Below are 51117 nucleotides of genomic sequence, written 5' to 3' on the forward strand. Positions count from 1 at the left end.
GAGAAGTTGCGCAACCTCTTGTCAAAACTCCCTGATTAGACACTCCGCTTTGAAAACTATCTCTGGTTAATTTCTTTTTTTTTTTACAAATGAGTATATTGTTAGCCCTTTGAGAAATGGTTAGAATATGTAATGCTGCCTTTTGAAACCATGAAATTATGTCAGATTTTACATTTGCCAAAGTGGGAGCCTTGAAGCGACCATGGGCCACCCAATGGTAGCGTTGTCCAATACGAGTACACTACAGCTGGATGCCTCGAGGGAAGGCAGCAAACTGTATTTAGCAAGTCTTCAAACACTTTTGCATCGACCCCAGAGAATATGGCATCCTTTTCAATCCAGTATCTTCACCACCTCCAAGAATAACAGTGATCCTCAGTCCAGAACCCATGGACCTTTTTCTACCCGAATTATCAGACGTCCATTCCTTTGCCGGATGTATGTTTACGTTCACCCAGCTCCATACATCTTTGGGTGATATCCATGTCAAAGTTGTGTTGGATCCTTTTCCTACCACGCCGTTCCAGAATGGTGATCTCTCTATCTTATTTCTAGAACCATCTTCTCATGGTTGATTATGAAATTCAAATATTATAGCTGTGCTCCTTATCGATAGATACAAGAAAATTTCTTTTCACAGCTTTACGAGAGTGGAACAGATTGAGATTTCGTACTGTATCGTAATGCATCGTTTAAGAGCCTAATATGTTTTTAAAACAATTAAATAACCATTTCAAATGATTTAAAGCTAGGGATTTCTCATCAGTCTTTGGTAATTGCAACACAGTGTAGATAAATGCCATAAATAACAAATTCAAAATTTAATGCAACTACATAAAATCTCAAATTTTATGACAGCGGTTTTAGGGTATTTTTTTATAGGTCTTTAAGAAGAAAACTTTTTTGATAGGCATCAAAACGGTCTACAATCTATATTCAGTTAAGATGGATTGATTCAGAGGTTGACAAAATTTTTACAACGTTTGATAGAGGGATAGCTGAGAAAAAACAGAAAAACACGCGCCATTAATAAAAAAAATCTGACTGTAGTTGGATGACGCATTTTTATGTGCCCAAATAAAATTTTGTTACGAATTTGAATGTTGTGTTCTTAAATAGAGAATAAAAAGACTATCATAGTATCACGGGGTGTTCATTAGAGCATTAATAATAACACTAAATGTATATCGGGTCCGAGAAAAGAACAGGAAAAAATATAATGTTATTTCATTACAAAGTAGAAATCAGAGCCATCCAAAATTTTACAAGCTACAAGAACAAAGTCTTAATTTAGTATTAGTAGTAGTATAAGTAAGAGTAGTAGTAGTAGTAGTAGTAGTAGTAGTAGTAGTAGTAGTAGTAGTAGTAGTAGTAGTAGTAGTAGTAGTAGCAGTAGTAGCGTATGTCTACACCTCCAAATTCATTTCGTCAACCGAGCTTCATAGACACCTTCAAGTCTTAAGTTAATGCCTGCCAAGTTTAATTTAAAACCCTTTATTCATTTAGCAACTGTGCCGGTTTTACCAAAGTCGGTCAAAAATGACGATATCAAAAGTTTCCAAACCGGCTTCTTGTTTTTAATTATCGCCAGAAACCCACATAATAATGTTGTCTACAGTCAAACAAAATCAGACATTTTACTGAATAGATTTTACCATCAAAGTAATCGGTTAATCAAAATAAAAGAGTACTTTGGTAGGAAAAGACAAGATTAAATTTAATTGATACTTCAATCCCAAAAGTGAAGCATTAAACAATGTAACACACGTAGAAATAAAAAAATAGTCCAGACTTTGTTTCACACTATACCTCTCAGACATTTGTTTTTCGACGAGACGGGGCAACTTTTCACACTAGTAACTTGACAGTCTTGCTTTTACGAAAAAAATGACATTTGATTTAGGAAGTGGTTATTCAGTATCTGATACTGAATAGTGCTTTGCCACTATTCAGTATCCACAAGGAACTCTTTTTTATAGAGAGAGTGAAAAGTGCGACAATCTCGGTCGAACTACTGACCTACTTCCAGATTGAACACGTGCAGTAACTGACAGCCCGATTCAAAGTTGTAAAAATATTTTGATCGTAATTTTTTAATTTCTGCTATAGTGCAATTAACATAGTTCAAAATATCAAAGTAAGAGTGGTATTCAAATACATTTTTAAATATCTAAATACACATGATTAAATGTCACTAAATGTTCAGTGACACCATGGCTTGGTGGAAATAAGCTGTTTGACTCTGAGCTTAAGGTTCGAGAGTTCAAATCCCGGCAGGGATAACTTTTTTTTTTTTTCCCCAATATTTTAAAAATTCCTTCTGTCTATTGATATTTTTTAAACTTTTGTTTTAATAATTTTATTTGCTAGTAGTATGCTTTAATGTTGATATTATACTATTGTTCTTTTTTTATTATTATTATTATTATTATTATTATTATTATATTATTATTATTATTATTATTATTATTATTATTATTATATATTATTATTATTATTATTTCTACTTACTTACAATTATTATTATTATTATTGTTGTTGTTGTTGTAATTGTCATCATCATCATTATTATGATTATTATTTTTTTTAATCAAGTAGTTCGAGTAATTTAATCAGTTATCGATTTATTACGAATATCTTTTATGTGTTATAATCTCGTTGTTGTTTTTCATTGATGTGCTCTTCTATTGTTTATTACCTTTTAAAATCTTGCTTTTTTTGTTTGTCTCATTTGTTGTTGTTGTTGTTGTTGTTGTTGTTGTTGTTATTGTTTGTTTGTTTGTTTGTTTGGTCATCTAAGACAAACCCGATTCATTATAAATATGTGGCCAGACTTTCTGCCATTATTAATTGAACGATGTACTTCCGTGAATTAATTGCCGTATTATATTAAAATTTACGTTATAATAATAATAATAATAAATAATAATAATAATAATAATAATAATAATAATAATAATAATAATAATAATAATAATAATAATAATTATAATAATAATAATATAATAATAATAATAATAATAATAATAATAATAATAATAATAATAATAATAATAATATAATAATGATAATAATGATAATGATAATAATAATAATAATAATAATAATAATAATAATAATAATAATAATAATAATAATAATAAATAATAATAATAATAATAATAATAATAATAATGATAATATATAATAATAATAATAATAATAATAATAATAATAATAATAATAATAATATAATAATAAAATAATATAATAATAATGATTTAAATAGATATACTGAATATTAGACTACAATTGACATCTATTTTCTGAATACAGGTGGTATTTTTAGGGGTGTTTCTTTTTTTACGAAACCTGCCAAAACACGCCGAACCCCGACAAAGTTATGGGAAGTCGGTAGCAGTGGGGAGTGAACCTGGGACTCAGGGAGGTGTAACCATTGGGGAGTGAACCTGGGACTGGGTTTCGTAAAAAAGCAATTACTTTTTTATGAAACCCGACAATATCCCACAAAGTTATGGAAAGGAAGTAGGCAACAGTGGGGGAGTGAACCCGAGACTCAGGGAAGTGTAGACTATTGGGGAGTAAACCTAAGTCTATGGTTTTTCGGTGGGTTTTGTAAAAAAGTAATTGCTTCATTCTCGTCTAGTACCCAACTCCCATAGTCCGGCTTCATTTCCCACTAGTATCTATCTTCCATAGTCCCAGGTTCATTTCCACTGATAACCTCTTCTCACAGTCCCAGGTTCACTCCCAACCAGTGTGCACTTCCCTGAATCCCGGTTCATTGCCCAATGGTGCCCCCTTCTCATAACTTTTGGCAATTTCAGTAGGTTTCGAAATAAAAGTACATTCTGAGCTCACTGTCCACTGGTACCAGCCTCTCGCAGTCCCAGGTTCAATCCTCATCGGTGTCCAAATCCCAGATTCAATCCCCACTGCTGCCTACTTCCCATAACTTTGTCGGGTTGTGGCGGGCTTCGTAAAAAGTAATTCCCCCTCCCCCTTGGTATTGCTTTTTTACAAAATCCAGAGTCCCAGGTTCACTCCCCACAAGTGTACTTCCCTGAATCTCAAGATCATCCCCCACTGTTGCCTACTTCAATAACTTTGTCGGATATTGCCAGGTTTCGTTGGATTTCGTAAAAAAGTAATTGCTTTTATATGAAACTCGCTGAAAAACACCAAAACCAGAGTCTCAGGTTCACTCCCCACTGGTGTACACTTCCCTGAGTCTCAGGTTCACTCCCACTGTTGCCTACTTCCACAACTTTGTCGGATATTGCCTGGTTTCGTAAAAAATTAATTGCTTTTATGTGAAACTCGCTGAAACCCGCCAAAAACCAGAGTCTCAGGTTCACTCCCCACTGGTGTGCACTTCCATGAATCTCAGGTTCACTCCCCACTGTTGCCTACTTCCCATAACTTTGTCGGATATTGCCGGGTTTCTAAAAAAAAGTAATTGCTTTTATGTGAAACTCCCTGAAACCCGCCGAAAACCAAAGTCTCAGGTTTACTCCCCACGGGTGTACACTTCCCTGAGTCTCAGGTTCACTCCCCACTGTTGCCTACTTCCCATAACTTTGTCGGATATTGCCGGGTTTCGTGAAAAAGTGAATGCTTTTATGTGAAACTCGCTGAAACTCGCCGAAAACCATAGTCTCAGGTTCACTCCCTACTGGTGTACACTTCCCTTAGTCTCAGGTTCACTCCCCATTATTTGCCTACTTCCCATAACTTTGCCCCATTTTGTTGGGATTTGGTGCATTTTGTAAACAAAAAGTAATTGCTTTTTTTTTCAAAACCCGCCGAAACCCAGTCCCAGGTTCACTCCCCACTAGTGTGCACTTCCCCGAATCTCAAGTTCACTCCCCATCACTGTTGCCTACTACCCATAATTTTCTCGGATATTGCCAGGTTTCGTCAGGTTTCGTAAAAAATTAATTGCTTTTATATGAAACTAGCTGAAGCCCGCCGAAAACCATAGTCTCAGGTTCACTCCCCACTGGTGTACACTTCATTGAGTCCCAGGTTCACTCCCCACGCTTTGCCTACTTTCCACAACTTTGCCGCATATTGTCGGGTTTCGTAAAAATGTAATTCCCCCCCCCCCATATTGTTATTGCTTTTTTACAAAACCCAGAGTCCCAGGTTCACTCCCCACTGGTGTACACTTCCCTGAATCTCAGGTTCATCCTCTCCTCCCCCCCCCCTACACACACACACACACACACACACACACACACACACACACACGCTGCTGCCTACCTCTCATAACTTTGTCGGATATTGCCAGGTGTCGTCGTGTTTCGTAAAAAAGTAATTGCTTTTTATTTGAAAACCCGCCGAAACCCAGTCCCAGGTTCACTCCCCACTGGTGTACACTTCTCTGAGTCCCATATTCACTCCCACAGCTGCCCTCTTCCCATAACTTTGTCAGGTTTCGGGAAAAAAAAACACCGTATTATAGTGCAAAACCACTATTCAGTGTCAGATACTGAATAGTGCAAAACCGCTATTCAGTATCTGATACTGAATAGTGCAAAACCACTATTCAGTATCAGATACTGAATAGTGCAAAACCACTATTCAGTATCAGATACTGAATAGTGCTAGCATTTGATTTATTTCTAAAATGATTGCCCTCCAATAAGCCCTGCCTTGAATCCAATGGATTAGAACATTTGATCATTTATGTCCAACGTGGTTTATAAAGGTCGTACAACAGTTTATACAGACGCAGAGTGGAAAGAGTCAATTCAAAATCCATGGGACTGAATCTCTATTCAAGACATTAGAATACCAACTTGATCATGGAAAACCTGTTACGGAAAGTCATAAAACGAAAACAAGGATTGGCAGATTACGTCAAAATTTTGGGGACATGTAGCAAAAGTACACAAGCGTCCCTGGTATCCCTCGCTGGAGACCGATTGATACAACACACACAACTCCAACAACACATTCTTACATGCTTAGGGTGGTAACGGACAGCCCCTCGGCCTGCACCTTGGACGACTTTAAGATTGTTAGCATCAATGCAGAAGGACTGTAATCAACAAAGATAGAAATATTGCCCAACCTAAATTAATGAATAATTTTCTTTCAACCTTAGTCACATAGCCACGATATATGTATATTATATTATAATATATATATACATATAATATATATATATATATATATATATATATATATACATATATATATATATATATATATATATATATATATATATATATATATATATATATATATATATATATAAAAGAGAGAGAGAGATAGAGAGAGAGAGACGGAGGGAGAAAGAGAGAAAGAACGAGAGAAGAAGCGAGAGCTGGAGAGAAAGAGACAGAAATATAGGGAAAGGGAGATAGACAGAGCGGGAGAGAGAGAGAGGAATAAAGAGAGAAAAGAGAGAGGGAGAGAGAGAGAGGGGGAGAGAGGGTGAGAGAGAGAGGGAGGGAGGGAGAGAGAGAGAGAGAGATAGAGAGAGAGAGAGAGATCACTATTTGTTAGTTTATTATCCTCTAATGTGTTGGAATTCTATGTATTTTTCCTACCCATTAAAAAAATTATTATAGTGTGCATTAAATATAAACTTACGCCATACTTGCCTTTTTTGCATTCGGCTCCTCAACGATTCTACGTTTACAGTCGCCACAACCATAGTGCTGAGACAAAGGAGCACCGCAGCAAGATGTAACACGTTCCTGGTCGAATTGCCCATTTTATCCTTGATAGTATGTAATAAATTGGAACATGTTCTTATTCTTTATAGTGTCTGTGATAATAGATTGGAACATGTTATTATTCTTTACAGTGTATGTGATGTTAAATTGGAAGATGATATCATTCTTTATAGTACATGTGATGATAAGTTGGAAAATGTTGAAATGGACCATGTTATTATTCTTTCTAGGAATTGTGATGTTAAATTGAAACATATCATTATTCTTCATAGTATCTGTGATGTTAAATGAAATATGTTATCATTCTGTCAAGTTTCCCATTATGACGATATTATTCTGTCAAGCTATAACTACACACAGTTTCCATTCTATAACTACACACAGTTTCCATGCTATAACTACACAAAGTTTCCATGTCATAACTACACACAGTTTCCAGCTATAACTACACACAATGTTCATGCTATAACTACACACAGTATCCATGCTATAGCTACACACAGTTTCCATGCTATAACTACAAACAATATCCATGCTCTAACTACACACAGTCTTCTTGCTATAACTACACACAGGTTCCATGCTATAACTAAACACAGTTTCCATGCTATAAATATACACAGTTTCCCATTTCAACCATGTTCTCCTGTCAACTGTAAATAAACACAGCTCAGAGCGGGACTCAAACCCTGGAGATACCGGTCAAAGAGCGAGTGTCGTAACCAAGACGACCACAGAGTGGTATTGTGAAAAAATATATCAAATAATTGTTAAAATCAAGTTGGGGATATCTAAAGTTTTTATAACATTATTTGATTTGAATACAATGAATGTCACGGTGTATTTTGAATGTTTTTATTTGATTTGAATACCACGACTCTCTACCGTGTATTTTGAACGTCTTTATTTGATTTGAATACAATGAATGTCACCGTGCTTTTTGAATATCTTTATTACATTTGGATACCTGACTGTCTATCGTGTATTTTGGATGTCTTTATTTGATTTGAATACCACGACTGTCTATCGTGTATTTTGAATGTCATTATTTGATTTGAATATAGTGTATGTTACCGTGTATTTTGAATTTCGTTATTTGATTTGAATACCACGACTGTCTATCTTGTTTTTTGAATGTCTTTATTTCATTTGGATACTGCGACTGTCTATCGTGTATTTTGAATGTCCTTATTTGATTTGAATACCACGATAGTTTACCGTGTATTTTGAATGTCTTTATTTGATTTGAATACCACGACTGTCAACCTTTTTATTTTTTGGAATGTATTTATTTGATTTGTATACCACGACTGTCTACCGTCTGGCTATGTGGTCTTGTCCTACAACAGTCGCCTTTAGACCGGAAGACTCAGAATTCGAGTCCTTCGCTGAGCGGCGCAGAGTTGATCTTGGAAACGGTTACTTGCTCATATTCTCTCAACGTACTCTGTGTAAAATAAGTACCTAGCCATTATCAGCATAATCTCTGTCAGAATCAATTTGTAGTATCGCCTGTTCAGGCGTCATATTGCATCCTACATAACAAGAAATGAAGTAAGTACAGAAATGCCTGAGGAGAGTGATGGGTGGGGTCCATTGTAGAGCACGCCTTCTCGTGGCCAGGCAGAGGTTTGAGGCAATGGGTAATAGCAAGAAATGAAGTGAGTAGTGCGGCTATATGGTCTTGTGGTATGACACTCGCTTTAGGATCGGAAGGTTTTGGGTTCGAGCCTCGTTTGACGCATAAAAGAGTCCTTGGAAACGGCTCTTTACTCACACTCTCTCACCGTACTCAGATGTGGAATGAGTTCCTTGCCCATAACAACGTAGTCTCTGTTCGAAAAAAATTGTAATATCGCCTAACAGCGTCATGTCACGTCCTACTTGTTAAGTGTTGCTGTTGACCAGTGACCCCCTGTAAAGCGCTTTGATCACGTTTAGTCTTTATTGTGCTTTATAAAAGGTCAAAGCTAATTTTTAGTTGAAAAGTACTGGAAGAAAATAGAGAATAATAACTTCGCGGCGATGGTGGCTCGAACCCACGACCTTACTGGTACGACAACTCGCCTGGCCGAGAAGATGGCTTCGACTGTACAGCTAGAGGTGTCAACATATCAATCCCAATATTGTCAAAAACTGCTTTCGAGGCAACATTGTGCCCTTCGGTAGGCAAATTATACAAATAATTCCACTCGACTTAGGATTGTTAGACTTCTGGTGAATATTCTAAAAAGTCGTCGAACTGATAAAATGAATTGAACTTTAAGGAAATTTGATCGTTAAGCATACCTGGAAATGGCTTAGGCACAAGAGTGTCCTTTTAATGTCCTAATGAGAAAGCAGAGTTCTACTTGTTGGAGTTCTTTGAAAGGCCTTCTTTGAACAAGATGGGAATGATCTTAGCCTATTACATCGAGTCATATTTATACATTTATTAAAAACAATTCCACAATCCAATTAATTTTTTATATTTGTTTATTCAAACATGAAATGCCACACCTGTGTGTGTGTGTGTGTGTGTGTGTGTGTGTGTGTGTGTTTGTATGTAGTGTATGTGTGCAAACAGAGAAAGAGAGTAAGATAGACAGAAAAAGAGTGAAATATTGTCACAATCGCGCTCATCATCATCCTTAATCTTCATCATCATCATGATCATGATCATCATCCTCATCATCATCATCATCATCATCATCATCATCATCATCATCATCATCATCAGCAGCAGCAGCAGCAGCAGCATCAGCATCGTCATCATTATCCTCTGTCTACTATCTAAACCAACACAACAACAACCACCAGCACCACGACCACCACCACAACAACAACAACCACTTGTTTGGTTTTTTAAATCAATCGATTGCTGAAATTGTCGTGTTTTAAATCCTTGAATGCACTTTGAAGAAACGACATTTAAATCATTTTTAAATTAAAAGGATCAATCATTTCACATATTCAATTCCATTGTGTAAACATAATTATTTTTTTTTATTCCTTGAATGCATTTGAGGAAATTATATAATTTAATTTATTCTTTAATAAAATGGCTTGTTTATTTGACAAGTCATATTTCATTGTGTAGACATAACACTTGTTTGTTTGTTTTTAATTCATTGACTGTATTTGAGGAAACCAGATTTGATTTATTCGTAAGGATTCCGGGCCGGAAGGTCCTGTGTTCGATCCCCGCTTTGAGCTGCGCATAGTGGAGTCATTGTTAAGGCTCTTTACTCGTATTCTCTCATCAAACAGGTGTGAAATGAGTACCTGGCCGTCTCTGTCGAAGATAAATTGTAATATCGAATAACAGGCCTAATGTCTCGTCCTATTGACCAGGGACCCATGGTAAAGCGCTTTGAGCAAGATTAGCGTGTCTATAAAACGTTCAAGTTATTCTTTTGGGGTGGAGATAAAATGAGATTTGTCTGGATGTCTTGACACAATATTTGTCACGCACCATCTACGTGATATCATTTCCCCAGTAATGACGCAGAGTGACTTAGTAACACTGGCTCTAAACTATCGAAACAATGGCGGACTCCCTTTTGAAATACTAATTCTCCGACGAGCATAAAATGTATCCAGAGGAAAAAAACATTATAAATCTGATCATGTTTTGAATTTAATACATTCTGATCACATATTTGTTTATTCATCTTAACTACGCCACTACCACATCATCTCATTCATCTGTGGTGTTTCATTCATCGTGTTTTGTTGATAAAGGGGAAACCCGAAACGTTCATTTGATCTGCTTTTGTAATTAACTTGACGCTTACATTCAACTTCACGTTATTATTTGTGAAACCACAGTTCATCTTGGTTTATATAGCAATTGTTTGCTACCCTTTGTAGTCCATATGATCGTTGTGTAAAATGTCTTTCCCAAGGGATAATCTTTATAATAGAAGGATCGAATTTGGCGTCACTCAGATTTTTGTTATTATTTTAGACAACCTGCTAGTGATTAGTTCTCACTAAATAATAAATGTTGAAGGTTACCCACAGTTTTGTGTGTTTGTATGCTGAGTTTGGCTGGAGGATGTTTTGATTAGTTAAACAAACTCACAACATTTGCCATCTGGATATAGATAGAATGAACTGACGTCACTCGGGTCTTTGTTATTGTTTTTTGCCATCCGCGTTTATGAGTAATTCTCACCAAACTGTATTAACCTGACTATAAATGATCATGGTTACACACCAACACAAAAAACTTTGTATAACCTTGATCGTTTATAGTCTGGTAGATACATTTTAGTGAGAATTACTCATAAACGCGGATGGAAAAAAACAATAACAAAAACTAGAATGACGTCATCTTCGTTCTATCACTTGCGTCCCAACACGCAAAACTATGTGTAAGCTTACACGTTTATATATACTGTGCTCTTGGTTAAGAAACTCACAAAATCGCCAGCCGGAAATATAATGGGTCAAAACACAAAACTATCTGTAACCTTAAGCGTTAAAAGTCTGGTTAATACAGTTTAGTGAGAATTACTCATAAAGATGGATGGCAAAAAAAATAATAACAAAGACATGAGTGACACCATCTTCGTTCTTTCTACAGTGTGAATAATACAATCTGGTGGCTGCCGAAAAATACCAAATTATAGCTGAGTGACGTCAATTACGTTCTTTCTATAGTAACGTGATTTTATTCGATCAAGGACATGTATAGTGGTCCTCTAATTTGGTTAAAACAGTCTTTGCCCCAATTCTACCGTCGCCATCGTTAACTTATAGCCCGACACTGACCAAAATATTACGTAAAAAGACAAGTCTTTGGACACAAAAGAAAAACAAACCTAAAAATAACGTCGAACTATTAGTCATGGATAGTTCTCAGGTCATTTGTACGTTTACGATGGCTATGCTAAGACCCACTAAAACACATATTTTGACCTCGTTTTTAAGTTTGTGGACCGCATTTTATATAGCGCAATATCCACGAAGCGTGCTCAAAACGCTTTACAGGTGGTCCCTGGCCAAACAGCAACATTTAGCATGAAGGACGGGACATGACGCTGTTTCGGACAGAGACAACCTGTTAACGGCCAGGTACTCATCTTACACCTGAGTACGGTGAGAGAATGTGAGAAAAGAGCTTTCTCCAAGGACTCAACTATGCGCCGAACGAGGCTCGAACCCAGGACCTTCCGATCCGAAAGCGAGTCTCATACCACAAGACCACATTGCCGCACAGACGTTTACAGACATGAATGCCCCCCCCCCCCCCTTCTCCTCCCCCCCCCCACCCACTAAAAGAGGTAGTCCTTCGGGACCATTAGACTTATGGAGCCGGAATTTATCCAGAGGTTTCTTCTGTGTAAAACGGGCAATATTAATTTCTTTGAGGCCTTTGGATAGGACGCTAGTCTTTTATGAGGCACTTTCACTAGACCCAGCTACCCAATTACCTCTTGATGGGAGAAGGGGGGGGGGGGGCAGGGGGGGCAGGGGGGGCAGGGGGAGAATCTCGAATTCACCGGAATCGATCTAGGTCCCTTTGCAAGTGCAGCGAGTGATCTACCAACTGAGCTGTCGAGACTCCCAAATAATTACAGTTTAACAAACTCAAAATATAACATCCCTTTTCTACTCCCCTCCCCTATGAGACCTGCTCATATTTGTACGTAGGTTCATAGACAATTAGCTAGACTTTTTTCTCTCCGTTAAACGGGCTTGGGACCGTCTAAGAATATCGAAGATGGTTTTAAAAAGAACTTTCTGGATTATTTGATTTGACCTAGGGGTAACACAATATTTCTAGCAAGTCAATCATTATAGTATATTATTTCTGGTTTAGAATTTTTAAATAATAATTTTCTACGTTCATTTATCCCCGTTGTGGCAAAGAAACCTGGAAAGGCAGATAATCCAGTGATTCTTTAAAATATATATATATAATATCATAGATACACTATATAGACAGAATTTATGAAGGACAACGGACAAAGCCGAAAGGACTCCGTTGACCCGATGACGTCTTCACTAAACCAGCAGCTTCATTTTGCGTCGTGGAACGTTCCCACCATGTATGAAGCAAGATAAGGAGGATACAGAGTTTTGTAAACAGGTGCATGCCTAAGCTACTCAGAATAAAATGAATGGAAAGAATTAAGAACGAAAAAGAATGGAAAAGAATACATCAGATATCAGTTGGTGAGGAAGAAGACGATAGAGATGGATTGGACACATCCTTAGAAAGAATAGCTCCACTAGAACAAAATAAAGTATTCGACTGGAACCCTCAGGGCAGAAGATCAATTGGAAGGCTACGGGAAACATGGAGAAGAATTAAAGAAGATGATATACAGATAAGTGATAAGTCATGGAACGACATAAAAGAGTTGGCTAAAGGGAGAGAAGGATGGGAAGTGTTTGTCTGTGACCTATACCCTGACCCAGGGTGAAAAGGGCAATGATGATGTGGTCAATAGACGTCATTGAAAACATAACAGCGACCAAACGCAATTAAAATCAGTCTTTAAATATTTTTGTTTCATCTTTTACCCACTCAAGATGGGCGAGGAAACGGATGCAAGTGGAGATCAAGATTGGAAGTTTGAATGTTGGAAGTATAACAGGCAGATCAAGGGAAATCGCTGACGCTATGAAAAGAATAAAAATTAAGATGTTGTGTGTAAGGGAGATTGGTGGAGGATTTTAAATGTTTTATAAAGGTATTGGGGCGACAAGAAATGGAGTTTGTATCATCCTGAATAAAGGACTTACACAAAAAGTTGTTAAAGTCCAAAGTGTGTTTCGAAAGATTTATATGTTTATCAAGATTGTAGTCAATATGGAGCAAATTATTGCCGTGAGTGCATATGCACCCAAGACAGATTATACGCAAGACAAGAAGGAGGAAATTTGGAAGGAGATTGATGAATACATGGAAATGTTCCACAAATCAGATAGAGTTTCATCGGTACGGACTTGAATGGGCATGTTGTGGAAAGCAATATCGGAAAGGAGAGATGGTTGAGAAGGTATGGATATGGCAGCAGAAAGGAAGAAGGCGAAGAAATTGCAAGATTTGCAACAAGGATGCATCTGGCAATACTAAATACATATTCTAAAAAGAATGACGAGTACAAAGTGACGTATTCAAGTGGTGTGAGACAGAAACAAGTGGATTACCTTGTGTGCTGGAGGTGAAATTTAAGGGAAGTATCAGATTGCGGCAGTTTGGCGGGAGAGAGCGAGAGAGAGAGAGAGAGAGAGAGAGAGAGAGAGAGAGAGAGAGAGAGAGAGAGAGCATAAGATTGTTATTGCAAAATTGGCACTTGAAAAAAAAAGATACAAGAGAAACGAAGTGAGGGGAAAACACGGTGGTGGAAACTAAAAGAGGAATAGCAAAGATAAATATATGCTACATACAAGGCTCAAAGGAAGACTGGGAAAAGAGATCCCAAAGGAATAGTACGATCCGTGAAGTTGCCAAATAAGAAGAAAAGTTGGAAAAGGATCATGATGGTGGAATGAAGAAGCAATGTATTGTAGGCGTTGCCATCTTATCGCTTTTTGAAAGGCAGATAGATACAAAGATACTCTGACAACATGGAGAGAAAATTATGCGAAACCCAATATTGAGTTCGTATCCTGATCGTTAAGGCTGCAGTGCACTGGTATTATCCACTTGGTCACCAACCTATTGCTGTTTAACATAAGATACGTGCCTTTTTTCCTTAGTAGAAATGTTTTATCATAAGGTTTCAGTTTTCGTGCGGCAACTTGGTCTAGTGGCATGACACTCGCTTTCAGATCGGAAGGTCCTGGGTTCGAGCCTCGCTCGGCGCATAGTTTAGTTCTTGGAAAAGGCTCTTTACTCACATTCTCTCAGCGTACCCAGGTGTAAAATGAGTGCCTGGCTGTTGACAGCTAGTTCTCAAGATGAGGGTCATTTAAATCGATCAATATTTGAACGACGAGTTTTCTGGCCAAATGTTTAAATATGGGTTTTTCCAGAGTACGACAGTATAGACACGTACGATAAAAGAAAATCCTTGACAAGTTCTCTTTTATGTTTTGCTTGCTTTAATATTTTAAATCAATTATTTCAGGAAGGGGGTTACTAAATCTTGATGGCTACGAAGTCCCAGGTTTTAAAGTTTTTTGCCAAGATGAGGTAATTATTATAACCGATCGATATTTGAAGGATGAGTTTTCTGGTATAGATTTTAAATGTGTCGTGTTTTTTTTCCTCACAGTACAACTAAATAGTAATGAGAAATTTTAGGATATCGATGGTAGACAGATCAAACCTCTGAAGTTCTGATTTCACGATATGAAGATCAAACCTCTGAAGTCCTGACTTTCTCGATATGCAGATCAAACCTCTGAAGTCCTGACTTTCACGATTGACAGATCAAACATCTGAAGTTCTGACTTTCTTGATCTGTAGATCAAACCTCTGAAGTCCTGACATTTACAATCGGCGAGACTTCCGAGATTTGATCCGCCGACTATCGATGTAAAGAAAAGTCAGATTAGAACATAGTACCACGTCAAAGACCTCAAAAGGTACCGGGTTCGACTACCAGCCTCGTTATGTGGCCATGAGCAAGTCACTTCGCCCTATCTCACATTGCCGCGCTGCACTGCGGCTGATGCCTGGGTTATTCCAGACTTCCTATGGAATAGACGCTAAAGACAAATTTCTCCCTGGGGATGAATAAAGGGAATTTTATTATTTTATTCATTTATTTATACTTGGTATTCGATTGATACTACACCCTCCGCCTGGCTGAGAGAGAGAGAGAGAGAGAGAGAGAGAGAGAGAGAGAGAGAGAGAGAGGGGGGGGAGCCACTGTGCCAATAGTGTTCAGTTGGATAAATACAGACCTTGTGTCGTTGGATGGACAATGATAAATATTGAAAATAATTCATTATAAATCAAAGAAAACAATAACCGTTTATAAAACAAAAGCAAATACTTGAATGTGGTTGCAGTTGTGATTTATTTTAGAATTCCAAGCACGTTCAAAAAACAAGTTCAAACTGAATCAACATTTGAAGGGTGATAATTTTCTTTTAAAAATTGGCAACGTTATATTTAATAATTATAGTTCTTGAGTCTAGCTCTGTAAAGGGAAATAATAGATACGTCTTTTTCCTTGAATATAATAATGAATAGTCTCCTCTTGATTCTCTATCAACGTTCATTTATTTTCAGGTCTGATAACCTAAATCATTAATTGGCTCATTATTGTAATTTAAATACGCTCAAATCAACCCAAAATATCGTCCATTACAAAAAAAAGTTAAATCAGTTTGTTAGCAGACCTTCAAATATACGCACGTCTAACGTCTGGCTAATCTATATTGGTGAATGCATTAAAAAAAATTATGATCTTCATAAGTAAAATTAAATACATTTAAAATGTTTTGTATTAAAAATAAAATTTGTATTTTGAACCAAGTTTATCTAATAATTCTCAGTGCACTTTATGAAAACATATTTCTATGAAAGGGTAGAAATCTAAAAATTCTCAGCGCACACTTATTGAACACTTTCTATGAACGGGTAAATATCTAAAAATTACCAGAGCACACATATTGAACACATTATTCTATTAAAGGGTAAATATCTAAAAATTCTCAGTGGACACTTATTGAGCATATATTTTATCAAAGTTAGATATCTAAATATTCTCACTCCACACTTATTGAACATATATTTCTATCAAAGTTAGATATCTAAAAATTTTCAATGCACACATATTGAAGCTATACTTCTATAGATTCTGTAGATATTTCTCAAATCTAAATTATGATGCTGGATATTTGCAATAAGAAATAAACACCTCTCATCGACTAACCAACTCCCTGTGTAATGTTTTCTTAAACATGCGTTTTGAAGCTTGAATGTTGATATTATTTTCAAAAAAATGAACACCTGAAACTCATGGAAAAGATCAGGTTAATATTACGTGCAAATATTTGCAGGTCAGATAACCGAAGGCTTTTTTGACATTGTTGAAGTAGACATTGTATTTTTGCGTTGGTTTTAGAGAATTTCCATTACAACTATGGGTCCACAACTCATTAGGTTATAAGACCAGAAATCAAGTACACGTCTGAATACCAAAGAGTTAATACAATTGGTATCATTATTCATATTTGAGAATTTCTCATAATCACTGAAGAGATGGAATGATAATTACCATCTAAACTTAAGAAAGTTCTCTCCCAACTAACTACCTCAATCTCTCCCCTTCCCATATTGCCGTCTACAGACTTGTACGTTTTCACAGGTCTGATAACCCAAACTGTTCTGGTCTCATTGTTGTAATGGAAATACTCTCAAACAAAGACAACATCCATTAGTTTACAATAGTGTATTTAAATTTAGGCGCGTTCACGCAAGCATAATAACGCGTTCTAGTGGTGAAGGTCTTCACTATGCTCATGGGTTGACTTGCAATGAAAAAATCAACTTCATCATAGAATTCTTCTGCCAACTTGGGGCCAACTTTCACCCTATTCAGCATTTGGCCGCGGTTTCCTGGGAGGGGGAGGGGGGATGGGGGAGAGAACAAAAATAACAGTGATTTTATTGTATTAACGTTACTACTGTTCTTCTACTTTGATACAATCTGTGATTTCCAAACGCTATTTCAACAATGAAAATGACGGAATCATATTCTTGATATCGTGACATTGATATGGCGCAATTCTACCAATTAACCTTGCTCAGTGCGCTTCACAATTTTTCTTTATGAGACTTCGTGAATGGGTTTTCTTTGACAAGATGAGTGTCATTTTAATCGATCGATATTTGAAAGGCGAGTTTTCTGGCCAAAATTTCATTTCCATGTTGTTTTCTATGCACAACAGTACGGCAAATCCATCTAAGAAGTCAAGATGTAACTTGATTCAATGGAGTTCTGCCATCAAGTTGAGGTTATCGGTTTATTTATAACAAGTTTTCTATGAAATACAATTAGACTCAGAGGAGGAAACATCATGGTAAATGACAGTGGTGGTGATGGTCGTGGTGATGGTGTTGATGATGATGATGATGATGGTGATGATGATGATGATGATGATGATGATGATGATAATGATGATGATGATGATGATGATGATGATGATGATGATGATGATGATGATGATGATAATAATAATGATGGTGATGATGGTGATGATGATGTCAAAAAACAGGCGACGGCAATACTAAATAATAAGTAGCCTACCGAAACTCTTAACTTCCGTCTCCATTTCTACGGCAACGAGGTCCGGGCTAAAATGCTCGTCCCACTTTAAGATCTTTATTACCGTCCAGCATTTTGATTCGCATGCATCCTTATGTGGCCAAGTGTCTCCATTACGTGTGCAGTTTGTTAGTCGCACACATTTATCGCCTATAAAATAGATAATCGCAATCACTAAACCCAAATGAATAAAACAGTTGTTTTTTTTTAAAAAGAAGACGATACATAGCATCCAACTTTTAAATTTCAACAATTAAGGAAACTTTTTTCAAATATTGAAAAGTGCCGAAATCGAATGAGTAAGGAGGATGAGGTAAGATTTCAATCTCACAAAATACCTGCTGCTAATGTTGACACTGCGAGTCGATGAGGCGACGCGTTGTCTTACAAAAGCAAAACTCCATTTTAAAGCATCCCTTGTTGTTATTCAACCGACGCATGCTCCAGTCATTGACCTTGACATTTTGTTAAGAAGACTAGAAAATACGTTCGGCGTAAAAAGGAATTACCCTTAAATGGTTTATATCACATTTAAAGGAACGACGAGAGACTATCGTCGTAAATGGTGTTCAGCCAGAGCACGTTTTACTAAACTTTGGAGTGCCACAAGGCTCTGATCTTGGCCCTTGTATATATACAGCCCCTTTCTTGTGTGATGTCCGGATTCAATCTGAGTTATCGTTTTTATGTAGATGATAAGCAAATTTATGATTCAATTACCCTTATTAATTTACAATTCTTAATATTTCGAGCTGTTATAATGAGGTTAAATCTTGGATGACTCAAAACATTTAAAATTAAATGATAATAAAATTAAGATTTTAATGTGTGGAAGGCCGAGTATCTTTTAAACAGGCAAATAAATCACCTATTACTCTCGGAAACAGTACAATAGAATTTTCAAATAAAGCAAAAAAATTATGGCGTCTTCATTGATAAAGATCATACCATGACAAGCCACGAAATAACACCATACAATTCGTCATTTAATACAAAAGCATATAGCAGAACTTTTAATTAGTTCCTTTGTGTGGTCCAAATTGGACTATTGTAATTCCCTCTGGGCGAATTTAGCTGAAGAAAAAAATGAGTAAACTTTAGGTTGCTCAAAATGATGCAGCCAGACTCACTGTAGGCAATAATCAAAAATTCCCGTCAGCAACTCTTCTTCTCCGTGAGTTACATTGACTTCCTATGGAGAAAAGTGTTGCCTATTCGATGTGTACCGTTTGTGGCGGGTTGTGTGTTATCTTTGTGGGATCGAGTCCAACCGATAGCTCAATGGTCTGGATTCGAACTAGTATGTGCGCTATGGCTCTCGTTACCAGCTGCGCCACTCAACCTATACTACAAACGGCTCAGGTTTAATCTAGGGGTGATTAAGAATTGCCTTAGGGTCCCTTATAACTTAATTGTATTAATAACAAGTGAGTCAAGACAATAGCAACGCCCAATACAACAATAACAATTCTATACATAAAGTTTAATTGGATTGTAGCAGGAAAAGATAGAGAAAATAAGTGTTTAGTTTGTATCAGGAAGAATGGCTCTAATTGAGTGGAGCTTATCTATTATCTATTTATTTATTTACTTTAATATAATCATATGTGTCGGTATGTGATTCATTTGAAAATGGTATAAGCCCGTTTGGCTTATCTTTATCCAGCCGGCTTGCTTGATTGAGGCAAATGTATCAGCTAGTTCCAGGGTTGGCTCCTGCTTGCATGGTTTTCTGGACTTCACAACAGTGTGTTGTAGTTATGGGCTGACAGGGAGGTTCTGGTGTCGGCGATGACTGACATCAGGGATTGGGTGCCTCAAGGATTGGGTACGGAGTAAAGATGGTTGATAGCCACGGATGGTGACAGCCAAAGACAAGGACGAACCTCCATGGAATAGCACAATTAAAAGATATACACAAACTATAATAGTAATGCTAGATTAAGCATTGAATTCACAGAAATGTCTCGTTCCACTTTGAATGTTAACCAATAATTCATTTTACCTTCAACCGAGAGAAGTTTTACAAGTTTGAAATTGGAGGGATAGCTCTTCTTTCTTGGGATTCTTAGGTTGTGAGTGATTCAATTCAAAGATGAATTTGATTTTGTGAAATAAAGTGACGCTTGGAATCATGGGAATAGCCAATCAGAAGAATGTTCCTGTTTAAGATAGCCAATGATATTCAGATGCTTTTGGTTAAGAACTATAGCGGGAAGGGATAACGTTAAGTGCAATTTTAGCTAGAACGAGACAAGAACCTCAGGGCATATGCACGTTGGAGTCTTGTTTGGAAAATGTAATTAGCAGGAGGTATGGATACAATGGGCAGACAATTTGAACAGGTAAATAAGCCTTAAGCTGAAAGTGAGTGTTCCGTTATACAATGGGAAGGATTCCCACATATTGACCAAATTTTCCGTTAGCAAAATTTAGAGCTTTATTGGAAAAAAGACTGTCCATGTTTTGAGTATTTTAACTAGGGGTGTTAATCTGCCTTGGTAAATATGTATCGTCCATTAAGTTTGAAGTGGTTTTGAATGAGACGCTGACGAATGATAAAGAAATCACACAGTGAAAGAAAATCATTTGTCACACTGTTGTCTACAAATTCTTGAGCACTAACGGTCTCTTCTATATTAAAGATCTTCTAAACATCTATGTCCACAATAGAAACTTGAGGTTAAGCAAAGACCAGTCAATACTTGTCAAACCTAAGACCTTGCATAAAATAGGTGAAAAATCATTTCAATTTTTGCCCCCCCCCTCCCTGCCCATTTTTAAAATTCTCTCCCATCACACGTGAGATGCTCGGATTCGTCGAAACGTTCAAATCTCGCTTACAGTTTTATCTTTTTACGTCAAAAGTTGCAATGTTATTATCATATTTTGTTTTTGTCAAATTGAATTCGTATCAATTTTCTATCAACATTTGTCTTACCGTAATATGTTTTGTTTTATATCACTGTCAAGCGCTTCGAACCTATGGCAACGGGGTAAAGCGATATAAATCCCATTTATAATAATAATGATAATAATAATAATAATAATAATAATAATAATAATAATAATATATTATTATTATTATTATTATTATTATTATTATTATTATTATTATTATTATTATTATTATTATCAGTATTATTAGTATTAGTAAAAAGCCCGCAATTTCGCGGGGAAGAACTATTTTCATTTGATATTGTACTCACCATCATTTAATGAGGGCAGATCGGTAAACAACGTTATCTGTGTAATTTGGTGTATCTTCGGTTGATTTTTCTGTGTGGCCCAACATGAAGTGTAAGCCACTATAGCCTCTCACCCGTGACACAGCAACATACAGTTGTCCGTGTGTGGATATAGGTTGTGGTAAAAAAAAATCCCCACCTTGCTTAATGTCTGCCCCTGAGACTTGTTAGTTGTCATTGCATATGACAATTTTACCGGAAACTGTCTTCTATTTAGAATAAAGGGTAAGCCTGAATAAGTTGTTGTCGTCAGATTGATTCTAGGGATAAAAACTATGTCGCCAGCTCTACTACCTGTAATTATCTTAGCTTCTAATACTTTTGAACCTAATTTAGTTATTAACAAACGGGTGCCATTTAGGGGGCCTGATTTTGGATTTATATTTCTAAGCAACATGCCTGACGTGTTGGCTTTCAAATGTAATGCATGTGGAGGAAGTCCGGGAGGTGTAAGTTTGTTCAAGAATTCAATCGGGTATAAGTTGATGTCGGAGTTCTTTTGAATGGCATCAGCACTGCGGTGAATATGTTCAGAAGATGAGGTCAACCTGGACAGAACGGCTGCATTTATTTTGTCAACATTTTCATGGCTTGTAGTCAAAATTGCTCTCTCTCTCTCTCTCTCTCTCTGATAGATAACGTTCATCCGCAAAGTTCAGATTCAAATCATTGTATACTGCATTTATCAAGTATGCTGGGTCATTTTCAGGAAGGCATAGCGCTGTAGGTAATTTAAAAGAAGACTTTCCTATTTCGCTGAAAACCGGCTCTGTACCCTTTCTGATGCTAAACAGTTATTGTCATCAGTAACCCTCATGTTACTTTTCAGGTGGAAAATGGTGACAAAATTCCAAATAATTGACTTGTTAAGTGTGGCACTTAATATATCGGCTTCACTTCCTTTGTTAACAACAGGTAGAATTTGCAGAAAATCTCCTCCAAGTACAACCACTTTGCCCCCAAAAGGTTTTGAACTGCATGTTATGTCACAAAAGGTCCTGCTCTCTAACTGTTGGTCATGATTCATCTGCGTTTTTCGATTGTATGTAATTTGTCGTTGCTCATTTTGATCCCATACTTGATAGGCAGTTGCGTATGATTCTGTAGGCTCATGCAGTTGAAAATCTTTTAATGATCTATTGTGAATCATAAGAAGCCTGTTAACGTCTTCAAGTGTTTTAGTAACGCAAGCTTCAGCAGTCATACTTTAAACATGAGAATAATCTTCAGCCAGTGGTCTTGAAAAGTATTCCATAAGGAAAAAGGATCTGTGGGGTCAAAATTGTGACAAATAGCTGTCGGAGTTGACTTGGTGAGGCAACAAATGCTGATTTTGTCATGCAGTTTATCCACTCGTCATCGTCCTCCAATAAACCCATAGCAGACGCGGCCTGTCGAAAAGTATGGTGTAATGTTCCTACTTCTGATCTCTTTAGGTCTTCAAATGATTTTGCTCCCCTTACATGCTGCAGCAATAATCTAAGAAAAAAGCGTTTTCCTTGCTGTATGAGCGCTGTACATTCTACCGATTGCCAGGCGGTTTCTCTGTCTCTTTTTCCAAATGCACGTTCTACTATCCCATGTGTAATGTTCCGGCATATCAGTATACAGTAGAGTATTAGCCTCAGGGTTTATTGCATTCTCCTTAAACCATGCTGTTAGTGTGGTGTTTTTCAGTCTCCTTATAGCTTTATCAGCGTGCCCTTCTTTGTAAGTTACAGACTGCTGGTTTTCCAAGTACAAAGCTAAACTTTGAACTGCCGGGTCTTGCATGTCAAATTGGAATAATCTCCTGCAAGATTTCCTTGCTGAAACATAACGTGCATCAACAAATCTCTTAATTTCATCATCTTGCTCCCCTTGGAATTCTGCCATGACTCTATCATGTCCTTTGTATACATACTTATACATGTATTTCACCGCTTTTCTGCTGTTGCACACCTCAAGATTGATATGTGCCATATATCTGCGGAGGAGATACGGGTTATATGGGACAACCCATCTATTGTCAAGGGCAATTCCTCTTTTGAAGATTGATTTTCCATCATTACGTCTCTGATACAGGGGATGTGTGGAGTCATTTGTATGTGTCGTCTCACTGAATGATTTTGGAAATCTCTTGGAACACTTGCCATCTTCCATGCATAGGACTGTTGGGATTGTCCAGGCCACAGGGACCATGTATCCTGTATTTTGAAACTAAATTCTGTAATGTTCTGTTTTGTGAAATTTCTGCACACACCAACCTATCAACATCTTGAGTAGTTATGGGTTTGGCACTGCTATCAAGGATAATCAGGATGTGAGAATGTGGCAGGCCTCTCTTTTGACATTCAATGACCTTCACATATGCTAAGACTTTGCCAAAAAGTTCCTTTTTAACTATCTCTTCCATCAATGCGATTATTTCATTTTAAAGACCCTTGCGACTAAATCTGGTCGGTCTGCAGCTGTCTGTTGTGAATGCAGTTTATTTGTTATCTCTGGCCAACATGGATTACAAGTCACAGTAAGGAATAAGTTTGGTTTAAAATATCTGCAAACGATTGACATTGCATCTTGGTATAATTGGAGCATGTTTCTTGGACCCCCTGTGAATGAAGATAGCAAACCAATTTTGGTCCCTACTGTAGCTCCATGTGCGTCACCATACTGATCTACACAATATTGTTACAGGAGACAAGATTACATTAAAACTATCTCTCTTCATAAGTCGATAAGCATAAAATAATGATGGACTGACCTGACCGGTTCGCTTTCTGTTGAATTAATGTTGGGCACCCAACCTTCTTCTCCTTTTGGAAAAGAGAGCACATAATGATAATGCAACGGATCAAAGTGAGGATGTGTTTCACTGATACGCATAATTGACTGTTGATTTGGATGGTCATCAGATTTGGGGTACAATACAATATCCCTCTGGTTACTACAGTTGATATGGTTATTTGGGAGTAAAACAGCAACTTCTGAAGCAGTCGGTATATTATGTCTAAGGGGATCTTTTGAATGCATCTGCTCGCAGCACCATTCTAATATCATTCCCTTGATCTCCAGCATCTTCAATAGCTGCAGCGGCATGCTTATATAATTCAACTAAGGGACTAACAGTAGCCATGATAGTAGATATAGTTGTCAAAATATCAGTATTAAGACTTCTATTCCAAAAAAGCCTATTTTGAAATTCGTGTCCAGTGTCATAAATGTAAAGTTTGGCAAATTTTGGTCTATCATTTTCACTGTTGGGTTGAATATGACCTATTCTATGGTAGACGGTACCACTAACTCGGAAACAGTATGTCCCAGGAGGCAAGAAATCTTCGTGTACACCCCAGGAGGCGAATGCAAACATAGAATTGTAAGCACGGATGTGTTCTCGAAAATTCTTAGAATTTGTGTCGTTACCCGTGTAAAGACTCCTTATATTATCAGGAAGGGGTTGTAAAGTTGCCAGTGATACTTCGCCGTTGGCACAGCATAGCGAGGTGGATTCACCGTGTCATAGTTTTGCTGAAGAAAAACGACAAACTTTGTTCATGCGTCCTGTGTTGTTTGGTGGGATAAGAGGTATTGTAGTTTTATCCTGTTCTTGATCTGCAGCTGATGTAATTTCCACTGTTTGAGCTACATTTTGTTGAGGAGCAGTTTCTGTGTTATTATTATTATTATTATTATTATTATTATTATTATTATTATTATTATTATTATTATTATTATTATTATTATTATTATTATTATTATCATTAGTAGTAGTAGTAGTAGTAGTAGTAAGTAGTAGTAGTAGTAGTAGTAGTATAGTAGTAGTAGTAGTAGTAGTAGTAGTAGTAGTAGTAGTAGTAGTAGTAGTAGTAGTAGTAGTAGTAGTAGTAGTAGTAGTAGTTGTTGTTGTTGTAGTAGTAGTAGTAGTAGTAGTAGTAGTAGTAGTAGTAGTAGTAGTAGTAGATCTAGTTCTGGTTTCAGTTTGAAGTGGAGATAAGACATGAGTTTCTTCCTCTTGACTTGTAATGTGAACTACTTCTACGTCAATACTATGTGGTTCTTCAGCTTGGCCTGAATCATTTTCTTGATTAGCTTGATTACGATTAGATACATATTTTAATCGATGTGCTTGTCGTCGCTGTCATACTTTATTCGGCATAATTTTAGTTTATCAGTAAGTAGATATCTATATCAATACGTCCCAAGTCTTTACCACGCTTACTTGGGAGGCCTTCCGAAAGCCCCTACAAAGGGAAACAACTTTAATAATATATGCCCTCAACTAACCCCAAGAAAAAATTAAACCTAGTACCCTTAATAAACCCTAATAGGAAAAACAGACACCCTAGCACCTTTACTAAGACTTATGACTAACCCTAATAGAAAAAAATCCTCCGATCTCGAGCTTACCTAATAGAAATAAAAACCTCGGACTACTTTGCACTACCTTTCAATACTTAACAAATCAAAATGGCGGCCGAAAATTTAAAAAATCGTCAAATTTGGAAAATTAAAACTTTCACAAATCTTTCAAGGTTTGTTCTAGAGTTTATAGAATACTTCTATATGATGACAAATTGAATAAATAAACGCATGACAAAAGATCAACGGTGAAAATACAAATTGAAAGAATACTGGGAATGTAGGAGCTTTCGGAATGTCTCCCTTTTACTTAACTTATGGAAAAACAAACACCTACCACCTTTACTAAGACTTTTGACTAACCCTAATAGAAAAAAACACTCTCGGACTGCTTTGCACTACCTTCCAATACTTCACAACTCAAGATGGCGGCTGAAAATCAAAACAATGGTCAAAATCCATCTTTTGGTTGTTCTTCCTGTCGTAAAAACGCCAAACTGACAACCTTTTAAAGTGACGAAATTGGTTGTTTTTGAGAGCGTTAGTGTCGTCGGTACGTATTTTATGAGATCTGTCTGACTCAACAAACTTTCAAACTGACTTTAAATTATAAAAGGAAATCAAGTTATCTGTTTATCTATCTGTAAAAACACATTTCTAATTTTCAAGTCTTTCAGTAGAGTTGTGCCCCGTATAATTTTTTTTATTGACTCAAATAAGCACATTGTTCTCCACAATGCTATATTTTTTTAAAGAAAGGATTATTATTATTATTATTATTATTATTATTATTATTATTATTATTATTAATTATTATTTATTATTATTATTATTATTTATTATTATATTATTATTATTATTTAAGGCATTGCACTGTGATCCGGATGACCCGGGTTCGAGCCCCACTTCAGGCACTTTCTTTTTTTTCCTTGAGCAAGATTGTTAACCCCCAATTTGCATACTTGGACAACATGGGTGATTCCTGTTGACATCAAAAATCTTGTTTGATTAGTTATCTATATTCCTTCGTGGAATGCCTAGGCGACGATATCTTATGATATCGTGGCGCAAAAGGCATAATTTTTAAAATAATAATAATAATAATAATAATAATAATAATAATAATAATAATAATAATAATAATAATAATAATAATATTATTATTATTATTATTATTATTATTATTATATTATTATTATTATTATTATTATTATTATTATTATTATATTATTATTATTTATTATTATTATTATTATTATTATTATTATTATTATTATTATTATTATTTATTATATTATTATTATTATTATTTTTATTATTATTATTATTATTATTATTATTATTATTATTATTATTATATATATTATTATTATTATTATTATTATTATTATTATTATTATTATTATTATTATTATTATTATTATTATTATTATTATTATTATTATTATATTATTATTTATTATTATTATTATTATTATTATTATTATATTATTATTATTATTATTATTATTATGATTCAAGAGGTGCTTTGATAGTGAGTCGTGTTCCCCGTTCATTGATTTGTTCTTTGGAAGATAGTCAGGCCTAAAGATGCTTTCCATGTGCCAATGCTATCCTATGAGAAATCGACAACCCTCAAAAATAAATTTCATGTGAATTGAAGTATTCCTTCGCAGTTAAGGCCATTCATATTTGATCAACTCTTTTACTTTCACTTATTTACACGTTTTACTATTCTCGATTCTCAATCTGTTTAATCAGAACCTTTTTTTTTCTGGAATACCACTAGGAACTGCATTTATTTCCGTGAGATGCACGTCGCTGGTTGTTTCCTTTTTTTTCATAGACGATTCTGTGGTCAGGAGAATATTTAATATTTAAAATTCTAGGAAAATTTAATCTACCCCCCCCCCCCTTGAGCGACCAGTACAAACATAATCATCATGTTCACCGCCATCACTACCACTACCACCACCATTATCACCAACACCAACACCACACCACCATCATCCTCCTCATAATCATCATCATCATCATCATCATCATCATCATCATCATCATCATCATCATCATCATCATCATCATCATCCTCATCCTCATCATCATCATCATCATTATCATCATCATCATCACCATCAACAACAACAATAACATTACATGTATGAATGAATAACTCACGGGGGTCCAAAGCGTGTGTACATAAACCAGGTATTTCGTCTCCAAGACATCCACTCCAGACTCTAGTCTCATCATATGGACATGCTGGAAACGGAACTGGTCAATAGGAAGTCAATAAAATGCAATAAAGAGTAAGGTATTTATAGTCAGATTTTTTATTAGTGGCTCGTGTTTTTCTTCTTTATCTAAGCTGTCCTTCAAAGCACAGCTGCAAAAAATTGAATGAACTGTGAATCAATTTTCCTTAATTAAAAAGTGAATTAAAAAACAACAGGAAAGTATTTCGCTTAATACAGCTATATTAAAATCGATAACATATGGAACTCATGGAAGATTTACATTATCAAAATTAGAATTTTCTGCTCATCAATTTTGAAGGAATTCGTTAAAATAGAATGACCAGTTAAGTGAAACAAACGATATTCATACAGTATCTGAATATGAAGAAATGAATGGCAATCATTAACTATCAGACATCTACATTTTGTAACTATCAATACACATTACATGAATACAAACGAAAGTGAACATGGCCCGCTTCCAACATTATTTTGATTCCTCCATTCTGAGAAATAGCTTGTGTTTATGCCAAAGAGGATTACATAAATTCAGTACACATAGACTGGTCAAAGTAGAAATTCATCAATTTATGATACTGTGTTTACACACATGTGTACACGTGTTCAACAATAACAACAACTACAGAAACAACAACAACAACCAAAAAATACTGGACACATCAATCATCACATTCTGATGACGAGGATGATGAAAAGGAGAAATAGAACGCCTACGGAAAGATTCCGAGCATCACTCTATCCAATGAAATGTAATTTTCCTCATTGTTTGCGAAGGTTGGAACATACCTTTCCCCCAGTTTTCCATTGTTCTATTATCATTTATTGCTTCGTTGGTGAGAGTAAATTTGCTTTTCCTCCTCTTAATATTTCCCTCTACGTAGGTCTAATACCTCGATTGGATTGCGCTCACAGTGATATGGGAGAAGTCGCGCAACCTCGTGTCAAAACTCCCTGATTAGACACTCCGCTTTGAAAACTATCTCTAGTTAATTTCATTTTTTTACTAAGGAGTATATAGTAGGCCCTTTGAGAAATGGTTAGAATATGTAGTGCTGTCTGTTTGAAACCATGAAATTATGTCAGATTTTACATTTGCCAAAGTTGGAGCCTTGAAGTGACCATGGGCCACCCAATGGTAGCGTTGTCCAATACACTACAGCTGGATGCCTCAATGGAAGGCAGTAAACGGTATTTAGCCAGTCTTCAAACACTTTTGCATTGACCCCAGAGAATATGGCATCCTTTTAAATCCAGTATCTTCACCACCTCCAAGAATAAGAATGATCCTCAGTCCAGAACCCATGAACCTTTTTCTACCCGAATTATCAGACGTCCATTCCTTTGCCAGATGTATTTTTACGTTCATCCAGCTCCATACATCTTTGGATGATATCAAAGTTGGTGTTGGATCCTTTTCCTACCACGCCGTTCCAGAATGGTGATCTCTCTGTCTTATTTCTAGAACCATCTTCTCATGGTTGGTTGTGAAATTCAAATGCCATAGCTGTCCTATTTAATGCTTTATCGATAGATACAAGAAAACTTCTTTTCACAGCTTTACGAGAGTGGAACAGATTGAGATTTCGTATTGTATCGTAACGCATCGTTTAAGAGCCTACTATGTTTTAAATACAATTAAATGCTCCGTGAAATGTTCGGGCATAGATAAAAATGTTCAAAGTGATATAAACAGCATTCATTGTTAAGTTGACAGTATTGAGTAAACAATCACTATTTCAAATGATTTAAAGCTAGAGATGACTCATCAGTCTTTGGTAATTGCGACACAATGTAGAAAAATGCCATACATAACAAATTCAAAATTCAATCCAACTACATAAGTTGTAAGTTTTCATTCGGAAACAAATATCGCGTGAACTCATAATTACTAGTCGGAACTAAAGTGTCAATTCATCTCATACTTTCTGTTGCGTAACTTATTTACTATATATATATATATATATATATATATATATATATATATATATATATATATATATATATTATATCAGTGGAAAATCTCTAATTTTATGACAGCGGTTTTAGAGTATTTTTATAGGTCTTTAAGAAGAAAACTTTTTTGATAGGCATCAAACGGTCTACAATCTATATTCAGTTAAGATGAATTGATTCAGAGGTTGACAAAAATGTTTACAACTTTTGATAGAGGGACAGCTGAGAAAAACGCTGAAAAACACGCGCCATTAATTTTAAAAATCTGACAATAGTTGGGATGACGCATTTTTATGTGCCCAAATAAAATATTGTTACGAATTTGAATGTTGTGTTCTTAAATAGAGAATAAAACATTATAATAGTATCACGGGGTGTTCATTAGAGTATTAATAATAACACTAAATGCATATCCGGTCCGAGAAAAAAAAACAGGAAAAAGTAGAAATCAGAGTCATCCAAAATTTTACAAGCAACAAGAACAAAGTCTTAAGTTAGTAATAGTAGTATTAGTAGTAGTACTAGTCGTAGTAGTAGTAGTAGTAGTAGTAGTAGTAGTAGTAGTAGTAGTAGTAGTAGTAGTAGTAGTAGTAGTAGTATAGTAGTAGTAGTAGTAGTAGTAGTAGTAGTAGTAGTAGTAGTAGTATAAGTAGTAGAAGTAGAGTAGAGAATAAAGAGAGAAGAGAGAGAGAGAGAGAGAGAGAGAGAGAGGGAGAGGGAGAGGGAGAGAGAGAAAGAGAGAAAGAGAGAGAGAGAGAGAGAGAGAGAGAGATCATTAATTGTTAGTTTATTATCCTCTAATGTGTTGGAGGTTTATGTATTTTTCCTACCCATGAAAAAAAAATATTATAGGATGCATAAAATATAAACTTACGCCATACTTGCCTTTTATGCATTCGGCTCCTTAACGATTCTACGTTTACAGTCGCCACAACCATAGAGCTGAGACAAAGGAGCACCGCAGCAAGATGTAACACGTTCTTGGTCGAATTGTCCATTTTATCCTTGATAGTATGTGTGATGATAAATTGGAACATATTATTATTCTTCATAGTGTCTGTGTTTTTAAATGGGAACATGTTATTATTCTTTACAGTGTATGTGATATTAAATTGGAAGATGATATTATTATTTATAGTACATGTGATGATAAGTTGGAACATGCCATTATTCTTTGTAGTATCTGTGATGATAAATTGGAACATGTTAAAATGGACCATGTTATTATTTTTTCTATGAATTGTGATGTTAAATTGGAACATATCATTATTCTGTATAGTATCTGTGATGTTAAATAAAACATGTTATTTTTCTTTCAAGTTTTCCATTATGACCAAATTATACTGTCAAGCTATAACTACACACATTTTCCCATTTTCACCATATAATTTTGACACGTTATAACTACAAACAGTTTCCAATCTATAGCGATATACAGTTTCCATTTTACAACCACGCATAGTTTCCTTGCTAAATCTACACATAGTTTCCATGTTATAACTACACACACTTTCATTGCTATAACTACACACCGTTTCCATGTTATAATTACACACAGTTTCCGTGCTATAACTACACACAGTATCCATGCTATAACTACACACAGTTTCCATGCTATAACCCCACATAGTTTCCCTGCTATAACTACACACCGTTTCCATCTTATAATTGCACACAGTTTCCATGCTATAACTACACACAGTGTTCATGCTATTAATACACACAGTGTCCATGCTATATCAACACACAGTTTCCGTGCTATAACTACGCACAGTATCCATGCTAAAACTACACAAAGTTTCCATGTTGTAACTACACACAGTTTCCATGCTATAACTACACACAGTGTTCATGCTATAACTACACACAGTACCCATGCTCTAACTACACACAGTGTTCATGCTATAACTACACATAGTTTCCATGCTATAACTATACGTAGTTTCCATGCTAGAACTGCACACAGTTTCCATGTTATAACTACACACAGTTTCCATTATATAAATACACACAGTTTCCCATTTTAATCATATTATCCTGTCAAGCTATAAATAAACACATCTCAGAGCGGAACTCAATCCCTGGAGCTACCGGTATTGTGAAAAAATATATCAAATAATTGTTAACATCACGTTGGGGATATCTGAAGCTTTTATAACATTATTTGATTTGGATCCAACGACTGTCTATCGTGTATTTTGAATGTCTTTTTTTTTAATAACACGACTGCCTACCGTGTATTTTGAATGTCTTTATTTGATTTGAATACCACGACTGTCTACCGTGTATTTTGAATGTCTTTATTTTATTTGAATACCACGACTGTCTATCGTGTATTTTGGATGTCTTTATTTTATTTGAATACCAAGCCTGTTTATCTTGTATTTCGAATGTATTTATTTGATTTGAATACCACGACTGTCTATCGTGTATTTTGAATGTCTTTTTTGATTTTAATAATACGACTGTCTACCGTATATTTTAAATGACTTTATTTGATTTGAATATAATGAATGCCAACGTGTATTTTGAATGTCTTTGTTTGATTTGAATACCACGACTCTCTATCGTGTATTTTGAATGTCTTTATTTGATGTGAATACAATGAATGTCACCGTGTATTTTTAATTTCTTTATTTGATTTGAATACCACGATTGTCTATCTTGTATTTTGAATGTATTTATTTGATTTGTATACCACGACTGTCTACCGTCTGGCTATGTGGTCTTGTCCTTTAGACCGGAAGACTCAGAATTCGAGTTCTTCGCTGAGCGGCGCAGAGTTGAGTCCTTGGAAACGGGTACTTACTCACATTCTCTCAACGTGTAAAATAAGTACCAGGCCATTATCAGCATAATCTCTGTCAGAATCAATTTGTAGTATCGCCTGTTCAGGTGTCATATTGCATCCTACATAACAAGAAATGAAGTAAGTACAGAAATGCCTGAGGAGGGTGATGGGAGGGGTCGATTGTAGAGCGCGCCTTCTCGTGGCCAGGCAGAGGTGCCGTGAGTTCGACTACCCATCGCAGAAAACGTTTTATGCTCTATTTTCCACTGTCACCATTCTATACACTTCATTTCTAATTGTTGTCAAAATAAATGCTTGCTCCAATCACGTTTCTGAAATAAAATTCACATATAGGAGCTTTTGCACTATCACAATCGTCTCTGTGTGTGTTTATTTTGTGTTTAGAATAGAGTTCGTAGCTAAACTGCTAGCTCGCACAGACAACAGACTAATGCCTAATCATCAACTGCCTTTAAGTCTAAGAATTGTCTAGTTATCCTACTGTTATCGATATAGGAATCACGACAACGAAGCAAATGTAATCCTGTTTTATACCGGGATAATGACAAAAAATGTCTAACATCAACTGGTAAGATCTGATCCTTTCAAAGCTCTGGAAGAAAACATCAGAGCAGTGGGATAATAATGCATTCTGAAATTCATTATTTTGTTAATCGATGGCAATTTATCCATCAATCACTTGATAAATATTTATTGAAAACATGGCATCACGGAAACAGGTATGAGGCAATGGGTAATAACAAGAAATGAAGTGAATAGTGCGGTTATATGTGTGGTATGACACTCGCTTTCGGATCGGAAGGTCTTGGGTTCGAGCCTCGTTTGACGCATAGTAGAGTCCTTAGAAAAGGCTCTTTACTCACACTCTCTCACCGTACTCAGGTGTAAAATGAGTACCTGGCACATAACAACGTAGTCTCTGTTCGAAAAAAATTGTAATATCGCCTAACAGGCGTCATGTCACGTCCTACTTGTTAAGTGTTGCTGTTGACCAGTGACCGCATGTAAAGCGCTTTGATCATGTTTAGTCTTCATTGTGCTTTATAAAAGGTCAAAGCTCATTTTGAGTTGAAAAGTACTAGAAGAAAATAGAGAATAATAACTTCCCGGCGATGGTGGCTCGAACCCACGTCCTTACTGGTAGAACTCGCCTGGCCGAGAAGATGGCTTCGACTGAACAGCTAGGGGTATCAACATATCAATCCCAATATTGTTAAAAACTGATTTCGGGGCAACATTGTGCACTTCGGTAGGCAGATTATACAAATAATTCCACTCGACTTAGGAGTGAACGAGTTTGAGTAACGAATATTGTTAGACTTCTGATGAATATTTTTAAAAAGTCGTCGAACTGATAAAATGAATTGAACTTTAAGGAAATTTGATCGTTAAGCTTACCTGGAAATGTCTTAGGCACAAGGGTGTCCTTTCTATGTCCTAATGAGAAAGCAGAGTTCTACTTGTTGAAGTTCTTTGAAAGATCTTCTTTGAACAAGCTGGGAATGATCTTAGCCTATTACATCGAGTCATATTTATACATGTATTAAAAACAATTCCATAATCCAATTATTTTTTTATATTTGTTTATTCAAACATGAAATGCCACACCTGTGTGTGTGTGTGTGTGTGTGTGTGTGTGTGTTTGTATGTATTGTATGTGTGCAAACAGAGAAGGAGAGTAAGATAGACAGAAAAAGAGTGAAATATTGCCACAATCGTGCTCACCATCATCCTTAATCTTCATCATCATCATCATCGTCATCATCATCATCATCATCATCATTATCATCATCATCAACAACAACAGCAACAGCAGCTGCAGCATTGTCATCATCATCATCATCATCATCATCATCATCATCATCATCATCATCATCATCATCATCATCATCATCATTATCATCATCATCATCAGCATCATCATTATCGTAATCATCATCATCATCGTCGTTATCGTCATCATCATCATCATCATCATCATCATCATCATCATCATCATCATCATCATCATCATCATCATCATCATCGTCATCATCATCATCATCATCTTCATCATCATCATCATCATCATCATCATCATCATCATCATCATCATCATCATCATTATCATCATCATCATCAGCAGCAGCAGCAGCATCAGCATCGTCATCATTATCCTCTGTCTACTATCTAAACCAACACAACAACAACCACCAGCACCACGACCACCACCACCGCAACAACAACAACCACTTGTTTGTTTTTTTAATTCAATCAATTACTGGAATTGTCGTGTTTTAAATACTTGAATGCACTGTGAAGGAACGACATTTAAATCATTTTTAAATAGAAGGTTCAATTATTTCACATATTCAATTCCATTGTGTAAACATAATTATTTTTTCATTTCTTTAATGTATTTGAGGAAATTACTTAATTTAATTTATTCTTAAATAAAATGGCTTATCTATTTGACAAGTCATATTTCATTGTGAAGACATAACACTAGTTTGTTTTTAATTCATTGACTGTATTTGAGGAAACGAGATTTGATTTATTCGAAGATTCAAATTCTTATTTAGTTGATAAGTCTTAATTCATTTGTGCAGATAAAAAAATGTGGATTTTTCCCTAAATACTTGAATGAGTTTGGGGAGATTGCATTTAATTCATTTTAAAATAAACTGCTTATTTATTTGACAATTCCTATTTCATTGTCTAGGCTCGTGCTATTATGTGGTCTAGTTGTATGACACTCGCTTTCGGGTCGGAAGGTCCTGGGTTAGAGCCCCGCTTTGAGCTGCGCATAGTGGAGTCATTGGAAAAGGCTCTTTACTCTCATTCTCTCACCACACTCAGGTGTGAAATGAGTACCTGGCAGTCTCTGTCGAAAATAAATTGTAATATCGCCTAACAGGCCTCGTGTCTCGTCCTACGTTTTCAGCGTTTCTGTTGGCCATTGACCCTTGGTAAAGCGCTTTGAGCAAGATTAGTGTGTATTGATCTATAAAACTCTCAAGTCATTCTTTCACTAGACCCAGCTACCCAAACCCAATGGGGAGGGGGGGGGGGGAGAAAAAAATCTCGAATCCACCCGGAATCGATCTAGGTCCCTTTGCAAGTGGAGCGAGTGATCTACAGACTGAGCTATCGGGACTCACGGTTGAACAAAATGAAAAAAAAAAACCCTCAAATTATAACATCCCTTTTCTACCCACCCCACCCCCACCCTACTACTACTACTTCTACTACTACTACTACTACTACTACTACTACTACTACTACTACTACTACTACTACTACTACTACTACTACTACTACTACTACTACTACTACTACTACTACTACTACTACTACTACTACTACTACTACTACTACTACTACTACTACTACAAACTACTACTACTACTACTACTACTACTAACTAATAATAATAATAATAATAATAATAATAATATAATAATAATAATAATAATAATAATAATAATAATAATAATAATAAAAAAGAAGAAGAAGAAGAAGAAGAAGAAGAAGAAGAAGAAGAAGAAGAAGAAGAAGAAGAAGAAGAAGAAGAAGAAGAAGAAGAAGAAGAAGAAGAAATCGGCTTTAAGCCAGAATTGTTTAGAAGCTAAATAATATACGATTTGGCTTTAGTTCATATGATGATTTCTTGGGGAGGGTGAGAATAATTTCTATACGTACGAAAAGCTACAAATTTATATATCTGATTATTTCAAATTGAAATTTTCTTATCAGCATCTGGTTCAAACCGACATAAAACCAGTTGGGAGCCGTTGGTCAAATTTGGCCATGACTCCGAATTTATTTAATTCTATTCTAAAGCAGATTACGCCCTACTCTCTAACGCCGCTTACGAGTGACGCCTAATCCTGAAGTTCGCCAAAAACACACTCAGAATTTTCGGCATTGTATGTAGACGTGGAGCAATGGCTGATAGTGTTCTGAAAGGCAGATGAGATGTTAATGGCGTAGTTGCAAACGACATCGATGGCCAGGTTTGAGACTCCTATGCGATCGTTGGGCTTTGTCATTGGCGGACATTCTGAATCTGATGATGGGGTCTTCTTGAGAAACGAGGATCCTATATTCAATTGACTAAAGGCATCATCAAGAACCGATTTTCGTAGAAGACATTTGTTATCATTACACGTTTCACCATTCTCATCTTTGTTTGATATCTGTTTAATCTTGATAGATCCATTTTATCATTAGAATTAATAGATGAAACTGGTGGAGGTTTGATCATCAATAATATTTGGTTTGGACAACTGCGTTTATTAGTTGAAACTGTCGATAGTTTTTTATTGTTTTGGGATTGCGAATCTTTGTGTTTCTGGGAAATTGCTGGTGCTCCATCAATCGTGTATGATTTTTTAAACTCTCTTTTTCTGAATCTTTGGAACTGGTGTTGTTGCTTTTATAATTGACCTTCCTATCAATTGGCTGTTTGTAATCGTTATCTGACGCCCTTTTTCAGCGCTACGGTAATCACGTTTTTGTGATCGAGCCCTACGACTACCAATTGGGACTTTCCTTGTCATATCTTTCTTTTCCACCGACTTGCTAGGTGTGGATATTTGAGTTGAAACCTCTCTGTCTTGTCACGGCTAGCACTATGCAAAATTTCTCTCAAATTTAATACCTGCCTTAGCTTGCTTGCTTTGGTACTGGATTTATGCAAAGATCTGGAAATGTTCTTGTTATTTTTAACTCTGTCATCTTTCTTTGCGGGAGTGAGTTTTGATTTATGCGTCTCAGCCACTGAAAGCATTTCTTCCTGTAATTTGATGAGGTCATCTATGGGCAACAGATCGTTACATCTGGCATCCAATTTATCAAAAAACGGAAACAATAAGTCTTGACATTTTATGCTACCTCGTTAGATTCCGCTTCGTTCGACTTTTGGTCTACATCGGGCAATGAAGAAGTATGATTCTTCTCTGATACAATTTTCATCTGTTCAATAATTGAGTCATATCAGGACTCGTCGATCATTGATTGGCTGGTGTGATCCTTTGGTTTTGGACAATACTTTCTTTTGGACGAAGATATCTGATCGGCATTTAAACACTGAGAGTTCTTCAGTAAAGAAGTCTGAGGCTTTAAGCTCATATTCGCATTGTATTCGGCTGGTGACTTTGCATTGGGATAAACAATTGTTCTTTAATCTTTTTCTTCATCCTTCAAATATTTTATATCGGTTTGTTTTTCATTAGATTCGTTGGCGCCGTTTCCCAATTGAATTGAATTAATTTCCCCCGCAGTGGGTTTAACTACATGCCTTTTAAATCTTTCCTTCGAGTTTAAACTAAATTATTTAATCTCTTCATTGGACTTTGATTCTGAGTCTTTATATCGCTTACCGATTGAGTGTTGCCTCGTTTTATCTGTGAACATTGTGGAATGTTGACAATCTGAGACAGGTCTTTTCCTTTTTTGATGCAAATTCTGGTTAAGGCTAGTCTCTTTTGTTGGGGATTTGTGAAAATGATTTGATCGAAACAGCTTTCTGCCGCTTTGCAATCGGACAGGTGACTTTACCGACGGGAGTGGATCTAGTTCTTTAGGATTGTATTGCAAATACCAATCACTGCAACTTTCCGACTTCGTTTTGCTGGCTTCATCTTTAACAAATTCATCCCCGTTCGGAGATGTGGACCAGTCCTCAAACAAAATATCTCGCTTATGTTCATACAAAGTGCCGTCATTGTGTCTTTGCGACTCCAAGATTCTTCCAACGTTTTCTGATTGCATGTCTGATACTGTCTCATCTCTAATTTCTGCTTCTCTGACAGCATTCGTTCCACCTTGTACTTCCCCTTTTTTCAAATCATTACCAATGAAGTCGTGGTCGATAAATGGAACGATAAAAGGGTATTCTTTTGTAGCTCGCCTTACCATCTCTTGATGAAATGTACTCTCCTGATCATTTTGTGTTGCTGCTGTTTGAATGCAATTTGAGTTTCACATTTGGTAATGCAGCATGCTTTTTAACCTCGGCAACTTCTGTGTTCTTGTAACCTGGAGCCTGTTGACTAATACGCAAATGTGGAGATAATACATCTATGTCCCTGTCGTTAACATCACTACCAGCATTGGTAATTTTTGACACGACTTGAGATCCATCGCTGTTATTATCCAGTTCGTAGCTCAAACTTACAATTCCACCTAATACAATTATTTAACTGTTATTAGGTTTACCATTTTCAAAGCCGTTGGTATATGTGTTCTTTTTGTTTATCTTACATCGAGAACAAAGTTCTTCGCTAGCTCTGGTCTTCTCTCTGGAACACTCCGACAGTACAGATGACCGCATAAAAGCTCTAGTTGCCGTCATAAAAGGGAAGTAATGATTTGCAAAAGGCTGATTACAATTTTCACCACCTTCACCATCATTGACACTCTCATTCATGACTGAAAATGGCTGCTGCTGTTGTTCAAGGTATTGGCTTTGACTCGGCCTATGACTCCTCCTCGGCTTAGCCGTACATGACATGAAAGCAGACGGCATTTTATACGCTGAGAAAATAGACGCTCCTCTGGACGCGTTGTTTGAGTGATTGTAAAACTGATGTTGATATAGGTTGTAACCGTGGTGGTGGACAAACCCTCCTATGCCTATTCCCCCCTCTTCCTGTCCTATTCCAATTCTTCCTTCTTTCCATTCGTGGTATGCTTTGACTTCTTGTAATTCTTGTGACAATCTCTCTTGTTCTATCTGCCTTTTTTCCTTGGAATAAGTCTTGGCGTAATCTACAATCACAGCCAAGCAGTAAAATCCCCATTGTTCAGTCAGTTATTTGATTTCTACTCGACATTTTGTTGATTTTTTTGATGGCTGTTGGGATGAATGTGTTCTTTTGCCTGATGGTACGGCATTTAGCTTCCCGGTACCGCGCGCCTGATTTCAGCAGTTCAAACTTTGGACGGAGAGGGTGGTGACGTTGCTGTAATATGCTTCTCGCCTTGTTTGCCACAGCGTTGTTGTACGAGTAAATGGAATCAAGGCTGTCGAGTTTGATATTGATAATTTTTGACGCCTCCCTGATGATTCGTTGGAGTTTGCATCTTTGTTTAATACAGCCCGCTCCATACCATACTGTAATTCCGTATGTGAGGACGCTTAAAACAGGGGAGTTGTATACTTGTTTGAGGGTCTTTGTGCTGACATCAAACGATCGTAGCTTCCTTAGAATATAGAGGCGCTGGGCACATTTTTTGTTAATAATGTCAGAATGTGTTGTGAAGCGTAGGTCTTTGTCGATGGTACTACTACTACTACTACTACTACTACTACTACTACTACTACTACTACTACTACTACTACTACTACTACTACTACTCTACTACTACTACTCTACTACTACTACTACTACTACTACTACTACTACTACTACTACTACTGTACTACTACTACTACTACTACTACTACTACTACTACTACTACTACTACTACTACTACTACTACTACTATTACTACTACTACTATTATTATTATTATTATTATTATTATTATTATTATTATTATCATCATTACTACTACTACAACTACTACTACTACTACTACTACTACTACTACTACTACTACTACTACTACTACTACTACTACTACTACTACTACTACTATTATTATTATTATTATTACTACTACTACTACTACTACTACTACTACTACTACTACTACTACTACTACTACTACTACTACTACTACTAAAATGAGGTGTCTGGATGTCTTGACACAATAATATTTGTGACTCACCATCTCTATGGGGTAATATGTCGAGAGTCCTTCACAGCAGTCAATTTGCCCATGAAGCCACAGTTTATCTTGGTTTATATAGCAATTGTTTTCTACCCTTTGTATTCAATATGCTCGTAGTGTGAAATGTCTTTCCCAAGGAATGATCATCTTTATAATGAAAGGATCGAATTTGGCGTCACTCGGAATTTTGTTATTATTTTAGACAATCTCTTGGTTGTTAATTCTCACTAAATTATAAATGTTGAAGGTTACCCACAGTTTTGTGTGTTTGTATGCTTAGATTGGCTGGAGGATGTTCAGATATATTAAACAAACTCACAACATTTGCCATCTGGATATAGATAGTATGCACTTGGCTAAGAAGGTGACAACATTGCCATCCGGAAGTATAACGGACCAACACACAAAACTATGTGTAACCTTGAACGTTTATAGTATGGTAGATACAGTTTAGTGAGAATAGGCATCAGCAGTTGTGACGTCACTTACCTCGAAATGACACATAGTAACTTAGTAACTGGTTCTTCACTATCTGAACAATGGCGGACACCCTTTGAAATACTTCTCCGACGAGTATAAAAGTGTATCCAGAGGAAAAAAACATTATAAATCTGATCATGTTTTAACTTTTATAAATTCTGATCACATGACATGTGAAAAATTTCTAGCCAGCATGAAGAATAAAAAATACCGATTTTCTTTGCTTAGAACCAAACTGCTGGTTGCTGGGCGGACGTGATATCAGACTATTGAATCCTATTACTCATAAATGGGGATGGCAAAAAAAACACAATAAAAAATTACGTCATCTTCGTTCTATCTATAGCCTACCAACACGCATAACGGTGTGTAACCTTAAACGTTTATAGATACTGTGCTCTTGACCAAGAAACTCACAAAATTGCAAACCGGAAATATAACGGGCCAAAACACAAAACTATGTGTAACCTCAAACGTTTATAGTCTGGTTAATACAGTTTAGTGAGAATTACTCATAAAGTTGAATGGCAAAAAAACAAAACAAAACAATGACAAAGACTTGAGTGACGTCAACTTCGTTCTATCTACAGTCTGAATAATACAATTTGGGGAGAGATACTTACACATATGGCTGGCTAAAATTACCAACAAATAGCTGAATGACGTTACTTTAGTTCATTCTATAGTAACGTGATTTTATTCGATCTGGAACATGTATAGTGGTCCCCTAATGGACTTCAACAGTCGTGACGTCACTTCCCTCGTATTGACGCATAGTAACTTAGTAACTGGATCTAAACTATCGTAACAATGGCGGACGCCCTTATGAAATACTTCTCCGACTAGCATAAAAGTGTGTCCAGAGGAAAAAGACATTATCAATCTGATCATGTTTTGACTTTTATAATTCTGATCACATGACATGTGAAAAAGTTCTAGCCAGCATAGTATAGAACAAAGCTGCTCGTTGCTTGGCATACGTGACATCAGACTATTGAATCGAATTTGGTCAAAACAGTATGTGTCCAAATTTTACCGTAGCCATCGTTAACTTATAGCCTGACACTGACCAAAATATTACGTCAAAAGACATGTCTTTGGCCACAAAAGAGAACAAATCGTGAATTATATTCATTAATTCAACAAACGGGATCACTTGTTTCATTGGGCTTTACTAACGACAATTGGATATCTTGTGATCAGAATGTGTAAAAGTCAAAACATGATCAGATTTATAATGTTTTTTTCCTCTCGATACGCTTTTATGCTCGTCGGAGACATATTTCATAAGGTCGCCATTGTTCCGATAGTTTAGAGCAGGTTACTAAGTTACCATGCGTCATTACGAGGGAAGTGACGTTACGACTGTTGAAGCGTATTCACTAGACACTGCACAAACCTAAAAATGACGTCAAACTATAAGTCATGGTTAGTTGTAGTGTCAAGCTATAAGTTAACGATGGCTACATTAAGACCCATACTTTGACGTCATTTTTAGGACTGTGGACAGCCTAGTGAGTTAAATTAAAGTGAGCTTTTATGTAGTGCAATATCCACTAAACGTACTCATAGCGCTTTACAAGAAGTCCATGCCCAACATCAACATTTATGATGTAGGACGGGACATGACGCCTGTTAGGCGATATTAAAATTATTTTCGGACAAAGACAATGCTGTTAACGACCAGGTATTCAATTTACACCTGAGTACGGTGAGAGCATGTGATTAAAGAACTTTTTTTCAAGGACTCAACTAATCACCGAGCGAGGCTCGAACCCAGGACCTTCCGATCCGTTGGCGAGTGTCATACCACTAGACAACATAGCTGCACAGACGTTTACAGACTTGAATGAACCCCCCTTCTCCCCTCCCCCCACCCCTTCAAAGAGGTAGTCCTTCGGTACCATTAGACCCATGCTGGAGTTTATCCAGGTTTCTTCTGTGTAAAACGGACAATATCAATTTATTTGAGGCCTTTGGATAGGACGCTAGTCTTTACAAAGCACTTTCACTAGACCCAGCTACCCAATTATCTCTTGATGGGAGAAGGGGGCGGGGGGCGGGGAGAGAGAAATAAATCTCGAATTCACCGGAATCGATCTAGGTCCCTTTGCAAATGCAGCGAGTGATCTACCAACTGAGCTGTCGGGACTCCCGGGACTAATACAGTTTTACAAAATGAAAAAAGTCAAATTATAACATCCCTCTTTATAGCCCCTCCCCCTATCAGACTTGCTAATATTGTACGTAGGTTCATAGACAACTAGCTAGACTTTTCCCTCTCAGTTTCACGGGCTTGGGACCGTCTAAGAATATCGAAGATGGTTTTAGAAAGAACTTTCTGGATTATTTGATTTGACCTAGGGGTAACACGATATTTCTCGCAAGTCAATCATTATAATATATTATTTCTGGGTCACATTTAAAAAAACCCATAATTTTCTACGTTCAAATAATATATCACCTTCAATATCCTTAGGCCTGATTAAAAAGATTTATCCCCGTTGGGGCAAAGAAACCTGGAAAGGCAGAAAATCCAGTGAATCTTTTTTAAAAATATAATATTATAGATACAATATATAGACGGAATTTATGAAGGACAGCAGACAAAGCCGAAAGAACTCGATAACGTCTTCGCTCAACCAGCAGTTTCGAATTGCATCGTGGAAAGTTCGCACCATGTATGAAGCAGGATAAGGAAGATACAGATTTTCGTAAACATGCACATGGGTAAGCTACTCAGAATAAAATGGATGGATAGAATTAAGAACGAAGAAATATGGAAAAGAACACAACAGAAACCAGTTGGAAATAAAATAGTAAAGAAGACGATGGAGGTTGATTGGACACACCCTTAGAAAGAATGACTCGACTATAATTAAAGAAATTTTGGACTGGAACCCTCAGGGCACAGATCAAGGGGAAGGCCATGGGTAGCATGGAGAAGAATTAAAGAATCCGACATACATAGAAGTGATAAGACATGGAAGGAGATTTTTAAAAAGTTAACTCAAGATAGAAAATTATGGAAACTGTTTGTCTGTGGCCTATACCCTGACCCAGGATGAAAAAGGCAATGATATGATGATGATGATGATGATGATGATGATGATGATGATGATGATGATGATGATGATGATGATGATGATGATGATGACTAGACGTCATTTAAAACATAACAGCGACCGAACCCAATTAATATCAGTCTTTAATATGTTTGTTTCATGTTCTACCTACAGAAGGAGGAAAGGCGTAAATAATGGGCGAGGAAACGGATTGAAGTGGAGATCAAGATCGGAAGTTTGTGCACATCATCTCATTCATCTGTCGTGTTTCAATCATTCTGTTTTGTTGATAAAGGGGAAACCCCAAACGTTCATTTGATCTGTTTTTGTAATTAAATTGAAGCTTACATTCAACTTCACGTTATTATTTTTTTCAGGCAGATCAAAGGAAATCGCTGACGCTATGAAAAGAATAAAAATTAGCATGTTATGTGTGCAAGAAACAAAGTGGAAAGGTGAAACAGCAAAGGGAATTGGTGGAGGATTTTAAATGTTTTATAAAGGATATGGGCTACAAGAAATGGAGTTGGTATCATCCTGGACTAAGAACTTGCGCAAAAAGTTGTTAATGTCCAAAGGGTGTTTCGAAAGATTTAGTGGATCAAGATTGTAGTCAATATAGAGGAAATCATTGTCGTGAGTGCATACGCACCCCAGACAGGTTGAACGGAAGACAAGAAGGAACCATTTTGGAAGGAGATTGATGAAAAGTGGAATTGTTCGACAAATCATCTAGAGTTTCATGTTGTGGAAAACAATATCGGAAAGGAGGGTTGATTATGAAATTATGACTATGGCAGCAGAAAAGAAATTGTAAGATTTGCAACAAGGATCGATCTGACAATACTAAATACACGTTTTAGAAAGAATGACGAGTACAGAGTGACGTATTCAAGTGGTGTATTTCAGAAACAAGTGGATTACTTGGTGTGCTGGAGGTGAAATTTGAGGAAGTCTCAGATTTTGCAGCCTACCGGGAGAGAGAGAGAAACAGAAAGAGAGAGAGAGAGAAAGTGTATGTGTGTGTGTGTGTGTGTGTGTGTGTGTGTGTGTGTGAGAGAGAGAGAGAGAGATAGAGAGGGCAACATAATATTCTTATTGCGATATTGGCACTTGAAAAAAAAGATAAGAGAGATAAGAAGTGAGGGAAAAACAAAGTGATGGAAACTAAAAGAGGAATAGCAAAGATAAGTATTTGCTACAAAGGTGAAAGGAAGACCAGGAATTGATTCCCAAAGGACTAGTAAATAACTGCTGATACGATTCGTGAAGTAGCCAAAGAAGTGCTAAGGTTGAGCTCGGGAAGAGGAAATGTTGGAAAATAAACATGGTGGTGGAATGAGGAAGCAATAAAAAAGAGGGAGGCAAGGAAGAACACGGAGATAAACAGAGTTGCTATGTATAGATGAATATAAACAGGCAAAGAGAGAAGGAAAAAAGCCGTTGCACAAACAAAATCCGAGGCATTCAAGGATATGTATGGGCAATTAGAAAGTAAGAAGAGCAGAAAATATTTTCAAGATAGCGTATCAGAGGGACAAGAATAGGATAGATATATAACACATTAAGACGATCAAAGATAAGAATGGAAGATTATAAGGCAAAGATGAAGAGATTCGAGCACGACCGAAAACATACTACGAACACCTCATGAGTGAAGAGAATTACAGGGAGAGGAGAAGTGCATTTATACAACGTAAAGAGAATATAGTAGATGAGATAAGCAAGAACAAGCTGTGGGATGCAGTGTGCACGGTGAAAAGGAGGGAAAGATGTTGGATCAACAGAAGTATGGAAATCCCTAGAGATGAAGAGTTAAATTTTCTGCTACAATTAGTCAACGACATCTTACAGAAAGAAAAAAAATGCCAGTAGAATGGACAAAAAGTACGTTGATTACAGTATGCAACGATAAGAGAGAGTTGTGCAAGAATGTGGTAACTATACGGGCATCAGGTTGCTGAAGGCATTGGAAAGAATTATCGATAAAACGATTAGAAAAGATGTAGACATAAATGAAGAGCTGTTTGGATTTGATGCCGGTAAACGTACAACAGATAATATGTTTGCGCTTCAAGTGACCACGGAGAAGTAGTGAGGAAAGCAAAGAAAATTATATTGTGTGTTCATTGATCTGGAACCAAGAAAAGAAAGGTGGTACTGTCTAAGATCAAAAGCGGTAAAGAGAAATATATCAAAGTTATCCACGATATGTACGAAGGAGATAGACAGTAGTAAGATCAACGGTAGTATCAACTGAACCAATTAATATAAGAGTAGGATTACGCCAGGGATCTGCTCTCAGCCCAGTGCTGTTTGCAAAAGTATTGGACGTTCTCAGAGAACACATTCGGCATGAAGCCCCATGATGTATCCGGATGACTTAGTACTTTTGAACGATACAAAAGCTGAGGCGGAAAAAGAGCTGCAGGACTGAAGACGGATGTTGGAGAGGAACGAGAAGATCTGCTAAAGACAAACGAACTAAAATAATTAGGAATAACTGTACAAGGAGATGGGGCAATGAGATGGAGGTTATGAAGAGGATACAGGCAGGTGGAAATAATTGGATGAAAGTAATTGGAGTTATGTGTGACAAACGAATTCCCGCAAAGCTGAAGGAAAAAAAGACATGCATTGTATGGATTTGAGACAGCAGCTACAACAAAGAAACAAGATAAAGATGTTGAGGTGGCAGACATTAGGATGTTGAGATGGTCACTTGGCTGGACAAGAAAAGATAAAGTGAGAAATGAATGAATTCGAAGGTTGAGTGACGTGAAGAATGTATCAATAAAGATGAGAGAAGATAGATTGAAATGATTTGGACATGTTAAGAGACGAGAGAGGGAGTACGTCGGAAGGAAAGTATTGGGTATGCAATTAGCGGGAAGAAGGAAACGAAAAAGGGACGCCCAAAGACTGGATGAGTGGATAGGGTAAATCACGATATGAAATAATTGGGCCTGGAGGAAGATGATGTTATGAACATAGATGAAAGGAGATGTGGCATCATTATGGTGGAGGTGGTGGTGGTGGTGGTGAGGACAAGGAGGGGAAGGAGGAGGAGGAACAGGAGGAGGAGGAGAAGGAGAAGGAGGAGGAAGAAAAGCATGAGAAGTGGCGAGTTAAGAGGAGTTGGGGAGGTAGATGATCGTAGTAATGCAAGTGAGAAAGAACAAGTTTGATAATGCTAATACACACACACACACACACACTCACAAATATACACTGAGGAGGAGGAGGAGGAGGAGGAGGAGGAGGAGAAAGAGAAGGAGGAGGAGGAGAAGGATGGGGAGGATGAGGAGGTGGTGAAGGAGAGAGAGAGAGAGAGAGAGAGAGAGAGAGAGAGAGTGAGAGAGAGAGTGAAAGAATAATAGAAAAACAACAGCTAGTAATAGAAGAAGAGAAAGAGATAGAGGATGAGAAAGAAGAGAGAGAGAGAGAGAGAGAGAGAGAAGAGAGGAGAGAGAGAGAAGAAAGAGAATGGGAGAGAGAGAGAGAGGGATGATGATGATGATGATGATGATGATGGATGATGATGATGATGATGATGATGGTAATGATGATGATGGTGATGATGATGACAATATTAAATATAAATATAATAATAATAATAATAAATAATAATAATAATAATAAATAATTAATAATAAGAAGAAGAAGAAGAAGAAGAAGAAGAAGAAGAAGAAGAAGAAGAAGATGAAGAAGAAGAAGAAGAAGAAGAATAACAATAATAATAATAATAATAATAATAATTATTATTATTATTATTATTATTATTATTATTATTATTATTTATTATTATTATTATTATTATTATTATTATTATTATAAAAAAAAATAAAAAAAAAATAAAAAAAAAAAAAAATAATAATAATAAATAATAATAATAATAAAAATAATAATAATGATGATGAGATGATGATAAATTGATGATGATGATGATGATGATGATGATGATGATGATGATGATGATGATGATGATGATGATGATATACTTATCTTTGATTTCAGCAAAGTACCAATCTGTACCCATCTGTAAAAGTACATTGATTCAATAAGACTATCAGTGCATTAGGTACCATTGTCATTGTCATAATTAATAATATAATAATAATAATAATAATATATAATAATAATAATAATAATAATAATAATATAATAATAATAATAATAATAATAATAATAATAATAATAATAATAATAATAATAATAATAATAATAATAATAATATAATATAAAATAATAATAATAATAATAATAATATAATATAAAAATAAAATATAATAATAATAATAATAATAATAATAATAATAATAATAATAATAATAATAATAATAATAAATAATAATAATAATATAATAATAATAATAACAATAATAATAATAATAAAATAATAATAATAAAAAGATAGAAGAAGAAGAAGAAGAAGAAGAAGAAGAAGAAGAAGAAGAAGAAGAAGAAGAAGAAGAAGAAGAAGAAGAAGAAGAAGAAGAAGAAGAAGAAGAAGATGCGGATGATGATGATGATGATGATGATGATGATGATGATGATGATGATGATGATGATGATGGTGATAATAATGATGATAACAATTACCACTGACCATTACAGGCTGTTATTCATGTCCACAAAGGCGAGAGCGCAATTTAATTCATGACAATTCCATCTATGACAAGAATCCTGATGAAGCAAATTCTCTAGAATGGTCTTGTGTAATAGTGGAATGTAGAACTCTGTTTTAATGCGTATCAGGTAGTCCAAGGGATTTGGGGTTCCAACCTGACGGAATAGCATGTTCCACAAGACTACACCCAAAGAGTAGGCGTCACACTGGGGGACAGAAGTAGAAAAGATCATGAGGATGTGCGGCCATTTATTGGTCTAGTCGCATGACACTCGCTTTTGGATCGGAATGTCCTTGGTTCTAGCCTCGCTCGGCGCATAGTTGAGTCCTTAGAAAAGACTCTTTAATCGCATTATCTCACTTTACTCAGGTGTATAATGAGTATCTGGCCGTCATCAGCGTCGGAAAAAATTGTAATATCGCCTTACAGGCGTCATGTCTCGTTCTACATGCTAAGTGTTGCTGTTGGTCGTAGACCCTTTGTAAAGTGATTTGAGAACTTTTAGTGGATAATGCGCTATAGAACTGCTCAAGTTTTTTAAATGTTATCGGAAGGATTAAACACATTTTATTCTTGTCACTTCGAAAAACAAATTCCCATTCTTTTGATCGTAACTCGTTTTCTAGCTAAGTTTATCTTGAACTGAAATCTTCATAATTACGAACGTCCATTTTCAATGACGTATTTGATACAAATCACTTATTAAACACCTTATTTAAAAAAGTAGTCATTGAGAGCCATAAGGTTCATGGAGCCGGAATTTATCCCGGTTTCTATAGAGTGAAACGGACAATAGCAATTACTTACTACCCTTTAGATATGACGCTAGTCTATCGCAAAGTACTTTCCGTCAGATCTAATAGACCCAGCTACCCATTTACTGCTGGGTGGACAGAGGGGTAGGAAAAAATCTCGACCGCTCCCGGGCTCGATCTTTGTCCCTTTGTTGATAACCGAGTGCTCTACCAACTGAGCTATTGGGACCCCCAAACATCTTATTGCATTAACATAATATTTTGTACCACGTCTGTCTGTCACTGACGACTGTCGTCTTCTTATTCAAACCTGAGTCCACCTGAATATTGTCTGGCTTTTTATCAAGATGGGACACGGCACTATTTGAGCCTTGCCACTGCAAATACTTTTAATACTGATCTAAACGTAACCTTGTATTTCAGTAATCCATTAACGATAAAAAAAATCTGAGCTTTTATACAGCGCAATATCCACTAAACATGCTCAAATCGCTTTACAATGGGTCCCTGACCAACAGCAACATGTAGCATGTGCGGCTATGTGGTCTAGTGGTATGACACTCGCTTTCGGATCGGAAGGTCTTGGGTTCGAGCCTCGCGCACGGCGCATAGTTGAGTCCTTGGAAAAGACTCTTTACTCACATTCTCTCACCGTACTCAGGTGTAAAATGAGTACCTGGCCGTTAACAGCGTTGTCTTCGTCCAAAAAATTGTAATATCGCCTCACAGGCGGCATGTCCCGTCCTACATGTTAAATGTTGCTGTTGACCAGGGACCCATTGTAAAGCGCTTTGAGCACATTTTAGTGGATATTGCGCTATATAAAAGCTCAATTTAATTAAAATTTAATTAATTAGCATGTAGAAGGAGACATGAGCCTTGTCACTACAAATACTTTTAATACTGATCTAAACGTAACCTCGTATTTCAGCACTCTACAGAGAAATATAAAGAAAAGCCCTTTACCTTATATAAATTGATTTTTTTCTGTCCGGGATCCCGTAACTCGGGTGCCATGTACCCCCGGGTACCACATATCGGGAGGTCAGAGTTGGGTTTGGATGAGACGCCAGAGGCCAGGCCAAAGTCTGTAAGAATGACATTGCCGTCATCCGAGATCAGGATGTTGTCTGGTTTGATATCTCTATGTACAAGATGACGTTTGTGCAGGTAGAGGACGGCACTGGTCAGTTGCATCAGGTATTTGTCTGTGAGATTCATGGTCATTGAAGTCAGGCGAGTCTTGAGAGTTCCCTTTTTGTAATAAGGCATACACAGGACGTACTCCTCTGGACATTCAAACGCCTGGAGACAGGAGGGAAAAGAAATGATATATTTTAAAATAAGAGTTTTTATATAGCGCTATATCCACACAAAGTCTCAAAGCGTTTCACAAGGGGTCCCAGGCCAAACATGAAGGACGAGACGTGACGCCTGTTAGACGACATTACATATTTTGGGACAGAGCAACTCTGTTAACGGCTTGGTACTCATTTTAAACCTGAGTACCGTGAGATAATGTGAGTGAAGAGCCTTTTCCAAGGACTCAACTATGCGCCGAGCGAGGCTCGAACCCGGGACCTTCCGATTCGAAAGCGAGTGTCTTACCACAAGACCACATGACCGCACACAAGTCATCAAACAGACCATTAATTGACCTTAGAAAAAGAAATAGGTGTTCCAAATACATTAAAGTAGAATAGAAATTGATTATATTGAGCACAATATCAAAACCGTAGAATGAGTTGATGAAGCCAGACTTTTAATTATCCTTCAGATCGCCTTTAATGAAGAATCTGACTGGAACTTTTGGGAAACGCGAGTGAAACCCTCAGATAGCTTGACATAACGTTGGCCATTGCTGAGATAACGATCGTTAAATTGGATAGATAGATTGATAGATA

The 51117-nt window shown here is 36.4% G+C and overlaps 1 protein-coding gene across 2 annotated transcripts; it reads right to left on the bottom strand.

The window, feature by feature from the left end:
- Positions 1 to 15644: 15644 nt before the first annotated feature.
- On the bottom strand, positions 15645 to 30697 carry LOC144969606 (uncharacterized). Of its 2 annotated transcripts, XM_078908745.1 has the most exons (4): positions 30583 to 30697; positions 27676 to 27771; positions 17894 to 18061; positions 15645 to 17202 (listed from the first exon to the last, which is right to left on the bottom strand). In XM_078908745.1, the coding sequence occupies exons 1-4, from the start codon at positions 30644 to 30646 to the stop codon at positions 17021 to 17023; spliced, it is 510 nt and encodes a 169-aa protein (XP_078764871.1). In that variant the 5' UTR covers positions 30647 to 30697; the 3' UTR covers positions 15645 to 17020. The 2 variants fall into 2 exon arrangements, with proteins under 2 accessions (XP_078764871.1, XP_078764872.1); XM_078908746.1 differs by lacking the exon at positions 17894 to 18061.
- Positions 30698 to 51117: the final 20420 nt, after the last annotated feature.

Source organism: Berghia stephanieae, chromosome 3, assembly GCF_034508935.2.
Source record: "Berghia stephanieae isolate SIO BIC M18660-M18661 chromosome 3, UCSD_Bste_1.3, whole genome shotgun sequence".
In the NCBI taxonomy this organism is placed as follows: Eukaryota; Metazoa; Mollusca; class Gastropoda; order Nudibranchia; family Aeolidiidae; genus Berghia; species Berghia stephanieae.

Coding starts and splice junctions, on each gene's coding strand:
- LOC144969606 (XM_078908745.1), bottom strand. CDS start 30,646: ATGGTTGTGGCGACTGTAAACGTAGAATCGTTAAGGAGCCGAATGCAT. Junction 18,062..27,675: donor TACACACGCTTTGGACCCCC/GTGAGTTATTCA, acceptor TCTATTTTATAG/GCGATAAATGTGTGCGACTA. Junction 17,203..17,893: donor GACGGAAGTTAAGAGTTTCG/GTAGGCTACTTA, acceptor TCCCCCTCCCAG/GAAACCGCGGCCAAATGCTG.